The 50,679-nt window shown below is 32.5% G+C and overlaps 6 protein-coding genes and 1 pseudogene across 12 annotated transcripts; 6 read left to right on the top strand and 1 right to left on the bottom strand.

The window, feature by feature from the left end:
- LOC18602433 lies at positions 6,081-18,620 on the top strand. Of its 6 annotated transcripts, none has more exons than XR_001927576.1 (13): positions 6,081-6,314; positions 6,442-6,629; positions 6,705-6,765; positions 6,851-6,899; positions 7,989-8,043; positions 8,118-8,205; positions 8,873-8,991; positions 10,436-10,561; positions 11,285-11,378; positions 12,647-12,801; positions 14,429-14,531; positions 16,967-17,441; positions 18,059-18,620. XR_001927576.1 is itself a non-coding variant. In XM_007033810.2 (12 exons), exons 1-11 carry the CDS (start codon positions 6,161-6,163, stop codon positions 14,486-14,488), a joined length of 1,149 nt encoding a protein of 382 aa, XP_007033872.2. In that variant the 5' UTR covers positions 6,081-6,160; the 3' UTR covers positions 14,489-14,531; positions 18,059-18,620. The 6 variants fall into 6 exon arrangements, 2 of the variants coding, with proteins under 2 accessions (XP_007033872.2, XP_017975204.1); XR_001927577.1 differs by having other exon boundaries at positions 17,022-17,441; XR_001927575.1 differs by having other exon boundaries at positions 17,188-17,441.
- LOC18602435 (protein SHORT-ROOT) lies at positions 23,127-24,936 on the top strand. The gene has a single exon (XM_007033814.2). It carries the CDS (start codon positions 23,251-23,253, stop codon positions 24,622-24,624), a length of 1,374 nt encoding a protein of 457 aa, XP_007033876.1. The 5' UTR covers positions 23,127-23,250; the 3' UTR covers positions 24,625-24,936.
- On the top strand, positions 29,116-31,561 carry LOC18602436 (GDSL esterase/lipase 7). Its single transcript, XM_018119080.1, has 5 exons — positions 29,116-29,437; positions 29,941-30,071; positions 30,339-30,575; positions 30,807-31,059; positions 31,344-31,561. The coding sequence occupies exons 1-5, from the start codon at positions 29,116-29,118 to the stop codon at positions 31,559-31,561; spliced, it is 1,161 nt and encodes a 386-aa protein (XP_017974569.1).
- LOC18602437 lies at positions 31,970-34,617 on the bottom strand (annotated as a pseudogene).
- LOC18602438 (GDSL esterase/lipase 7) lies at positions 35,729-38,115 on the top strand. The gene is made up of 5 exons (XM_007033817.2): positions 35,729-36,068; positions 36,392-36,522; positions 36,787-37,023; positions 37,251-37,503; positions 37,898-38,115. Exons 1-5 carry the CDS (start codon positions 35,747-35,749, stop codon positions 38,113-38,115), a joined length of 1,161 nt encoding a protein of 386 aa, XP_007033879.2. The 5' UTR covers positions 35,729-35,746.
- LOC18602439 (60S ribosomal protein L38) lies at positions 39,006-40,762 on the top strand. The gene is made up of 3 exons (XM_007033818.2): positions 39,006-39,109; positions 40,107-40,290; positions 40,537-40,762. Exons 1-3 carry the CDS (start codon positions 39,107-39,109, stop codon positions 40,557-40,559), a joined length of 210 nt encoding a protein of 69 aa, XP_007033880.1. The 5' UTR covers positions 39,006-39,106; the 3' UTR covers positions 40,560-40,762.
- On the top strand, positions 41,721-46,493 carry LOC18602440 (protein TRIGALACTOSYLDIACYLGLYCEROL 2, chloroplastic). 2 transcript variants are annotated; one of them, XM_018120317.1, is made up of 6 exons: positions 41,722-41,842; positions 42,384-43,031; positions 43,112-43,441; positions 43,962-44,077; positions 45,802-45,892; positions 46,005-46,493. In XM_018120317.1, exons 2-6 carry the CDS (start codon positions 42,513-42,515, stop codon positions 46,095-46,097), a joined length of 1,149 nt encoding a protein of 382 aa, XP_017975806.1. In that variant the 5' UTR covers positions 41,722-41,842; positions 42,384-42,512; the 3' UTR covers positions 46,098-46,493. The 2 variants fall into 2 exon arrangements, with proteins under 2 accessions (XP_017975807.1, XP_017975806.1); XM_018120318.1 differs by lacking the exons at positions 45,802-45,892; positions 46,005-46,493 and adding an exon at positions 44,231-44,416 and having other exon boundaries at positions 41,721-41,842.

The raw sequence follows: 50,679 nt of genomic DNA on the forward strand, positions 1-50,679 counted from the left end.
AGGCAGGATTTGATCTCCATTCCTTAATACACCCACCAAAAGACTTGATCAACTGAGGCAGCTAACATGCCCTCTGTTCCATTTGTTGTAAATATTTTAGCTGGTTAGAGAGATGGAAAAATGGTGATCTTGTGTATGGTTGAATTCAAGAAACGAAACCACAGAAATATGGAACTTGGATTCTTCTATGGCTTCTCGAGAGAATTAAAATAGAATAATACAAAAATGTTGTAGGATTTTAAACTTAAATTAAAACAATGAGTTGGTGAAACCCCTTGCCCTGATCCTTGCAAAGCTGCTCTGATTCCAGAACCACTCTTCCAATGACTTGTCTTAAGGGACCGCCCAAAATGGGCTTGGCAATATGCTGTGGCAAAACCAACTCACCTTCCCCACAAGGCTTAAACAATCAATCCCATAAAGTAATTTTTAAATTAAGAATGATTAAATTCACATTGAAATTAATTAAATTATATTGTTTTTATTAAGTAGTGCAATTAAATTAACTTTTACTTAAATTTGCTAACTTTTGTTGTTCTTGGAAATTAAACTTTTGCTACTATTAAATAGTGTTATGAAATAAATCTTAAAATAACAAATAAAGAACTTGAAAGAACAATTAAAGAGAAGAAATAAAGTATTTAGGGGGGAAAAGAAATCTTATTAAAGTGTATATTTACAAATGAACTGAGGGAGCTTATTGTAGGCAAATAACTCCTTTATCTTGATAGAATTTACAAGATAAAGATAACACTTAGAGATTAGATGGATTAAATGCTAATTCAATCTAATTTACATCAAATCTAGATATAGATAGAATAAATGGATATTCACAAAAATATTTATAACACTCGCCCCTGAATATCTATTATATTAAGAATATGCCTCGTTAAAACCATACAAGAAAAAAACCTCATGGGAAAAAAATTCGAGTGAAGAAAAAAGAGTATATAATTCTTTTCAAGAATACGCTTATGAAATACCGCCTCATTAAAAATCTTATCAAGAAAAATCCAGTGGGAAAAACCTTGATGAAGGAAAAGAGTACAGTGCGTATTTTACTCTCCCTGATGACTGCATTATAGAGATCTTTAAAATAATGTATTCCAACTTTTCAAATGTTGCAGTAAGAAGGGCTTTAGTGAACAAATCTAGTAGATTGTCACTTGACTAAATTTGCTTAACATTAATTTCACCATTTTCTTGGAGATCATGAGTGAAGAAGAATTTTTGGCGAACTATGTGTTTTGTTCGATCGCCTTTAATATATCCTTCCTTTAGTTGTGCTATGCAAACAGTATTATCCTCATGTAACATTGTTGAAATTTTCTTCTTGGTTGACATGCCATGCGTTTCTCGAATATGTTAAGTTATAGATATTAACCAAACACATTCATAACTTGCTTATGAGTTGCTAACATTTCTCCATGGCTAGAAGAAGTAGCAACTATAATTTGCTTTATAAAACGCCATAAAATAGCCATACATCCATATGTGAACAAATAACCTGTCTGGGATCGATCTTTGTGTGGATCAGATGAATGTTCTGCATCTACATAACTAATTAAATTTTATTTTGATGTATTTGAATTATATAAGCCATATCCATTGTTCTTCGGAGATATCAAAGTATATATTTAATTTCATTCCAATGTCTTCGAGTTGGAAAACAATTGCTATATCAAGTCATGTATTGCTAGCCAGATACATTAATGCTCCAATTTCAATAAGATATGGTACTTCAGGATCATGAAGTTCTTTATTATCCTCACAAGGTCGAAAAATATCTTTTTTCACATCTCATAACCTTACAACCATTAGTAAACTCAATAGATATGCTTTCTCCATATAAAATCATTTTAACATTTTTGTAATATAATTTGATTGATGAACAAAAATTCTATTTGGCAAGTGTTCAATCTAAAGACCCACACAAAACTTTATTTTTTCAAGGTCTTTCATCTCAAATTTTCTCTTTAAGTAATCCACGTCTTTTGATAGCTCTTCAAGAGTTTCAATAATATTCAAGTCATCAATATAGACAGCAATTATAATAAATTCATATCTAAACCCTTTTATAACATACATGGGCATATAGGATTATTTCTATAGCCTTCTTTCAATAAATATGCACTAAGACGATTGTGCCACATGTGTCTGGATTGCTTTAATCCATATACATATTTATTTAATTGAATAAATTTATCGGGAATTCAAATTTTGTGCTTCAGGCAACTTAAATCCTTCAAGGATTTTCATATAGATATCGATATCAAATGAGCCATATAAATAGGCTATAGCTACATTCATTAGATGCATTTCAATCTTCTTATATATTGCCAGACTAGTTAAAATAGAATTGTAATTATATCCATCACAAAGAATATATCTCTTCATATTTAATACTAGATCTTTGGAGAAAACCTTTTGCGATAAGCCATGTTTTATATCTTATAATCTCATCTTTCTCATTTCGTTTTCGCACAAATACCCATTTATATCTCACTGGTTTTACATCATTTGGTATACGGACTCCAGGTCCAAAAACTTCATATTTTGCAATTGAATTCAATTTCACTTTGATTGCGTCTTTTCACATTGACCAATTATTTCTATATCTATATTCTTCAATAGATGTAAGTTCAAGATCCTCATTTTCTTTCATAATATTGAGCTCTATATTTTATACAAAATATTGTTGATATTTATTTACCGGTTCCATCTTTTCCCATCATGACATAATTGATTGAGATCTTTTTATTTTAACTGATTCTAGGTACCTGAATTTCTTCTAAAGTGTTTATCACTTATGTCAAGGGTCTCTTCTAAAGTCTTTACTTCTTCTTTCTAACCATCTTAAATATTTGTTCCTTTTCTTTTTCGAGGACTTTATCTTTGGAATCGATTGATTTCCACGCTTCTGGCGTGCTTTGTCCTACAGGGACATCAATGCTAATAGGAGCATTTACAGCTGGTATATAAGATTTAGTTATTCCCTTTAGGTCAGTAAATACGTCTGACAACTTATTTACTATATTTTGTAAAATAATTATCTTTTGAACTTCAAGTTCATATTGCTTTGTGCGATGATCAAAACTAGATAATGATAATTTACTCTAAGAAATTTCCTCTTTCAGCTACTTATTTTCTCCCTCTAATGTTGGAAAAATTGTTTCATCAAAATAACAATTGACAAACTTTGTCATGAATAAATCTCCTATCGATAATTTTAAATATTTAATTACAAATGGAGATTTGTATCCAACATATATTTCTAACCTCCTTTGAGGACCCATCTTTGTGCGTTGTGGTGGACCAATTGAAACATATACCGCATATCTAAAAAATTCTTAGATGAAAAATATTTGGTTTCTAACCATAAACCAATTGTATAGGGAGAATTTATAATAACTCATTTAGCCTGATGCATACAAATGCTGCTGCATCCAAAATGGCATGCCCCCAAGTCAACATTGGGAGTTTTGAATTTCATAAGCTTGTAATCAGTTGGAAGTGTTTAATAAATAATTCTGCTAAACCATTTGTGTATAAACATAAGCAATAGGTTGTTCAATAGTTATTCCAACTAATATGCAATATTAAAGACTTGAAATGTATATCCACCAGCATTATCAAGATAAATAATCTTGATTACATAACCAGGAAAATGTGCTTGCAAATGAATGGTTGCAAATGCTAAATTGCAAGCTATAATAAGCACACATGTGACCATCTAGTCGATGCATTGGTTAAAATTATGAAATATCTAAATGGTTCACAAGATAGATGTATGAATCCACATATAACCTTGAATATTATTAAAAACGTAGAGAATTCAGTCCCAACTTTAGTTGGTGATAGCTTTATAATTTATTTACCTTTAGAGCAAGTAGCATATAAAATTCATTAGATTAAAAAATCTTCTGGATTTTCAATGAATGATAAATTTTCAATCATTTTTGCACATTATTGATCCGAGATGGTCCAACCAATCATGCCAAATATTAAAATCATTAGTAAACTCCTAGTTCACTATGGGTTTCAATTATTCTAATATTTGTATAGTTTAATTCTGAGAACAGAGTGAGTAATTTTCTTTTCAACACACACTTTATACTTGAGATAATAGATGTAATATAGAGGTATTAAGTGTCATTTTCATTTGTTGTCTCAAAATGATATCTATTCAAACGAATATCTTCAAAACTTAATAAACTTTTTTGAGACTTAATAAAAAATAATACATCCTCTATTACTTTATTTCTCAAGGTAGTAAAATATTAGCTCTTCTGAAGCCTCCAATTAATCTTGTACTATCAGATATTGAACTAACATTGATTTTTTTGTCAAGTAGGAAAAATATTTATTGTTTTTAAATATAGTGTGTGTTGTAGCAATGTCTGCTAGACATATATTTACATTATTGATCTTAGATCCAACAAGATCAATATTTATATTTTCTTTAATAAAATAAAAAATTTACAAGTTAACATAAAAGAATATTAAATGCATAATTAAAACACATAATAATAACATATCATTTAAATATAATGAAAACATATTAAAACATCTTTATAATATAGATACTAAATATACCAATTATTATTAAGTTCATTATCAGATATTGCTATCATCAATCGAATGATCAATTCCTTTTTCAGGATAAGAAAATCAATAATAGATATTTTTATTACCAATCATGTAATCAATTCCTCTTTCAGGGTAGACAAATATCTTGATGTGCTATATAAACTTGGCAATGATTAAAATTTTCACAAGATGTTTTAATTTTCAATGATGCTTAATAAAATTTAAGACGTACAATAAGTACGTGACCAATGATTTTTCATGACACATCAATAATAGTACGTTTTTTGCATTCCTTTTATTCTTTTCATTATTTATCCACTTCTGGTGGGTTACAAGTATTCATCCACTTTTTGATGGGTTATCCACTTTTGATGGGTTAGTGGGTTAATGTATTCATCTACTTTTGGTACGTTGACAGTATTCATCTATTGTGGTAAGTTACAACTATACATCCACTTTTGGTGAGTGATCCACATATGATGGGTTATCCACTTTTAGTGGATTATTCATTTTTTTTAGTGAGTTAGAGCATCCATCTACTTTTTATGGTAAAATTATCTATCCACTTCTAGTAGTAAAATTATTCTTAAATTCAAATGATAAAATTATCCATCTACTTCTAGTGATAAAATAATAATTAAAATAGTGATAATGTATATTGTTATGGCCATTATAATTAAATGATATTGCATTCACTTCAAAGAATGGATGGATTCATGATTATGACCATAATTATTAAATGTGTCGCATTCACTTCAGAGAATGGAGAGATTTATAATTTTTTTTATTAGTATTTCGTTTGTTACATTCACTTCAAGGAATGAAGATTCATAGTTTTTCATTAATAGCTATATAATAGTAAATTCACTTTCCAATCAATAGATAAAATATAATATATAAAGCATGATAGTAAAATTCATATTAAGGTTGATTTTAAAAGAATGAAAAATACTAAAGAGATATCAAGTCACTTATTTGATTTTTTAAAATCAGAAATCAAAACCCAATTATTGAAATCCTTTTGAAGCTTGAAGATAATGAAAACATAATAATTGTAAAACTTGAGAGATCAGACCCAATTATTGAAATCCTTTTGAAGCTTGAAGATAATAAAAACATAATAATTGTAAAACTTGAGAGATCAGATATGAAATAAATCTTAAAAGAATAAATAAATATAACTTGAAAGAACAATTAAAGAGAAGAAAGAAAGTATTTATAGGGAAAATAGATCTTATTGAAGTGTATATTTATAAATGAACTAAAGGGCCTATTTATAGGTAAATAACTTCCTTATCTTGATAAAATTTATAAGATGAAGATAACATTTAGAGATTAGATAGATTAAATTATAATCTAATTTAATTTAAATCAAATCTAGATATATATAGAATAAATAGATATTTACAAAAATATTTATAACAGTTTTTGCTTTTTATCCGATTATTATTCCTTCACTGTAACGTATATATATAATGGATAGTGTTGAATTTGAAGAGAGGTGAAAGTGGTTCAACAGTGGAGCTCAGTAAACGAAAGTGGAAGAACTTACACTAACAAAGAGAGAGAAATGGAGAGATTAGGGGAATGTATAGAAGAGTTATTGAAGTTCACACTCCAATCTCACATTAACAAATCCCTCAATTTCGAACTGCGTCTCTCCCCTGAATTCTGCTCCGGCCTCCTCAATTCCGACCCCGCCGATCCCAACCCGGGCCCCCCTGGTAAGAAAATCCCCCACAAAATTTGAAGCGATAGCAAAGCAATGCATCTTGATAATCAGAAGGTTGTTAGGGTAATTTTAGTCATTTGATAGAAGCATATTTGCTTTTTCATACTGGGATGCTGCAGATATTTTGAAAGGAGTTCCCTCATACCCTTTATACAAGCATCTCGCATTAGCTTTGTACCAATCCATTGTTTCCGGCTCCATTTGCAATACACAACACAATTTGGGGCTAATGCACGACGAAATTTCTACCAAACAGAAGGAAGAGTGGAATAAGTTGGTTTCAAATAAGGGACTTGAATTGATAAATGTTAGTTAGTCATTGTTGATGCTGCTATTTTTGTTTTTCTTTTAGGTTTATGACTAATAATTTGTTTTCTTGTAGATTATGGATAATATAGAATTTGAACTTCATGTTCAGGAGCCCTTCTTTTCAATGTTAAGAGGTATTTTTGGTTATTTTATTTTTTACCATTGCCCTTGTTCCTTTTTCATTATCTAAGCAATTGAGAAACTTTACATTCTTCGCAGACGGCTTGAAGACCATTGAAGGAAGGTGTGCAGGTGGCAAATACAATAAGTAGGCCTTGGGATTCACTTCGTTTTTTTCTTCCCCCTTGTTCCTTTGCATGACTGTTATTTCTTTTTCTTTGGCACTTACTTTTTAAACTTGTTTTGTACTCATTGATTTCTGTTATGCAATCTATTTGTTTTGTTACTTGAGGACACCGTATGCATGCACTGATGGCCGAGCAAATTAAGATTTCTAATTCAACTGTAGTTAATCCAGCGTGGAATATACTCTATACAAGTAGCTAGGGAGTAAGTTGCTTTGGCAGGTTAAACTCAGCCTTAGCCGACCTTTCTGGTTGCTAAATAAAAACCATCCTGATAGCATATTTGATAGGTGAATTTTTTGTTTTTTTTTTCTTTTAAAAAGGAATAGATCCTGTTTTATTCCAGTGACAATGATAAGTATATAAACAAAAGGTAACCCCTTGTCTATCTAAGCTCTTATCTTTGGTAACAAAATTATGCGTTTGCTTGACAGCTTCAAAAACTCAATATTGCAGAACTCAGCCTGTGAGAGTATATACTTGTGTGAAATCTACATGACATATGTAATGTTCTTGGTTAGGGGCCATAAGAGGATTCTCAATATGTCCTGCTTTATATTTTGAGCAAGAAACAAAATGAACTCCTCTTTCTAATCAATGCATGCTTTTAGGGTTCATGAAACAGAAGGCCTGTGACTTTGTGGCTTACTTACTCATCATACATTTGAATTATCCTACATGCTCATCCTGTTGAGGCAGAGGTGGGAAACTTTGTTTGAGGGGGCAGCGGACGGCCTGGAGATTGAAGTGTCAATGTGACCTGAAAATCAGAGTTTATAATTGCTAAGCTGTGTGATTTAAAGTTTTGCATGTCTTCTGAACAATTTATGAGCTTTTAATGATAAGCCAATTCAGTTCTTCATTGATGGTCAGCCTTTGTTATGATATTGTTAATTTAATAATTAATTTCCAGTTGACTTTCCCCCTTTTTTCCATTATTGGTTTCAGGGTGTCTTGGTAGAAACCTGATTTATCTTTGATTCTTTTCCTTCTTTTCCTTTTGATAAGTGAGACCTTTTATTGATCCATATATTAATTATTTATTCTTTTAGTATTGAACCAGGTGCTATGATCCTCTTTAATAAATGTCTGGTGCTTGAAGTTCAGGTGAACTAATGCTGATGCCTTATACTCTATGTTCATGTTCTGAGTTGGGCTTTTCTAATTTCATCAATTCGCAGGATGTTCATCGTTATGCTACATTTTCTAAAATGTTAGAGGCTGAAAGTCTTTTGCAAGTCCTTCCGGGAGTTAAATCTACTGAAGAAGGTAATGGCAGTGGAAGTTGGCCCATGATTGGCTTAGAAATATTTCTTTCTTCAGACGGGGAGAACATGGTTTATTCTGTTGTACTATATATGGAATGAGGGAACTCATTACCGGATTTCAAATGAGGATTAATATCACTGTATAAAAATCATTTAAGACTGAGAGTAAATGATGTTGTTAAAAGATTGGATTCTAGTTCATTTGGTTCTCTGAGAGTTTATTGAATATCATAAGATCATAAAATCTGTTAACGTAGCTATTAATGAAATCTGATTTTGCTGAGAAATCTCAGAAATCGTAGCTTTTCTTTTATCAGAAACATCTTAAATGTATAGAGACTATAGAGGAATGTTAACAAAAGTTAACTAAGGATTTGACATAATAAGTATAGGAGGTTGCTAGTGTCTTGGGTCCATAACTTATAACCATGCATGTCTATGTGCTACTTAGCCTCCAACTTTCTTTTGTTTTATTAGTCATTAACAAAATGAAAATACTTGTGCTTACCTATTTTTATGTATTAGGACTTCGAAATCTAATTTTATTCTAAATGTGGCAGGTTTTTAGTTAATGCAGGAGTCATTGAAAGGAATATTGTGGGTAGTTTAATTCTTGTTTCTAAATGATTTGCTAATTCCTTTGTGGTAATTTGTTGTTGTGTTTGCAGGCTTGCAAATATATAGGAAATTTTATACAGAGGAGAAGGAAAGTTCTAATGGCGTCCTTGCAATCTGTGTTTCTAATTTGGTGGATCAGCCCTCTATCTTGTTGGCCAGCATACTCTCTGTGAGTCGTTTACAGCATTTTTTGAGTTGTAAATTTTGTTATATGTATCAAATTAATCTAATATCTTGCCAAAGGAAAATTTCTGTGTGGTTGCTTTGTGCATGCCTGGTTGGCTTATGTCATGTTGATCGAGTCTTAAAAACCTTTGAATTTCTGATACAATTCCAAATAGTTTACTGGGAACTTACTATTATATAGTAATGAGTGTCAAGAGAGAAAGAAAAAGCTAGAAGGAACAAACTAACATTGTGGTAGTCTCCTTTATTGATTCTATAAACATGAAAAAAACAATGTTATCCATTTTTTCATAATATACCCTATATAAGGAATGGTTAACAGGTAAGTGTCTAGATCTGTATGTTATCACCATCAGTCATGATTACAAAAAGGAGACATGTGAACTTATTCATGATATGGCGGTAGAAAGAAAGAAGTAAAGTGAATCTTGCGTCATGATCTGAAACTCTTGAAAATATTTAAGGGTGCATAATATATATACCTGGACTGTGACAAATTCTAATTTTGGATTCTCAGTTATCATTTACTTAGAAACGTAATTCTCAACTCAGTAGAACTGCTAATATATATACCTAGACTGTAACAAATACTAATTTTGGATTCTCAGTTATCATTTACTTAGAAACGCAATTCTCAATTCAGTAGAACTGCTGATAAAAAAGTGGTAAAATATTGATTATGATTAACTTAAATCTTCTCTTGGAACATGAGTTGAGATCCATTTTTCTGGTGAATAGTAATCTTTTTCTCAAGAATATGCTTCATCTTAGATCTAAGCAAGATCATGACATGATTGTATGAGCTGTATTTTAAAGGATTTTAGTAACTTGATTCAGCTATTTTATCATCCCAACACTATAGCAACGTTCCAGGCCATATGCATAGGAGAAAAAGGCATTTTGGACTAATAGAGATTTATTCTATTACCAATTGAAACATCTTGAACTAATGGTATATGGTTATATCTACTTTATTAGTTGGCCACATTAACAGATTATTTTACATATATTGTAGTTATATCTTTGCTGACAATGAACCAATAGGAATGCACCACGTGCTAGTGCTTTTTATAATTCTATATGTACAGCATACATCCTTTTTATGTTTGTAACTTTTGTAGGGATTTAATTGGTTTAACAGTTATTTCTGGCAGCATTTGCCTCATGGTGCCTGTTTCAAATCTTAAATCATGTTGGCAGAGTGATCAATTCATTTGCCATTCATATATGGATTTATTGACGGATTAAACATGTCATTTCACTTCTTATGAGATCAGTATTAGTGTTACTATTTTATGTCTGTTTGTGAATGCACTAGCTCTTTGAATCTCATATAACCAAAAATACAAAGTCCAAACTCATTACTTGCCCAATGTATTTTCTAAGTGCCCCAAGTGGATGTTGAAACATTTTATGTTTTAATCCAGGAACTAAGTTATGAAGGTGTTCAAAGGCTTCTGGCTCTAGCACATACTCCAGGAACAATTTCTGGTGCACTCCCCCCACCAAAATCGACACTTCTCTCGTCATTCATGTTGCCATATAATCCAGATGTAAGATAATGACTTGTGAATTGCTTTTATGCTTTCTATTTGCAAAGAAGGCTCTTTTACTTTTCTTCTTGTTTGCCCTAAGGTTTGTTTCTTGCATTGGACTTTCTTTTATTATCTCAACTGAATCACAATTAGTGTGCATGATTTTTAGTATTCAAATAAAAACGGAATGAAAAGGCTTGGTTATATTGATTGAAGAGATAGGTTTTTTTTTTTTTCCCTATAAAAAAATTTCTGTAAGTAAATGCAAAGAACTACGATAGTCTGGGTGGTGCAGGGAGAAGAGGCTATCCATATTTTTCTCACACCATGCCTGTGCAAAACTGACCTGTCGATGGGTGACTGTGAGTTTGTGTCCCACCAAACAACGGGTCCTAAGGACATTGATATTATCATTTTAACATTTCCTACTAGATAAATGTATGTTTTGGCGCTCCTTTTTGCTTTATTCATGATTTCAACTTTTGGTCTTTGAACTGGTAAAGAAAAACATTTTACTCTAGCCATGTGTCACAAGCTAGTTTGTTTTGGATATAACGTTTGGTAATCTTTAGTGTGCCTCTCTGTGTGTTTTTGTGGGGGAGGGGTATACATCTATACAGCACGATTTGATTATGGTATCTTTCTTTCTTTTCTTCCTTTTCTTTTAATAATTAATCCCAACATTGTTGCTGCTAACATATTGTATGACTTGATTATGGTTGTTCTTTTTGTGGTCTCTAGGTCAGAGGCAGTACCTTGACTCATGGAGCTAGGGCCTTGTCAAAGCACGCTGATCGAAGTAGTAGTAAGTACTGGGGAAATTTAAATGGAAGTGGTGAGTGCTTTTGTGGATTCAACTTGTCATCATGATGCTTAAAGATGTGCTTTTTGTTTGCCTTTTTTCTCTATCTTATTTGTTTTTGTTATTTGTGTGCTTGTGTGTGTGTTTATTTCATTAACATTGACTATCGAATGTGTGAATCTTTCCTGATTTCTTTGGTTGATAGAGGGGTCTGGTTTTGGTTACTCTGGTGTATGAAAAGACTAAAATCCTAGCTCTATTTTGGGCTTGCAAATTTTCCATGAGGCTTCTTGGAGATACTTGAGTGCGTAACAGAAAGCTTGATCTTACTAGGTTACATCTAAAATAAAGATAACTCCACTAGCAATAACATAAAATTAAATTCTATTGTTCCATCACTTGTACCATCTGAATTTTGGTTTCAAGAGTTCTAGTTTCTATGACTCATTCTAGGAGCATAATTTACTTTTGCTGGTTTTAAACAACCCAAATTCTCTGATTTTTAGTTTGGAAAAGTTGATCATCATAGGTTCTGTATCAAGCACACAACTGAAGTATTGTTATAATGTTTAGAAGACATGAGAGTATAAACTATACATTCATACTTAGAAATGTTAGTATATAGTTAAAAAGGGGGTTTAGTGTTTAAAGAATAATTTATGGATTTAGGTTTTGCTTTGAGTATGCAGTAACCAGATATATATTTGATAGGGTGGTAAGTGTTAATGTTGTAAGAAGATAAACCTATATCTATTGAACAATCTCCGTTTATATACCATAACTGAAAGACCAGACTAGGATCACATGATTTTTAGGTTGGAGTATGTGTAGGTGATTAGACAATGTTGCTCTCAATCTTCTAAAAAGTGCATTATGAAAAATATGACTTATGAAGGGAAAAGAGAGAGAGGCTAACCCATTTGGGTTTTATGCCTTTCCTCTAAAGCTCTTTGCTATACTTTGTGAGATACCTATATAGTAATTATTTACTTGGTGTATAGAATCTTACAATTCTGGAAGAGATCCTTGAGTTTAATCATGAAGTTTCTTGTGTTTACATTGGAAGATAGGTGCATCTTAGATGTGGGCACCAATTAGGATGGGAAAGAGGATAATCATATTAGTTAGGATATTTGCCTCTTAGTGCAAAGTTGGACCTTTCCAATATTACCAAATTAAAATTGATAGCGGGATGCCTAAATAGTCTATGTTGAGTGTTACACATGCTCACACATGGAACCTTGATTATTTCTTTAGTAAGTGACCATCTAATCGGTACTTTCCTATTTCTATTTCCCCAGATTCAAATAAAAATAATCTTGCAATGGGCGTCATTACTCATTTGATCACTAATTGTTGCTGGTTGAATGTGTATATTGTTCAATTGCATGGTGCTGTCTTTGAGATAAGAGTTGGTGAAGGCTATGGTGCACGATGGTCCAAAGATGGAACTAAGGTATACATATATTATCAAAAGCATAGTTATGGTATGCATGTATGCTAGTGATGCATTTATATCGATTGTTGTGTAGTTCGTATTTTATCATCTGATTGTTGGATGTAATAATCTATTTATACACAACATGCACATCAAAATCTAAGCTAACATGATACATTACGTTGATCAATGAAAATTTCTTAAATTATCTATATAACTATATAAATTTTATCCCTGAGGTAAAGTTTTTACTTACCTCTATTATCAATATACCATGAATTTTCAAAAAAAAAAAAAAAACTATATAAATTTTATGAAAAGTGGTTAGACATGCCCAAACCATTGGAAATTGGTAAGTGTCATCATCTATATAAATAGAATATTAAATTAAATGGTTGTTTAAAAAAAAAAAATTGCATAAAGCGCTTAGACTGGGGTAAGTTGGTTGTAACTCTATAAGCAACCTAGTGTAATAGTTATTGCCTTTTTCATATTTTCTTATATCAATTTTATTTTACCAATCCTTGGATTTGATGTCCCATTAACATTGATCATGCATGTCAAGTTTCAAGTTGATTATAATTTTCTAATTGATTCATTAATTTCAAAATTATTTCAATTGTTAGATACATATGAGTGAAACTGTAGTTTTCTTGATTTACCAGTAATTGATATTGGGTCAGCATGAATTTATGTGCATGATATTGTTGGGGGCTTGATTTAATATGATCCACCAAAGAAATTACTGATGGGTTATGGGTGAAATTATTTTAATTTTTTCAGTGGTAACTTGATCCCTACTGTCCCTAATTTAGCAATCTTTACACCTATTAGTAACTTGTTATGCAGATTATATCCTACCAATCCATTTTCAAGCCAATCCAATATATAACCATGGATCAATCAATTAGATTGTCTCAAACAGTATGTATTTAACAGTTATAATTTATGATGCAAAAGAAACAATTTGATTTATTCAGTTAAGTTGAAGATTAATATGTGTGATCTACATGGTACTTGAAAATTTTATATATTTATATAAGATAAAATATCTATTCCTGGATATGTTTGATATGTATGTGATAGTACCAACATTATTTGGATTGGGCTGATTAAATATTTAATTTTAGGTAACTGGGCTTAAAGCTTTTTTTCTCTTTGGTTGGAATTCATGCCTATACATATATATATTTGGATGGAATATATTGTGATTCCTTAGTGCCACTTGGCTTTGCGCCGTTTGCCTATATGCATGATTGTGGGACCTGGTGGATCCTTCACATCCAATATTTAATATTTTAGTATTGAGCCCATCTACCTTTTATTTACTTTTATATTTTTGTGTTATCTCTTTTAATGTCAACTTCCACTTGCAGTCCTATAAGTCCCCTAAACATGCCCATAAATGCCATAACAGAATGTATGTATATGCTACTGTCATCAATTTAAAAACAAAACAAAGATGCCTTACTTATGGCATCTGCATCTTTTCTACTACTGTATATTAATAACTGGCTATACATACTGCTAAAGCAACTTGACGCCATTCCTTTGATAGATATACATTTTATTTGCTTCAAGATATTTCACTTTAATATTTAAACTCTTAATGGATATAGTTTTTAACATTTTTCTGTTGTTTTAGTTCGTTGGATTTCTAGAACCATACATGGATGATGGTCACTTGAAGGGATGGAAGCATTGACTTGACTCTGGAGTTCTTTGCACTGGCTTCCATGATCTACAAGGTATCCCCTTCCATCTAATTGCTACCCCACTTTGTGAAGCTTTGGTCTGAGAAAAATTGAACTTTTCATTTCATGTGCAATTTTTCACCACAACACATGAACGCACATGCACTCTTGTTTCTTCCCTCTTTTTTGCAACCTTTTAATCACTTGCATAATACATGGTTTTTAACCTTCTTTTTCTTTCTGTTCATTCCATTCTCCTTTCATTTCCTAATTGTTTTCATTTCTCTTTTCTCTCTTCTTTGAGAAAAGAGTAATTTTTTTCACCTTTGAAGACCTTTTTATTAAGGTTAAGTTTGGCATCGTCACTTTGTTGTAAAATGGTGACTTGGGCCACAACACAACACCAAATAGATTGAAAACTGAGGTTTGTGGCTTTTCAGCACGGTTTTCGATGTCACAAGTTTTAAACAAACAGTTTTACAGTTCTTGATCTTGGTTTTTTTGTCTACTTTTCTTTGGCACTTTTTGTTTCTTTTCTTTTCTTTTTTGGGTCAAAGCATAGTCATTAAAGTTGAATCAGATGTCAGACTTGATGATAGCATTGGGTTGCTGGGTGATTAGTTCATAAATTGGGTTATTTTTTTGACACCATTGGATTAATTAAATATATTTATGTTATATAACATAATTTTAAAATTTAAGAATATAAAGGATATTATAGTTAAAAAATGTGGTTACAAATAAAAATTTGATGCAAAATACTCATAAAAGGAGTTATTGTTATAAACTTTCTAGTCATTAGACATATTATGATAATAATAGGAATATAAGTAAAATTATATGGAAGATTTGTCCTTTTCATTTTTTTTATCAAAATATTTAATGAAGCAATGATGGAGGTATCAGCTATCCTTTGTAAACCAAGGTTTTTTTTTTTTAAATTGGGGAAAGAGGGATTCGAACGCTGCTCTTTAAGCAGAGATCATGCACCAATCAATGAGCCAAACTTTGGAAACCAAGGTTGAGAGTCAGCAACAACATATAAGAATTTTGCCAATTAAAAATAATAAAAGCCCTGGTTGACCCTAGAAAAGGCTGTCCTGGTTTGTCTAAAACTTGCCAGGTCAACGGTTTTGACTGTGTCATATGCATGAGCATTTCAAAATTAAACCTGACCCACTTTGGTTGCGCCTTGCTGTGTTTTAGAATTATGGTTCAGAGTTGAGACTAATAATTTTCTTCCAAGGTTTTGTATCTAGCGGTTATACCATATGTGAAACTGCAAAAATACATTTGCCAATCTTTGTAGCCGCATCAGTCTGGTAGGGAAACTCACAACATGAAGCCAATATTACTAATTTATATAAGTGGGATTGAGCTCATTTTAGATTTCCTTCAAATAGATTGGATAATTAGGAGCGGGTTTTGTATGTCATGTGGTTTTGGAAAGGTTTTATTTCCCTGACCTATATCTGCAATTACCTATATAAAAAATCAAATAATTATTTTTTTTTCTTCGTTGTGAATGAGTAAGTAATTAAACTAGGGTCATGGGATACTACATGACTACCCATTCTCATATTTTCATATTGAGGGTATCCTTTTCCATATCACTGGTTAAACTATTTCTTTTGGGCTAGAGTTTTCCAATGTTAGGGTTTCGATTCTGAAGAGGGCAATTGTTATGTATAAAAATGTTCTTATCCTAGTAGATTTATGTTTGTGCGTATGGATGGCTTTGACTTGGTTTTTTGGAGCCACTTCAATATGTTGAACTGATTCATCTCATAGACACTGGTGAGTGCATCAAGAATTAATAGTGAATTTATGCTTTTGTGGTCGTAATCCTGAATAGGATAAGATATGGTATATATCTGCTATTGAGTGTGGCATGGTGGCAGAGAGTGGTAATTGACAGAAACTAGTAATTTAAATTCATAAGTAATGCATTCATGGAGTTATAATTATGTTTGGTAGACTGCCTTGATTTAGCTGGAATGTTGGTGAACACAACACTTGTAGGCTAATATTAATCTAGTTCTTACCACAATACGGCGTCTTGCTGTGAAGTTTTTGCTGGTATTGAAGGCACAAGCTGGTAATCTAAACTTGGAAGAGTCATGCTTGTAAGGTAGTAATATACTTTTTCATTGATCTACATGGAGTGAAAGGAATGATAGTTCCTTTGAAAGAATAAAGTTGCTAACATGAGATTAAGATGGAATTCTGGGCACTTTACTTTCTTTGCTTTTTTATCCCTCTTTGTTGCTGATTCTCGTTTCTTCTTGCATTTCCTATCTTGAACTTTGGCCATTGAGTTTTGTTGTTTTTCTGGTTTTTGGTTTCTGCTTCTTGTTTTCTACTTTTTGTTGTTTTTATTTGTATGCTTTACACGAACTAGGGCAGTTTTTTGTTGTTCTTTCCCTTTTTCCTCCCTTACTGTTCTTCCTATTAAAAAGATATTAATAATGTTACTTATCCTGTTCAAGGGGAGGCATAATCCAGTATCCTTTGTTTTTTTTTGATGGGATGGGAGAGAAACAGGATTGGGGGGTGTTAGCCAGTGGAGGAATGGATGATTCTTAAGCTGAGCTACAGGGAAATGGTAGCTCAGTGGTGGCAATAAGTGCAATTAAACAGTGTCTCAGATGAATATGCATTTTGAGTTTTTGATTCATCATTTTTGGTGTTGCAAAATTTGACTGAATAGTTGAAAGGGAAAGATGATTGAGAAGAGAAAGAACCGACAGACGATAAACTTTGCAGCTGATGCTGACAAATTTGGATTGGTGATGGCAATGATGATGACAGCCAAGTGTGTATATTTGTCGGCCACTTCATGATAAGAGCTTTCACATGGATTTAGTTGTGACAAGATTGCATCAAACTGCCCCTTGGGTGGAAAAGTGCTGACTATAGTAAGCAAGTTGGTTTTTTGGCCCCATACTTCAAAGCAATATCTGAGTTGAGTCATCACAATCTGTTTCTCTATCATGAACATTTAGTGTATGGAATTATCTCAAGGACAACTGATGTTAAGATTTTAGCTTTTTAAGTATGCTTGAACACATGCACGAGCTAGGATACTCTATGCTTCCTCCCAACTTTTGTAAATTATTGAACCAAAAAATTATTCGAACATCCCACCATCTGATACTGGTATTTACCTTCATTTCTATGAAGCTCTTTTACTAATTCTATTGACCTTATTGTGTCTTACCTCCAGTACACAATAAGTCTTTTTTGTTGGCTTTTTTAAAAAACACACATTAAAGCTCCTTGAATATGCTAAACACTTAGTTGGACTCAGTGTGATTATGCAGGAGATCTAGAGGGATTATTGTTTCAGGAAGTAGAAGAAGGGAGGCTTGTATGAATAGAATGGACCCCTCAATCCTAGTTTATCCGTTTGGTGATTCTTGCTTTGTGTAAATTTAATTGCAATATCGGAGGGCATCTATTGACATACTAAACTACATGTTTTGAATGTTTGTTGGTGGTTTAACTATTAACAAAAGAACATCAGTATTTGTTAAATTTATGAGTTTTGATTCTGATAAGCCCCAAATTCTTTTGTCCAGCAAATCTGAAACAGGTTTGTCTTCCGGAATCTGGAGTTATCCAATGGGTAATCAAGTTGAGCACAGCAACATGATCTGCCAGTAAAACTTTCTGATGGTATGATTTTGTGGTGGGTTTGGCTTTCTTTTCTTTTCTGCAAACGTGGCAGAAGCCAATACCCTTTGCTTGCATGCCACGTGTCCCACTTTATTCATGAATTTTCCGTAAATAACACCTGCAAGCATGGATAGCTGACACACCCACGATGAACAAAAAGCTCAGATTTCTGATCCAAAGTTGGATCCATACATTCATATGTAAACAGTAAGTTGAACCCAAGACCTTTTCAGATACGTAACTCTGCTCTTTCACTTTACTTACCAGCAGAATATTTCTGCCTTGCGCCGTGTCATTTATTCGCTACCTTTTTAATGCTTTCGGTGTACATTGTTCTTTAAAATCTTTTATGAACCCACCAAAAAAGAAAGATGAATACAGGCAATGGCCTTATTCCCTGATTGCATTTTAAAATTATGTGTTATAGTTTGTGGAGGAATGTAACATCAAGCCCTTAAAGTTGTACCTCTTTTCTACTTTTGTTGGACATGTCATGTGGCTCTTGAAATTTTCCATCCCACATCATAAAATTATTACAAATCACATTCACCTCTAAAAACTTCATCAAAGCTTTTGATTGACTCCTAACTTCATAGACCTTGATCCATTTGCTTGCGGTTGCTTTCTGTTGTTGTTTATCATGGGATGAATGTGACCGTATTCAGTCCTTATCTATGAAATTTTTGTATCCCACCTTTACATGGAAATAGTAGATGAGAACTAAAAAGTCTTTCTCTAGAGGTCCTCAATATAATTGTGATGTATCTTATTGTTTTCGAATTTTGATTCCTTTTCTCAGGAATTATCTTGAGTCCTTCAGTCCCATTCACTCCCAATAGCCCTTTGATAAATCTAAAAATTACAAAAAAAAAAAAAAAGAAAAAGGAAGAGAAATAGCAGAAGGAACACACGTGTAGTTCCCTTGACTTGCTTCTTTCTAGCCCTAAATTGTAATTGAACCAATGAAAGCATTTGCTTTATTTCATGTCTCCTGGAAATGACTCTGTTTTTTGGTTGGTAGGCGCAATTTGATCCCTCTTTATGAAAAAGGTAATGTAATTATAAAATTATGAGGGCAAACTTATCTTTGTAGGACCCCATTACATATTTTTTACATATTTTGTAACAATAAAGGGGTTTGGAATAAGTAATTGGACAGTGGGATTATTGTACAGCATCGGGAAAAGGCTTTGGAGGGGGAACCATATCATTCTAGATGGCCTTGAGCTTTTCTGCAACTTTGGTAGCCTTTTATAAGCAGATGCCTTAACCCTACCATTCACACTTTTGACCTTTGGAAAAGCTTTTGATTCGAAGCTAAAAGCATTCAATCGCACGTCCATGCATGGACACATTGCCAAAATTTTAGGCAATGCTAATGGATCCCATCACGCAACCTCACACATGACGTTGGCTCCTAAGGTTCATCAGTTTGTATTAGACAAAACTGTATTAATGCTGCAATAACAAAATTGAACCATTTTGCAAAAAAATTGACATACTTTTCTCATTTCAGTCAAAAGAAATACTTATGGAAACATTTGTATTTTATTTGAAATATATGTCCAAGGGATACCTCACCTTTAGACCTATAGTCTTTGGGAAAAAACAAAATCCATTCATCCCAAATGTAATATCTACAATTGATTTGGCCCAAAAATTAATGGAAAAAATTTATTTTTAGTTTCTGTATAGTAGTACTGAAAAAGTTTTATAATATTGGTGTTGGATTATTCTTAATGAAAAAAAAATTAAAAAAATGAAAAAAAAAAAGGAGTTTTGAAAAGGAAAAATAAAGGGAAAAAAATCATCTTTTTTTTGTGAAAAAAAAATTCACTCCATTTTTTTAGTAAAAGATATAATACATTTAGCATCAAACTAAATGTTTATATGCCAAAGGGAAAAAAAAGTGTTGAAACTACATATATATATATATATGAATACCCAATTTGAGACTGATGAAAGTATTGTTATGGGAACTAAAAACAATATAAAAAATAGTAATCATATAAATGATAATGAGGGAAACCTGATTAGGATAAGTATTTTTAGTTACTGATTGGTTTAATTACCTTACTAGCTATCCCAACCAACCAATTAAACGATTCATCAAAAGAAAAGATGATCTAGTGTGAACCCTATAATGCAGTGGAAAAATTCTCTAAAATTGTTGAACATCACTTGTTGTTTATAATGTTTACAAATCAAACAAAAAAATGATGTGTGAGAAACACAGATGCAGACAAGCAAGGCTGCAAAATATAGGACCACATGAATGGAATCGACATAAAAATCATCATCATCCAGCATATTTTTCAAAGAAAGAAAATGAAGAAAAAAGATAAAAAGTTAAGGAGGCTGAGGCAAAGACAGCTCTCCAATGATTGGATAGAAAAAACAGGAACCTCTTACCTTGTCTTCTTGTCTAATCATTAGTTTGGAATAAGCTTCATTTTGATACCATTTAAATTGGTTTATTCACCTCCCGGACCCCCTTTTCTTCTTTTTTTAATCTTTAATCTTCATATAAAACCTCGATAACTAGGTATACTAATAAATATTATTAATCCCATCATTCCTCATACTTAAAATATTACAAACTTGCACCCAACCATAACTCAAAGTAAACTTTAGCCCTATAGAACCCCGCAAAGAGAATTACTTGGTTAACTAAATAAATAGATTATTTAGTCTCTCGATTTAAAATCACAAGATATGTTATATTATTACAAAAATTATACATTTGATATTAATGTTAATAATTAGAGCTATCAATAAATCTAAAATTCAAAATCATTTGTTTCGAAATAATCGAATTTAATGATTAAATCAATTACTTATCGATTTTTTATTTTTATTTTATGCGATGTCAAGAAATCGAACTATATACAATATTGCTTCAATGAGACGCTAAGATTTCCCTTTACAAGTAAACATAGAGTATTAAACAAGTGATATATTAATGATAATTTAATCTTCCCAAACTTACTATTTTTATTCTCAAATACTAATTTTAAGTGCTTATAATGAGTTGTGACAATGAGGTGCCACTTGCAACTAGCAATCGCATGCGATTTTGGACTAAGTCAAGGATTTTAACAAATCTGAGAGGGATTGAATTGACATGAAAATATATCAAGAACTGAGAATAGAACATAACAAAAGACATGTTGACATATTTTTTGAAGATGTTCTGGAAAGGGGTAAGTGATTATTGTAATGGTTACTAAATAATTATTAACAATGCTTTACGGCATGAGTTATATCCTGAGTGCACTGCACATTCCTACTCCAAACCTTTATTAAGAATTATTATGTACATAATTTTCAATTGAAATCTATAATTGTTATTTAGTATGTAGCATGCATTGGTGGCAGAAGAATGAGAATTTCCAACCTTCTCTTGGGCAACACACCTTCATTTTTTTTTTAATTTAATTAAGTGATTAGGTTACCCCATGGAAATATCCCTCCTCCTTTTCTTAGTCTCCCTATAGAGGTATAGCTCTCATACATTATCATCACCCACATACCTAAGCATTCAAAGACAGACCGGCTCTACGCTGGTTCAAGCTAGAAGTTCTTATATATATTCATATGATTTTCAGCTGCATAATGAGGTTGTAGCCATTATTCCCACCTTATAAATCTCACTTTTCCTGTTCCAAACTTCAAACTCGATACTAAAATTCTAACCAATGAAACGTCAAAAAACCACCATACATTTTCATCGTTATATCATAAAATTAAATGATTTTTATAAATAATAATAACAAGAGTGTTGGTATTGGTAAAACAATAATTATGATGTACATTGTAAGAGAGAAGGCACAAAACTTTATCTACATGAGGGAGTCCTTGTACTAGCTAGTAGTAAAGTTGACATAGCTAGATTAGGTAAAATCTTATCAGATTAAAGTGACAATAATCTTGTCTACATCAAGTATACTATAGCATTTACCATCACCTCCTTGTTCGTATTAGCAAAAGAAAATATGTTGTTTGTTAGCTTCCTTTTAGCATCGTGCAGTTCCTATGGGGAAATAGGGATTCCGTGGACATATTATATTTCTGAGAATAAATGTTTTATTCCTTTCAAACCACCCCAAATGTTAATAACTATGATGACATCAACTTGATCGAATACATATGCAAACCCTGGATGCATTGAAATTCTATGATACCACCGGTGACAATGGCCAAAAACCATATCAATGGAGATTAATTGCCAAAGAAGTAAAACATCTCTACCTAGTTCTAGGTATAGTCAAGTTTGTAATTAGTCAGAAATCTTAATCTAATTATTTCAATTACCTTATTTAATTACTCATGTCATAGGCAATTTAGACGTCCGGGATACCTAAGTAGGACTCGTCATCCTACACATACATACATACATATATATAGATATATATAGTGTGTATATTTCTATGTTGAAGAAAACGTTACAATGCCCCGCTCTGTGAGGATTGTTTTGATACATAATGGACTAACCAGAAACAAGATTGCTTGAATTGGAGAAACTCTTGTCTCCGGAAACAAGACCCCATGGCTTATTAATTCAGCTAAATTAATGCAATTTTTTTTTTCTTTCAGAACCAATAGATACTTGTCCTTCTTAGTTTGACCCCACTGTGGGTCTTGGAACCTTGTTTTAAATGTTTTGTTCTTATAAAACAGTATAAATTAATTTTAGACATAGCTAAATAGTTGTGTGTTATGTAGAACATTATTTCTTTGCATTTCTGCCAATCATGCCATGTATAGTTTATTAAAACAATAAGAAACAAACACTAGAAGCCACAAGAATATTTGACATTATTTTATTACTAATAACTCACTCTGTTTCGTATATATATAAAGAGAGAGGAGATTAAAATTTGTAGTGGAAGTTGCATAGAAGAAGCATATACTTGCTTATAACTACAGCTTAACTCCAAAAAGATATTATATATACCTTGAAATATTAATATTTTATATGATACTCAAGCAAATACAAAGAAATAGTAATAAAATAGTAGGACAATGACCACCAAATATAATAATAAGGGCATTCTAAAACATAGCTTTTGTACATGGCCATTTGTGAACTCAAATGAAATTGAGTTCTGCAAAGGTGCCTAAGGAGTCAAAGGGGGCCTCCCCAATTGATGGACATAATTACTCTCTTCACTCAAAAAGGAGGAGCGGGCGCACAACTCTTCCCGTCCAAGCAGCAGAGCAATGGTCAGTAGCGGTAGACATGCACAACACCAACAGTATTCAGCCCCAAAATAGCCACACATCAACCAGCCGTTCATCAGACTCCGGCGAGCCTTGTGCCACGGGTAACAAATGGGCCTCAAGGCTCCTAAGGGAATGCGCTAGAGCCATCTCCGACAAGGATTCTACCAAAATCCATCACCTTCTGTGGATGTTAAACGAGCTCGCTTCCCCTTATGGAGACTGTGACCAGAAACTAGCATCTTATTTCTTGCAGGCACTCTTTTGCAAGGCCACCGAATCGGGGCAACGATGCTACAGAACCCTAACTTCGGTAGCGGAAAAGAGCCACTCCTTTGATTCAGCTAGGAAGTTAATCCTTAAGTTCCAAGAGGTAAGTCCATGGACTACTTTTGGTCATGTAGCTGCGAATGGTGCAATTTTGGAGGCCTTAGATGGGGAGGCCAAACTTCACATCATCGATATAAGCAATACCCTTTGCACTCAATGGCCTACTTTGCTAGAAGCTTTGGCCACGAGAAACGATGAGACACCACACTTAAAGCTCACTGTCGTGGTTACAGCTAATATTGTAAGGTCGGTCATGAAGGAAATACGCCAGAGAATGGAGAAGTTTGCTAGGTTAATGGGTGTGCCTTTCGAGTTTAATGTAATAAGTGGGCCGAATCACTTGGGCGAACTCACAAAGGAGGCACTCGGTGTTCTTGAGGATGAAGCCGTCGCGGTGAATTGCATCGGGGCCTTGAGAAGAGTTGCAGTGGAGGAAAGAGGAGCCGTGATCCAGATGTTCCAATCCCTTGGGCCTAAAGTCGTGACGGTTGTCGAGGAAGAAGCAGATTTTTCAAGCACCCGATATGACTTTGTCACGTGCTTCGAAGAATGCCTAAGATTTTATACATTGTACTTCGAGATGCTTGAGGAGAGCTTTGCCCCAACCAGCAATGAGAAGCTGATGCTGGAGAGGGAGTGTTCAAGGAGCATAGTTAGGGTTTTGGCTTGTGACGAAGGGGAAGATAGTACTGCAGGAGAGTGTGAGAGAAGGGAGAAAGGGAGCCAATGGTCTGACAGGCTCAAGGAGGCTTTTTCACCGGTTGGATTCAGCGACGACGTCGTCGATGATGTCAAGGCATTGCTAAAAAGGTACAGAGCCGGATGGGCGCTTGCACAACCACACCAAGATGAAACAGGACTTTACTTAACATGGAAAGATGAAGCCGTAGTATGGGCATCAGCATGGAAACCCTAGAAATTGGGCCAAATTAGCAACCATGGATTCCACATGTTCTGAAAAAGTGAAGCCTTTTGCGCTGCATTTATGCACGAGTTTGGAAGCAATGAAAACATGCAGATGGAGTTCACTTTTCTTATATATCTTCTTCTCATTCATATATGCATGCTTGTATTTTATCTTATGTCGACTTTTCTTCTTCAGCTTTATGCTTTGGAGTTTGTGATGTTTCTTTTTCTGCTTTAGATCATTATTCTTGTTTGAAGGTGTTTGCATTTGTGCCTCTGTCAACTCTATGACATATCCCCAGTACTACTTCCAATTCCAATTTGGATTGCTCCCTGTATTTCCTTCCTCTTCATCCCTTTCTTCTCAGATTTTGCAAGAAAAAAATAACTTCCATATATATCTTAATAGGTGAAATTAATATGAACCATATCTATATCATCCCAATTTCTTTCTTATATAGAGGGCTTTTATGGACTATTTCTATCATCCCCATCTCCACACCCATTGCACATATAGATTTAGCATTTGTTGCATGCCAATCTCATTCTCATCCTACTCCCTTTCTCCCTCTTTTGGGGAGAGACAGGGTGGGGGGGAAGCCCAAAGAAGAAAAATGAGAATTACTGTTTCGAGATTAAGGGTAATGTATTCTTTTACATGGTATTTAAACCTAGGAATTACTAGACCTTATATAAGGCTGAGCAATTCTTTAGCATTAACTAATCATGTAATTGAAGTTGGCTGCAAATCAAGGAAATCAAAAGAAAATTTTGAAGTTCTATTATGGAATATTGTTACATGAAAGAAATTTATCAGACTTCAGTGTACAAAATTTTTTGAAATGAGAAATATGTATATTATAATCACAATCAAATATAGCCATCATCATATCAATATCGAATTAGCACATTGAAGAGAAGAAAACCAACAATTGGTTAATCACCAAAATGAACAAAGTATAAAGTTAAAGAAAATCCACATAAAGTGAGAATTGAAAGCTGATTATTGAAAAACATATATTCTTAATGCTTTTGGCAGGAATGATTAACATCTTGTTTTTGGGCTGTTTATTAGTCAGTTTTTGCGCTTTAGAATATGCCTCTTTTGTTGGGTAATGTTACTTTGCCCTTAATATATTTTTGCCATAATTTTTTCTTATCTTATTAGATTTGACAGATTTGTTAGATAAATTTAAATGTAAAATTTATCAATTTATAAGAAAGTCAAGCAATTAGTAAATGCATATTCAAAAGCAATAAACTTTTGCCAATTACCATATCAAGTGGGATAAAAAATTGTGATAAAAGTGTTAAAAGGAATAATAAAATGTTATCACTTTGCATAAACATAATATGTTTATGTATTATAACATAATAACAATTTGAATGAATTATTGTACGGATATAGGTTTGAGTGATCATTAGCATAATATTTTTATGTATATATTTATATCTATTTTAAATAATCATAAATATAATATATCAGTTTCAGATGATCATAAGCATAATCATCATTAGAATACAAACAAAATTTATACCCTCCGAGCACAACATGAAAAATTTTATCCATTTTTTAATGACATGTTAATGAATAGATGGATTTAAAATAAATTAAAAAGTGTTGAACGAAAAAAATTAGTTTTTAAGTCAAGAATGAAAATGAAACATTATGGAATAATCATGACTTATGATGCAATTAATTAATTACTCCTAAATTTTAGGTTTTATATCATTAATTATTTCATTCAAAATAACTTACCAAATTAGGCGGGGAAAAATATTTCTAGCTTCTTATATATGTTTACATGGCTAGGGTACTCTAATAGAATGCAATCTAGCTGTAGATTTATAACAATAATATTAAAAAAAAAAAACAACCTCAAGCTCAAACTCAATGGCAATTTGAGACTTTGGTTTATATGTTATAGTTGAATTTCACTCTAAATATGCTTAAAAGACAAAAAAAAGTCGACAAAGTTTGAGCTCGAATATTAAAACACTCTCAAAGTTGAGTCATTTTACTGTTCAAATTATTGATAAGGAAAGGTCAAGTTGAGAATAAGCAAGTTGATTTTGAGTATATTCTTTTGAGTCGAATCCATTCAGCTTGTGGCGTTTCAGAAGATCAAAAAGAATCAGCTTGTGTGATTAAGCCTGCACCGCTACCCAATAATATCAACCTGCACTTAATTATCAGTTTTCAATTCAATTGATAAACAATTAATTATTCCCACCTATCCCATTTCTTAATTGGTAACGTACATGGTACACCAAGCCATTAGGCTAAGTTTTTCAACTGTACTTTCTTTCTATGGGAAGAAATTGAAACCCAACTCTTTAATATGTACACGCAATGAAGCCAAATATTCAGATATAAATTATTTCCACTTTCCTCTCTTCGTTGTATTAACAATAGGAAAAATCCTCATCCCAACATGTTTTTGCCATCGCCTGTCCCTTATGATATAGGTTGGATGGTTTTTCAAAGACAAATGGAGAGCAAACCCTCCATCTATCCATCTATATATCCTATTTCTTAAATACATATACGTTATATAAACGTGTATATATATTTATACAAATATACATATCTTAATGTGTATAAAAATATTGATTATAAAATTACATTGGTATTAAAATGTATTAATTGTTTTTTAGAAAAAAAAAACTTAACAGATGGAGAGAAAAAAACATGCGAACAATGATAATTGATGAATTGGAAAGTTTAGATAATTGATGATAATTTATTAAACTTGATGTTAATAAATTTAAACCATTGAATTATTATGAAGATTATATACCCAAAGTTTTGCAATCAACAAATTAATTCAATATTAACCTATTGGAAATTAATGTTAAACCAGAGAAGTGCTTGTATAAAGATGATGAGTATATCACATAAAGGGGAAAAAAATTGACATAAAGAAAAAGGAGGGGGCCAAGAAGAGACCTTGGTGGCAAACATAAGAATACCAACCAAATCCCATGTTTGCCTTTGTGTCTAGTGACTTGAACAGCATATTTGCCTTTAGTTACCATTCTGGTGTTCTCACTTTAGTCCAACATTAAGTAGTGGAAAACAACTTTTCTAGATTTAGATAAGACCTTCGCTGTTCATCATTTCTATGATACTTCGCTCATCATTTCGCCAATTATGGATTTCTTTTTTTTCTTTTTTTTTGCAATATTACCTTCTTCTTCACACAAAAGTTTGCAAATGATTGAAGACTTTGTGAGGGATAACAAGTCAATGCCAAGGAGATAAGTCTATTTCAAATACGCCTAAGAGGCCGACATCTATATCAAAGGAGAGAAGAGAAATTTGAACAAAAAAAAAAAAGAGAGAGAAAAGAAGAGAAAACCTTTTGATTTATCCTATCAAAAGTAGAGGAACTATATATGGTGTCTTGTCATTTTCAAATTATATCATAATATATTCAGTTTGACTTAGGTATAAGTGATTTAATATTGCATTGATTTCTTAAAAGTTTAAGTTTATTTATAACCATTAGTTTTATCCTTGTTTTTTTATATATTTGAGTATTGATGTAAAGTTGTCCATAGGTCTGGGGCCTGCCCAAGCTCACAAGCTTAGCCCAGTTTGAATTACTACTTTATCATACAAGAAATGTGTTTTACATAAGTTAACAACATATATTTTTTATGGATTTAACTCTAAAATAATTTATTGTTATATTGTAGAAACAAAAGCCAACTATTTCTACCGTCTTACCTCTTAGCATCTTATTATAGATTTCTTTAAAGTTACCCTTTGGGTAATTTTTAAAGAGTAAAAATGAAAAATATACGAAAAATCTCTTGCATTATATTTTCTATTATTTTAGAAAGTGTACATTTAATTTTGTATAATGAAGTAGAACACAGAGAATATTACCTTTTTAGTATCCTATAAAAGGGTGCTATACATCAAATTGTTTTCTATTGCTTAAACCTGATAAACTATATGATTTTTTTTTTTTTTTGGGTGGGAGTGTAAAAGTCATACAAATTCTTACTCTTTAATATGACACAAGCTCATTTTCTATGCCAAAAGACAAGACTTAACTTCAGAAATATTTTGTATAACTGTTTTGATGATTAATACTTTGATTTGCAAATTTGTTACAAGACAAAAATTGCTATATTTACCCTTTTTAACTATCTTAAAATTTAGCAGTAAAATTATTAAAAATAATAACGGGATTAGTTGATATCCAATTCATCGCAACGAAAGCTTATTAACAAATAGTAGTACTATAATTTAGTTTGTTAAAACATGTTATACTTCTTTAGTACTTCCAGATCATAACTAACCCATATTCAATCATGATCAAAATTTATACATTAATTTAGTTGGAATTTATAACAAAACACTAGAAAAACTTAATATAAATATCAACAAAGAAATCACATAATTCTACACAAAATCCAAATTAACCTATCATTCAAACATATAGTAAAGTGGGAAAGTTGTTTCTTTTCATAGTTATGAGCTATAATCATGGCTAAGCTTGGTTGCCCTATCTCTGTTTGTGTTTTCGTCTTCTTTCATTTATTGCAACTATTCTCATATGGTGTTGGAGATGTTCTTGAAGTACCAACGTTCAACATTAACCAACAGTCTCTTTTGCAATATCTGTACCTTGGGGATATCAAAATTGATTTGCCAGCTCTTTACGTATTTGGAGACTCCTACGTGGACAATGGGAACAACAATTTTTTGCCCCATTCTGCTGTAGCAAATTATCTACCATTTGGAATTGATTTTGACGGAAAACCTACTGGTCGTGCCACCAATGGTAGAACCGTAGTAGATTTCGTTGGCATGACAAAAACTTTAACACCATTTACTATTATTTCAATATATTTTAATACATAGTCATTCTATTTTCTTTTTTTAATTGGAAAAATGAGAGGATTTGAACCTTATTCTTTCTAATAAAGAGATTGAGTACCAATCACAATGAGCCATATACTCATATGTTTCATATTATTTTTATTAGATATGTACTTTCAACTTAATTACCATTTCAACAAAGATACACAAACTTAATGTAGTTAATTACTTTGATCATTTCAATATTTTGAAAACAATTTTTTAAAATTTTATTCTTTAAACATGCACCCTATCCTAGAGAATTCTTAATTCGTTCTGACTTCATATCTTGCATTTCTTTTAATCTGACCAACAGTTTATTGGGTAATAATCCATTTTCTAATAAACCTCCATTCTTTATTATATAAATATCCCATTTAACAAAAACTTTCGATGTGCAATGTAACATATATATCATAAATAACTTTTTTTCTATATTTAATAATGCAGCTACACTGGCTGGTTTTCAATACCCACCCCCAATTTTGAGTATGTCGGAGGCAGACAGAAAAACAACTCGAACTGGCTTGAACTATGCTTCTGGTTCTTCTGAGATTCTTTCGGAAAATGGACGTTTTTTGGTAAAATACGTTGAAATATTAATATTTTTTTTATAGATGATTTTATCAATCTTGTTAAAATTGCATTTAATTTTAATCTTGACAACATGATTCTATCAATTATAAAGGTTTAAGAAAATTTATGATAAAAAATACTCAAATTCAATTAAAATGTTTTTGCTAGGTGACAATTAACCATATACTTGTGGTAATTATCAAATCATCCTATATTCACTTGATGAGTTCACTAACTATATAGCATTTTGCAAATTTTCCAACTCTATGTAGAAAATGAATGTGCTCAACTTCTTCCAACAAGTAGACTTGTTTGAGAACGCAACCTTGAAGGATTTGAAGAGTTCATTTAGTAGCAAAGAAAGTTTCACTAAATACCTCTCCAAGTCTGTTTTTTTTATCCATATTGCGAGCAATGACTTAGGGCTTACCTATGAAACTGCAACGCCGAAATACTCTCCAGATAAATATGCTGAATTGCTCGTTGAAGAGCTTTCTAAGCAGCTGCAGGTAAATTTTAAAAATAATCATCAAATTCTTAAAAGAATAGTTCTCGTTTATTCAATTTTTAATTGTTAAACTACTCAAAAATAGCATGAATATAACAATTTTATGAATACTTTTTCTATGAGTATCTCTAGATAATCATATGGTCAGATACTTTACTTTTTTTTTTATTAGCCAAATTTCAATAACAATGTGAATCCACATGTAACACTTGTGAGTTTGCTTTGAATGCAGAGATTGTATAAGCTTGGTGCACGTAAATTTTTGGTGAACAACGTGTCTCCATTAGGGTGCCAACCATTTAACATAAATGCAAAAAATCACACAACATCATGTGTTGAAGAAGTGAATGAGCGTATATCTATATACAACAAACTTCTTTCCAATTCACTAACAAAGTTACAATCCACTCTTTCGGGATCTAAGTTCATTGTTGGAGATCTTTACAAGATTTTTCAAGACGTCTATGCATCGCCTGCATCATACGGTAAGTTAAAAATATTTGAAGTGACAAAAAATATAAATGAGTGAAATTACTTTTCAAAGCTATTCCATATTAATTCTTAAAAATCTTAAGCTCAATTTATTCATTATCGAACCAAGTTCAAATAATGATTTGAGTCGAGATCAAATTTTGTGATAATAATCAACTCAAGTGGCATTTTAAGGTTTATTTGAATCCTAAAACTTAGCACAAATAACAAAAACTGTCTTAGATTTTTATTTTTTTGATATAGCTTACAAACTCTATTTGTATTATTTTGTATGCAGGATTTAAAGATGTAAACACTTCTTGTTGCTTTGATAGTAACGGGACTAGGATTCAAGCTTGCGCTCCAAATGCTGCACCATGCGAAGATAGACAGGGTCGTGTATTCTTTGATCCATTCCACCCCAGTGAAAGCATGCATTTCCTATGGGCCAGGCGTCTGTTGAAGGATTCCTCTGTTTGCTCCCCCATCAATTTGATTCAGTTGATGCAAGCTTAATTATGTGAACACTTGATTACTACGCATGGCATTGGTTTCATGATATCATCCAAAACCATAAAGATGCAACCAATTATGCATGCCAACAACTATTGAAGTTGTTCTTATTACAGTTGATTTTTTGAGTCCCCATCATTTGTATAGTTCGTATTATACCTCTTTTTTCAACATGTTTCTTCTCCATATCAAAATATTTCTTGAAAGATGTATATATTTTACAGTTGATATATTACCATCTCCCCATCATATCGTATCTACTGGCAAAATGGTCGTTTGCAACAATTTAAACAATCCAATTGGAATCTATAAAAGAGACTAGAAAAACTTAGCAAAAATATCCCCTAAATTCATATAAACCATAACATATAATTCCAATATAATTTCAATATCAAATAGGGAGTCCTTTTCCTATTGTAATTTAAGCTAATCATAAATAAGTTGCTTCATATATGTTCGTGTTTCCATCTTCTTTCATTTTCGATCGTTCTCATTTGGTTATGGAGTACAAACATTAAACATTAACAAAAGTCTCTGTTGCAATACTAAAGGCCTATATTCTAAATTTGCACCTAAAGGGGGGCTTCTGAGATCTTTACACAGCAACACCGTAAGAACCAAAACCTAATTATTAGAAGTTGGACGTCAGCCAAACCAAAGTGCAAGAGTAACATATAAGCTATGCAGATTTAATTTTGGAAGAGCAATACCCGTAATTGGACAGGTTATAATGCATAAATACTTACACAGAAATTCATGATGCTTAAATTTTTTTCCCTTTAAGACCAAATGACTATAAATGAGCCATCCCTACATAGTCAATGCATGTCCACTGAATAGCTTGATGCCCTCTGAGCAAAAAAGAACATGATCTTTTTGTGACAATAGTAGATAGTTTCAAACAGCAAAAGTGAAGTAAAATCACCAGAAATCCTTGCATGAACAGGAGCCAGACTGAAAATGGTGGAAGCGTTGACCATCTCTTACAATAAGATGCCTGCCTCTAACCTTGGAGGTAAACTTCAAAAACAGTGATAATCACCACAAGTTTAAAGGTTCTTTATGATTGTTAGAGTGGTTCCCACGTCAGTGCTGATTGGTCCCCACGCTACAGCCAATCTTTCAATATGAACCTCCAGAGCCTCCTCTTTTTCTTCGTTTTCCAAGTCATGAAACACCATATCTATTTCGGCAATGCACCCAGCTTCCTTAAGTTTAATGTTAAACTCATCCAACCTTTTATAGATATCAGCAGACCAATTATGTGATCTATCTCCAGCAACAAAAACATGATCTGAACCTGGCTCCAACCAGGTTCTTTAATCAATCCTCTATTCCTCAACATGCTTCTTGTTATAGTTGCTTCCTTCCACTTACCCCCAGATGTATATAAATTAGACATCAAAACATGATTACTGGTGTTTCCAGGATTCAAATCTAACAACTTCCTGGCTATATATTCTCCAAGATCAACATTGCAATATTTCCTGCATGCACTAAGCAATCGAGCCCATACTTGAGCTTGTACCTGCACAGGAATCTCTTGGATGGTTTTCAGGGCCAAGTCAAAGTGACCAGCTCTACCAAGAAGATCGACCATGCAAGTATAATGCTCTATACTAGGTTCTATTCTGTAAACCCTTTTCATGTCTTTGAAATACTTGAATCCATCCTCCACCAACCCCGAATGACTGCAAGCCAATAATATGCTTGTGAAAACAACATGATCTAGGCTGAAAGTTTCAGTTATTTGCATCTGATGAAATAGGTTCAAAGCCTCATTTCCCAAGCCATGAATTGCATAACCATTTATCATTGAACTCCAAACACCTAAGTCCTTATGTAAAACTTCTGCAAATACTTCTTCTACCTTCTCCACAATTCCACATTTGCAGTCCATGTGAATCGATGAGGTCTGGACCTGCTGATTTGATGCAAAACCATTTGGTTTCACATAATGCTCTATCTCCTTCCCCAAACTTGGTGATCCCAAATCAGCACAGGCAGAGAGTATATAGTGGCAAAGGTTGCTTCATTTGGGTTGAGCCCGGTTCTGCATAACCTCTTGAATAAATCCAATGCTTTAGCAGGGTAACCAAACTGAGTATATGCAGCAATAATGGATGTCCACAAGCAAATACATTTCTTATCTACCATTGCAAATACTCTTCGAGCAGAGCCAATGTCACCGCATTTTGCATACATGTTAAGAACCAAGTTATCCATCATATACACATTTCAAAACAAAAGAATGAATTGATGATGCTAATGGCAAATTCCCTGCTTGTACACAACCTGCAATGATCTTAACGAACAGCACCATATCCTAACTAACACCCCCCACTTTTCTCATTCTACTAAAGAGATTGAATGCTTCCCCAACATTCCCAACATTTTCATAGCCACCAAAAATAGTAGTCCATGAAAGGATCGATCTTTCATCCATAGTATCAAAAACGGAACGAGCTCCATCGATAAAACCAAATTTAACATACACATTCATCAGCGAATTCGCTAAAGGAACCTCACATGGTAGCAATCCAAGTTTAAATACGCAACAGTGCATTAATAAGCCTAGTTAAAGATTGGCGCAAGCAGGTGGAAGCACTTAGTTCAAAACTAAGAACCCACATTACTTTCAACAACTTTATTGCTTTCGTTACACGGAAACCACGACAATAAACAGAAATCATAGAGTTCCAAGAAATAACATTTCTCGAAAGCATTTCGTCGAGCACATTGCGAGCAGAGACTAAATCAAAGCGTTTAGAGCACATGAGGAGAAGAGATGTTTGTACGAAGATGTCGTGTATGAAACCAAGTTGAAGCACCTGGGCGTGGAGCTTTGTGCCGTCACGAAGAGAAGTGAGGGCTGCGCATGCCTTGAAGAGTAATGGGAAAGTAAAGCTGTTTCCATGAACATTAGAGTTGTGTAACATTGGAGAGTAGATGTTGAGGGTGTCCGCGAAGTGACCATTGTTTGTTGAGTTTGTGATCCTTAGGTTGACGAGATAAAGTGGGCACTTCTTTGAGCTTATTGAAGTCAAAGGAAGGCGTAAAATTTATTTACAACATTAGTGCAATCTTGATGTTTAGGATAGAAGACAAAGGTCAACTAGTTGGGCTCCATAAGGAACCGGTTGGAACAATTTCTATATGCTAAGGTTTAAACCCAAGATTAGTAAATGATAAAAATAATAGAAAATGACAGTAGAATAAAGCAACGTAAGTAATATTATGTAAGACATAAATGATTACCATACGTTATACATTTTTTTAAAAAAATAATAAAAGTAAAATTTTTAACAAATAAATTTTAACTTTTTGAAAAAACGAAAAACAAAAAAAAATTAAATAAAAATTCTTTCCTTCCATAACTCCCTTCTCCTTCCTCTCCTCTCTCGACTCCCTGCACCTAATGGCCCAATCCGATCAATCACCAACCTAATCAGGCCGAACAAGATTGAAAATTTTATTTTGTATAAAGATGATGTATAAGAGAGGAAATATAACTTTGTACTCAAGCTATATCTTTGTCCTATTTATAATCCTAAGTTCAATTTTATGACATATTTCAAATACCCCTGTATTGCTCAAGTCTAACAATCTTTATGCTATAATCTTTTTTTGAATTGGAGTGTAAAAGTGACATAAATTCTCACTGTTTTAATATGACAAAAGCTCATTTTCTATATCATAACACAATATTTAACTTCAGAATATATTTAATTCCATGATTGCCCAACTATGGCAACCCATGTGTTGTGCATTAATTTTAGAGATTTTAGTTGGAAGACTAAGAAGTTAAAAAAACAATTTATTACGTTTACCATTTTTAATTATCTAAAAATTTAGAATTAAAATAGTTGAAAGAAATAACGGTATTAGTTGATATCCATTTCATCATAACAAAAAGCATATTGACAAATAGTAATACGCTAATTTAATTTGTTAAAATATTTTATACTTCTTTAACACTTCCAGCTCATAATTAACCGACATTCAAGATGCTGTCAAGTTCCAAATTTATACATTAATCTAGTTGGAATTTATAACAAAACACTAGAAAAACTTCATATAAATATCAACAAAGAAATCACATAATTCTACACAAAATTCAAATCAACCTATCATTTCAATATAGCAAAGTGGGAAAGTTGTTTCTTTACATACTTTTGAGCTATAATCATGGCTAAGCTTGGTCGCCCTATCTCTGTTTGTGTTTTCATCTTCTTTCATTTATTACAACTATTCTCGTTTGGTGTTGGAGATGTTCTTGAAGTACCACCATTCAACATTAACCAACAGTCTCTTTTGCAATATCTGTCCCTTGGGGATATCAAAATTGATTTGCCAGCTCTTTACGTATTTGGAGACTCCTACGTGGACGATGGGAACAACAATTTCTTGCCCCATTCTGCTGTAGCAAATTATCTACCATTTGGAATTGATTTTGATGGAAAACCTACTGGTCGTGCCACCAATGGTAGAATCGTAGTAGATTTCATTGGTATGACAAAAACTTTAACACCATTTACTATTATTTTCAATATATATTAGTACTTAGTTTAACATAATATCATATTATCTCATGTTTTGGGAATAAGTTTCTAAAATTTTATTCTTTAAACATGCACCCTAGCATAGAGAATTCTTCATTCCTTCTGACTTCATATCTTGCATTTTTTTTTTTAATCTGAGCAATGATTTATTGGGTGAGAATCCATTTTCTAATAAACCTCCATTATTTATTATATAAATATCCACTCTAGCAAAAACTTTGAACGTGAAATGTAATATTAACTAAATTGTTTTATATATTTAATAATGCAGCTACAGTGGGTGGTTTTCAATACCCACCACCAATTTTGGGTATGTCTGAGGCAGACAAGAAAACAACTCGGACTGGCGTGAACTATGCCTCTGGTTCCTCTGGGATTCTTTCTGAAAATGGACGCTCTATGGTAAAATACCTTGCTACATTAATATAATTTTATAGATGATTTTATTCATCTTGTTAAAATTGAATTTAATTTTAGTCTTGACAATATGATTCTATCAATTATAATAGGTTTAAGAAAATTTGAGATAAAGTACTCAAATTCAATTAAAATGTTTTTACTAGGTGAAAATTAACCATATACGTATAATAAGTATCAAATTTTCCTATATTCACTTGATAAGTTCACTAACTTATAGCATTTTGCAAATTTTCCTACACCACACAGCATATGAATGTGCTCAACTTCTTCCAACAAGTAGACTTGTTTGAGAACACAACCTTGAAGGATTTGAAGAGTTCATTTAGCAGCACAGAAAGTTTCACTGAATACCTCTCCAAGTCTGTTTTTTTCATCCATACTGCGAGCAATGACTTAGGGCTTACCTATGAAACTTCAACATCGAAAAACTCTCCAGATAAATATGCCGAAGTACTTGTTGAAGAGCTTTTTCAGCAATTGCAGGTAAATCTTTGAAGTATTCATCAAATTCTTAAAAGAGTAATGCTCTTTTTATTTATTTTTAATTATTCAACTACTCACAAATAATATGAACATAATAATTTTATGAATTTTTTTTAAGAGTATTTCCAAATGATCAAATTGTCGAATACTTTACTATTTTTTATTATTAAAATGTGAATCATAATGTTAAATCACATGTAAAACTTGTGAATTTGTTTTCAATGCAGAGATTATATAAGCTTGGTGTTCGCAAATTTTTGGTGAACAACGTGTCTCCGTTAGGGTGCCAACCATTTAATATAAATACAAAAAATCACACAACATCATGTGTTGAAGAAGTGAATGAGCGTATATCTATATACAATAAGCTCATTTCCAATTCGTTAACAAAGTGGCAATCCACTCTTTCGGGATCAAAGTTCGTTCTTGGAGACCTTTACAAAATTTTTCAAGATGTATATGTGTCGCCTGCATTATATGGTAAGTAAAAATTATTTAAAATGATTAAAAATGTAAATAAGTTAAGTTACTTTTAAGAGCTATTTTATATTGATTCTTAACAATACTTAAGCTCAATTCATTCGTTGTCAAACCAAGTTGAAATAATGATTTGAGTTGACTTTGAATTTTGTAATAATACTCGACTCAAGTGACATTTAAGTTTTACTTAAATTTTAAAATCAAATTCTTTAAGCTAATTGAATCGGGCTAAGTCCACTCGATTATTTTTTAAGCTGAATTTGAGTAAAAGAAGATAAAGCTGGATCAAACTCTCTAATCCTTGAAAACTGAGCACAAATAGCGAAAACTATGTCTTTGATTTTTATTGTTTTGATATAGCTTACAAACTCTATTTGTATAATTTTGTATGCAGGATTTAAGGATGTAAACTCTTCTTGTTGCGTTGATAGGAACGGAGCTAGGATTCTTCCTTGCGCTCAAAATGTTGCACCATGCGAAGATAGAAAGAGTCGTGTATTCTTTGATCCATTCCACCCCAGTGAAAGCATGCATTTCCTATGGGCCAGGCGTCTGTTGAAGGATTCCTCTGTTTGCTCCCCCATCAATTTGATTCAGTTGATGCAAGCTTAATTATGTGAACACTTGGTTACTTGTTTGTAACCAATTCAGTTGATGCGTGTCATTGGTTTCACGATGTCATACAAAACCACATAGAAGCATGGTTTTTACTTGTTTGTAACCAATAAAAAAAAAGGGAATTGGATTCATTTTCCTTTTCGTTAGAGCACTAACGGTACTGATTGGTAGTAGTATTATTTGTTCATAAGGATAATATCCTATTTGGTTCCTATATTTAAAAAAATATTTAATGTAATATTTGTATTAAAGAAGGTCTATGGTGATACCCGAATTTTAATTTCGTATATTAACTTAATTCAAACCATTATATCAAAAAAAATCTATTAACATATCTTTTAATTAATAAAAATGTGAAAGATGGTCAAATAAAATGTCACCACACTTGATGAGATCATCTAACTTGCACACATGAATAAGAAATAGCTACCAAGCGAATTTAAAAAAAAAATATTTATGTCAAAAATAATATATATATAGATATAGATATATTTTTTTTCTTTCATTCCTTCTCTCAGTATAATAGGAAATCAAGGATTACATCAAAACGCATTGCAAGTACTGGTCCCATATTCCCAATTATAATTGATATTGACAATTATTTTTCCAATTGAATTTAGCCCAAACCTAATTCTCAGTATCAAGGCCTTAGTTCCTAGGCCCAACTTTCCCTTGTTTGAATTGAACCCATTATCTTCTTTGCTTCTAATCATCACGACGATATGGCCCAATAGGCTTAATATTAGAACCTCTTTGATCGAAATAGTAATGAATGGATCCATTCAGATCCAGGTCCAGGGTCCAGCTCATGAATAGGACACTAACGTCATATCGGCAATTGATCGAGGATAAAACGGGCAACGTGGGGGAAATTCAGTAGGGTTTTGTTATCTGCCTCTATATAATCCAATAACCCTAGAAACCAGGGTTTGGAGCGTGCCGTTTCTGCAGAGTGAAGAAGCTCTCCAAAAAACGTCAAACAAAAATGGTAAAGGCATTTGTTTTCTTCAATGATCTCTTTAGATCTCTGAAGTTGTTTTCCTTTTCATGTTCTATGCCTCCTAGTGAGGATTATTTATGCTTTAGATCTTCGTTTATGTGTTTCTTTTACCTGGAATTGCTTTTATTATTCTGTTATTGGCTTCCTTGTAACAGTTTTTCTCATTTTGCTTTCTTAGTGAGGTTGGGTTTAAACTTTAAATGGTGATTATAAAGATAACTGTGAATGAGTTTGGATTATGTACTTTAAAAGGAGAAAAAAAAAATAAGGGTTTGGGCTTTGTCGGAAGAGTTCTAGAGATTGTGATAAGTAGTTCTTTCAGTAGATATCTGAATATTGTTCATGTAGTCTGTTTAATTCTGGTGCGTCTACAAAACATTTTAGTCACATTATAGCAAAGATGTTTAGATGGGGTGGGTTGCGGGAACTTAATATGTTAATTAAAATTTTTTTTTGTGTTAAAATTTTTCAGATTCCGAATGTGGTCTGATAGCTCAATAAATTTTAATTATCTGATAAGTTGTTTGCCTTTTATCATGACTCACTCTTTTGCTGTTGAATGCTTTCTTGTGATTTTCTCCAATTAGTTGGTGCATCTTAGGAATTTGGGATGATATATAATATAATCCATTGTCTTATGTCAATTTATGTTGAGATTTCATTGTCAACGTGTTACTTGCCAAAATAATGAGAAAAACTTTTAATAGAATAGCTGTTTGGGGTTAATGAAGTGTGTTTGTAGGCAGGAGAAGGTGAAATATTTGGATATGTTTCATTGCACCCTTGTTAAGTTATGATATGTTTTCTTTGTTATAGAATATGTGTGCAGTTTTCAGAATCTTTTAGTTGCAATATGTGTTGCCCTTACTCTTTGAGTTGTTTATTGGCTTGGCAGTGTCACCTTTTCAGCTTGTATGGTTGTGATTTCTTCGCTATTTTCTAAGTTTCTATGTTAAATGAATGTTTTTAATGTTGTGGTGCACAGCCTAAGCAAATTCATGAGATCAAGGACTTCCTTCTCACCGCCAGAAGGAAAGATGCACGCTCTGTAAAAATCAAGAAGAGCAAAGATGTTGTCAAGTTCAAGGTCCGCTGCTCCAAGTACTTGTACACACTTTGTGTCTCTGATGCTGAGAAGGCTGACAAGTTGAAGCAGTCTCTTCCTCCAGGTAAAATCATACATGATGGAGGAGCCTACTTTTATTTTTTTGATCGAACCAGCATCCTTATTTGAAATGGACAAACACAATGTATAATAATTTGATGCTAGATATGTAGCAAAAACAAACTATTCTCTCATTATTGTCACACCAGCATCATTATTATTGACCCTAGTGTTCCTCTGTCTTATCATGTTTGTAACATCCTAAGGTTCTTGGTATTGACCAAATTCCTCATTCTTTTCTTGTTTGCAGGTTTGAGCGTCCAAGACCTGTGAAAATATGACTTCTCCAAGTCTGTCACCCAATTACAACTAGGCCATGAAAGCTAGATTTTGATTTTTGGTTTATTGAATTCCATGCCATTTTGCAACAGTCAAGAGTTTCTGTAATGGATATTTATTTGGTGTTTTTATGGATGATAGGATGATATGCACTTTTTGACAGTTAATGAATGTTTTTTGTGCTTTTGTTTCTCTTATTTCCCGTTTCTATGAGAACATGAATTCTGTATTAGCTTCTCCTCCTGCCTCAAGTATTCGGAGCACATCTTAAGTCTGGAGTTGTACCTTTATCAATTCTAAATATATTTTCTTACCCTCTTTGAATTGCTTGGATGGAAGAGTAATAAACATGAACAAGTCAGATTTTTTAATTTTTTTAGTTCAAAAATTATTACAGGAGCATGAGATAATGTTATATAAATGACAATATATTATTATGAGAAAATCATTAAATTTGGTATTAAAAATGGTTGTTTGTTGATTTATCAAATTAATAGGTTTAATTGGAGGAATGGAATAATCATTCTTTTCTTATTTTTTATTGTTTTAAAATTTTGTTTAGTTAACAAAATGGTCATAACAAGAAAAGTAGGAAATCAAAGTTTCATAAAATTTTTATAGAAGTACTTGTAAAATTCAATAAGTTTCCTCCTATTTTAGGTAATTTTCTTTTCAAATCTTTCATTATTAATAAAATAAGAATATAACCGAGTACTGAAAATTGAAAAATGGCCTACTTAATATTCATACTCTAATTAAAGGTGTCGATGAGTCGAACTGCGTGGGCCTTAATCGACACTTAAAGCATTCATTTAAATTATTTTTATCATTAAAATTGTACAAATATTTTTCATATTTAACATTTTTAATAATTTAAATTTTAAATTTAAATAAAAATAAAAATTAATTTTTTATTAATTATTATAATAATATTGGGCTGGCCGGGCCTCAAATTTCCTGCTCAAACCCAACCCATGAATATGTCTAACCCAAATGTAGAACGGTCGACTAGTAGTATAGCATATCACATTTTGCATGTGCTTATTAATACTTTTTATTACGAATTTACCCCCGAAATTTCATAAAAGCCAATGAAACGAGGACTGATTAGTGACATTTCCTTTTTTTCCTTTTTTATTATTTAAAAAATAAATTAAAAACGTTGAAATTTCTCAAACTTCTTTTGTGCTTTTTCATTTCCAATAAAATGTCGGAGTTGCTGCCTCCGATTCGATCCTCCGATTCGTGAAGGGAAAAACCCTAGCCAGCTCCAGAAGGTACTCACTCATTACTCAAGAAACCTTAATCTTTTCTTAAGCTGTTTGGTTACAGAGAAAATTTTCAAGAATATGGAAAGAAATTTCAACTTTGAATGTTTAAAATTTAACTTTTCTTTTGCTTCTCTCTGTGAAATGTTAGGTTAGTATTAGTGAACTGAGTTGATATGAACTACACGTATAGTGGCTCGTAATTGTACTGTCGAAGAAAATTGATGAATTTTCTTTTCAGTACTTAGGATTTTAATATTTTCACTTTTTTGGATTTCTTTACTTGTTTTTCCCGTTAAACCACAGTGAATTGAATATAATAGAAACTTGAGTTGTTTTTTTCAACTCCAAGCTACGTTTTTCCTTCTTAATTTTTTTTTAATTGAAATGGAGTTTAATGGAACTTTTAATAGTCACTGGCCTGATTTTCCTTTTTTTTCCAGCGTAATTGATGGTATTTTAAATATTTAATGCAAGTGCATCTTTGTTTTATTCAAAGAAATGGATTTTTCTTTTATCTGATGGAATATCATTTGTGTTGTCTTTTCAGTTATATGGAAGTCTTACCCGCTGAAGATTTAGAGAGAATTGGTTTTGTTTCATTCTGAATTTAGCTAAAGTATTGATTGCATTTTGGACTGTGTAGTATTCATAGCCTTTAGCTTCAAATTTTGCAAAAATGGTCGGAAATACATTAGTCAAGATTTCAACATGCCCCTCTTTGCTATCTTCCACTTTGACCACCATCCCACATTCTTTTCTGAAAACTTTGCCATATCTGCCACCAAAACCAAGAACAAGGTTGGCAAAAGTTAGAGCTATGTCTGCCAATACTGAGAATACCCCACCAACTGCTTCTTCAGAGCAAAAGAATCCACTTGCAGTTGTTTTAGATGTTCCTCAGAATATTTGGAGGCAAACATTGCGTCCACTTAGTGATTTTGGCTTTGGTCGTAAAAGCATTTGGGAAGGTGGGGTTGGGTTGTTTCTTGTGTCAGGTACAGTGCTTCTTGCACTTAGTCTTGCTTGGTTGAGGGGGTTTCAGATACGTTCTAAATTCCGGAAGTATCTGGCGGTGTTTGAATTTGCTCAAGCATCTGGTATTTGCACTGGAACACCTGTAAGGATTAGAGGAGTGACTGTAGGCAATGTTGTTCGTGTTAATCCCTCCTTGAAAAGTATAGAAGCAGTTGTTGAGGTATATTTCAATATAATGATTTTGCTGTAATATTTTGTTTAGTTTTGTATATGCACCAACATTGCTGCCATCATTCATAGGTCGAAGATGATAAGATTTTTATACCTCGAAATTCACTGATTGAGGTGAACCAATCTGGTCTTCTGATGGAAACTTTGATTGACATCACGCCACGGGATCCAATTCCATCACCTTCAGTGGGACCTCTCAACCCAGACTGTCTTAAGGAAGGCCTAATTGTATGTGATAGGCAAAAGATAAAGGGAGAACAAGGGGTAAGTTTGGATGCATTGGTGGGGATAGTCACCCGTCTTGCTCGTCAAATGGAGGAAATTGGTATTATCAACACCTATTCACTTGCTGAACGGGTTGCTGCTGTTATTCAGGATGCAAAGCCCCTGCTCACAAAGGTGTGGCATGCCTTATTACATTTTATGTGTTATTGTTAAGATTTCTCTTTCTAATCTGTATTGCTGAACTATTAAGCCAAAAACGAAGTGAATGGTATCTGCTACATTAATAATTTTTTGGTGAGTTCTGTTGGTAGGGAAGGGATCAGAAAAAAAGGCAAAATATTAGCTTAACATTGTTATGTTAGCATTAAAACCAATTAGGGTGGAGTTAATTATAACAAAGAACTTTCTTCGTATTTGCTTTACCAGGCCACTCCCCTATAGAAAAAACTAGAAAAATGTAAAAGTTTTCAGATCATATTAGTGATTTCAAGTGGAGACCGTTGTTTGGAATTTATGATCGTGTTGTTTTGGAATTTCCTTCTTGAATTAGATCTTGGAAATTGGTCGAATCATTGTTTGATTTCCTTGTATATTTCTGTGTTTCCTTGCTCTCTAACCGACTGGAAACATTTCAAACTGAAGTTTTAATGGATTCTCATGCTCAGAATTTTGGATTGATGTAGTGATGTTTCAGATTGAAGCCATGGCCGAAGATGTTCAACCTTTGTTATCTGAGTTTCGTGATAGTGGTCTGCTTAAGGAGATTGAGAATTTGACCAGAAGTCTAACACAAGCATCTGAGGATTTGAGGTGATTTCTCTATTCTTCCTTGGTTATAATTTGTTATATGTTCTTGCCAGAAGGAGTTACTCTCACATGCTTATAATTTAGAATTGTTTAAGATAAAGGATCCCACTCAAAAGCTCATGAAATTTGTTTCATGCTTTATTTGTGCTACACCAGGCTTCAAACCTCCTTGTGAGATATAGTGTCAGCTTACCCATGTACACAAATGGAGACAGGATTTATTGTCAAGGAGGGCCAACATTCTAATGGTTAAAATAATATATGAATTATTTTAAATAATTTTCAAGTTTATTGTCAAGGGGGGCCCACATTCAGCTTGAATGCTCTCAAGCCCATTTTTCTTGTTTTCATTTTTTCAAGCCCATTTTTCCAAATTAAAGACCAAAACTATTATTTGAAGTTCTTAATTTTTCAAGTTATTATAATGATTAATGAAAGTATGTACACCCCTTTTTCATCAAATTTTTAATTTTCAAAATCTAAATTAAACAAAAGATTAACATTGTTGGAGTTTAGGGTATTCTTTGCCTTTAATTTCTTTATTACTTTTTCATTCCTCACTTATAAATAGTAGTAGTAGTAGTAGTAGTGGACAACAAAACTTCTTTTATAGCTAGAAAGTCAATTAGTTTTCTATATATCAAGGGAGTATCTATATGTCAAGGAAGGCCATTCAAGTTTCTTTCAGATGAATTACATGTATGTTATTAGAGGACCATATAATTCTTTTAAGATCAAGCTTGGTGTGGTTAATTAATATACACACTGTTATATTACAATATAATGGATAAATAATTGCAAATGTAAGCAAAGCAAGTTGTCTTAAATTTTTAACCGAATCAAATTGACTTAACCGAATTGACTCCCTTAACCAAGTTAGCCATTTTAACCGAATTAACCAACTTAAATTCGGTCAATTTTAATCGGCTTTTGCACAGCTCTACGTGCCATAAGACTGTTGCCACATGCTACCTGAAATCTGATGCCTAAGTCTCTGGCTGGATCGGTTGAGCCAAAATGCAACTTTTCCTCAGCTCTTCACTGTTGTGTGCTTTGTCCAGGCATTGGCACTTGAATCTTTGCCATTTGTACCTTATATTAAGAAAATATTATGAAACTTCAAAGTATATAATTGATGAATATTTTTGTCATCTCTATAGCATCAATTGATAAAAGTTTATTTTTTAGATAAAACTTTAACTAGTGCTTCATGCTTTTTAGTTTATGGGTAATATTTAAAAATACATCACACAATGATGTTAATTCTTATATTTACTTTGTCATTTTCCACCTCCATGTCATGGTATGGACTGTATTTATGATTGTACCTCTGCAATGAACAACTAACATTATATTACTACCACCATCAACCCTGATTCTTAATTATTTCAAGCCACCACCTTATGTTCGTCAGCCTCAGTAGTTCCATAAAACCAAAGGACTATGTGCTTGACCTCCAGCTACAAAGCTATCTACCTTTACTCCTACAGTTAACTGCAATTGTAGATATTGTGCCATGAAGTGATGCAAGACCCTGACTGCTTGTTTGCGAAACTTTGAATTTGGAGTAGCAAATAAGATGTAAGTTTCTAATTATGGTGTGATGGAAGCAAAGAGCACTTGCTTCATCTGGAAAATAAGACATGGCCCCTTGATTTTTGTCTTGGCTGCACTCTTCCTCCTCTCAAATTTATAACCATACAACTATGTATTCCTTTTCTGTGCAGAAAGGTGCACTCATCCATTATAACCCCTGAGAACACCGAATTGATTCAAAAATCAATTTATACTCTGATTTTTACTTTGAAGAATATCGAGGTAAGATTTTACTTACCAGCTACTAGCATTCCGTTTAACAGATACAATTTGATTGTTTTATTAAATCATAAATTCACACCTGTCCTGCCTCTCTCTTCATTCACCATTGCAGAATATAAGTTCTGATATACTGGGATTCACGGGTGATGAGTCTACAAGAAAGAATCTGAAATCACTTATCAAGTCTCTCAGCAGGTTGTTGTGAAGACAAATAAAAACCACATGGTAACTCATTAGACAAGTCCAAACTCAAAACTGGTTTGTCTTTTCCATTATTATAGGGGGAGAACTTCAAGTGGGGCTTCTGTTGTGTACTCTTTATGTTCCATTGCAATTTCTTGGAAAATCTTGATGCTTGAGGTATTTGTTGCATACCTTCATCTGCTGGAAATGCAAATTAAATTTTGTCAATTGTTTTTGCACTGCCTCAATTAGTAGTAGCAATGGCTTTTAGCAACAGTTGCTGATACCAAATACTGATTTTAAGTAGAAAACGTTCTTGAGGTATCCGGCTACATGAGTAAAGGAAGTGCATTTCAACATTGTAGAACCTTTGCAGAGGTGGAATCCCTCTGTTTTTCATTTGATTGAATACTTTTTAGGATAGTTGACTTGATAATTTATTTAAACACAGAATAAAACTGTTTGCAATTTATCTTGTTGTGTTCATTGAACTGCTATCCTTTTTGTTGGAAATAAAGTATAATAAGTTTACCATTTATTTGCCATGCTTTTGCTGGATCTTCACATAATCAATTAAAAAGCAAAGAATTTGGAATTATTACCCGTTTTGTGTCCCTTTTATTTTTGGTCCACGGCTTGAGTTTCCTACAAGCTTATGAAGAAGCACTGGCAAGGGAAAATTCTTGTGAGAATGTATTACAGAATCTTGCAAGTTTGTGAATATTGGTCACTTGTTCTATAAGTTATGTGCTCTACGTAAGCCATACGCCCTACACATTTGGTAAATCAGATGCTAATGTTTCAGGCAATATCTTGAGTTCTTGGTTTAAGCTTTGGTGGGTACAAAGGGATGGAAAATTTTCTTAACATGGCCGACATTTTTTTCATATATTTGCAGCCGACATTTGTATTTATTATACCCTTAAAGAGGTTAGAACACTATAGTCCTACAATATGCCATGAGACCCTACAAAATCTCCAGTAGTTGGATCACAGACTCCACATCGTAGCATTCTATGATTTTCTGGGTCCAAAACCGAATCTATTCCTCTCCCATAATCTTTGGTTAGCAATGGCTCGAGTTCAATGAACATGTACTAACAAAATTAGAATTTGAAAGGTTTGAGCAGCTAATAACACCAAGAAATTAAAATGATGAAGCATATCCTTGAACGTGGTCGAAAATCAAAATCAAATTGGTGTGTTATATACAGCTTGGATTCACATTGTAGGTACTGACCTTCTGAGAGCAAAATCTGAGCTAAAAGAGATGAACAGTGACATACTACCCTTAACAATTAATACCTCAACGTCAACTTTGGATATTTTACAAGGGAGAAATAACGTTGATGCTACATTTCACATGCTATAATTTTATAATTCTTGTAATAGAATATACTATATTTTCATTTTAAATACATAAATTATTAAAAAGAACCTTATTATATTTATTTTTTATAAAAAAAAAGGATACTTAAAAGTTTATAAAATCAAGTAAATTGGGATGGAGAGAGAGCAATTAAAACGAGTTGCCACAATATGTGTACATTTCGGCCATCGCTCAGTCAACCTCGTGCCTGCTGTGATTAATCCCTATCAGGCGAGAATGTGGAAGTAATCGGATGCTCTCTTAATTCTCTTTACACGTGACGCATCACATCATACGCCACCATGATCACAAAGCCGATTAATCAATTCTAGGTGTCCCTATCACAATGCCTTGCACACTTTCACAATTGACAATTCTAAATCCCATTCCTCTTTAAAAAAGAGTAATATTAATCGTAACAGTTAAGTGTTACGTTATCATCACTTATGATTATCGGTTTTTTATTTGTTGAAAGGTGATTAATTTTAAGCATTAACGTGTATAAGATTTTAGTCTTAAAAATAGAGAGAAGAATACATATTTTCTTAATATTTTAAAAAATTTTAAATAAATTTTTATATTTTTATTTTTTATCATAATGAAGCTTTATAATTAACGTTTGATTAATTTCATTAATCATTTTATATTCAAGTGACGCTAACGTGAAGTGTGAAAAATATCATATAATTATACATTATATCATATCAACATGTTACGTTACTGTCTAATATTATATGATAGTATCTCATAATAACATAACAATAATGATAATTATTTAATTGTCAGTTATAATAATTTATTAATTTATTTGATTTAAAATATAAATATAAAAAATTTTATTTTATTTTTTTAGTAATTTAAAAAATTTTAAATTATTATGTCATATAATATTTAAATTGAATATATTTTGATTTTATTTTTTGTTCTTGGTAACTTGGTAACAAACATTGAATCTTTTGCTTGAAGGATGCCTGCTAAATGATGATTAGTGTGGACAAGGAACCATAAATTTATTACTTTACCTTTATTAACTTTAAGACAACATATACTGATTACAACTCTTCAGTATATTCTATATATATTTTTTAATTGAAATTACTTTATTCCTTGTGTTTCTGTATTTGGTAACGTGGAGCAATTTTCCACGAGAAACATAATTAGGTAATCAGTCAGTAATCCTTGTGTCGGCCAAAGATTAAGAATGAAAAACCACTAAAGGTGATTTAGTGCCTTTGTAAGTGATAGACTCAAACACAAACCACTGTGCAGGTGAAAACCATTTACATGGAAGTAAAATCTGATTGGTGAATGGAAACAAAAAGCTCTTCCGATTCCCAATCATTCAAAACTTTTTGGAATGCCCACTAAACTCAACCCATTGAAAATCAACACAAAGCACTTGGGATTCTCCTCCTCCTCACCATATACAAATGCTTAGGTAAACAGCTTTGGTATCTAAGGGCTTTTAGTATCCAATTCCTCCTTTTGTCTACATTACATTTCCTGTTCAAAAGTAAAATCAAAAGTAGATGTTCTTCATTACTTCTACTCCACATTGATGGGTATGTTGCTTCCCCACTATTCCCAGAAATATATAGTGATAATAATAATAAATGTACTAGCTAGTTTGACTTGGGAATGTCAAAAGAGTCTTATCAGAGAGGCAGATATTGCTCATGCACGATTGTTTATAGTATCACTCTTTTCTGGTAACTTCTTTCTCTCTCCTTTATGTTTTTTTAGTTGACTTGAGGTACTTTAGGGTTCAATTATTTTCTGCTTGCTTTCCAGGAAAATGCATGTAGTGGCTGCTGCCTTTACAGTGCTTACACTTGACGCCAAAATGGGGCAACGGGGTTTGCTTGGAAGCATCTTCATTTCCACTTCTCATGTACTCTTCTGCCTGTTGTACATTAGCTTTTGACAGTCCATTCACCAAAGTGTATAATTAAGAAGGGATGATCTTTATTTTCGTACATGTATTTTTGCAGTGGAAATTAATTACTCCACAAAATCTTTGCCTTTTTCTTTTATTTTATGCATATTAAGTGGCTAAACAAGTTAAAACAATTTAAAAAGGGCATTATATAGTGAAAGAGAGATTTGGTTGACAGAGTCCTTAGTAATCCAATTTCAGCCAATTTCCAGCTGCTAAGCCATTGCAATCACATTGCCAAAGCATGAGATTCTTGGAGAAAAACTACAAAATATTTCAGGTACAATTGTCAACTAAAAGCATCAAAAGTATCCACCAGCCATACCTTTGAGTTAAGTTGGTTGAGAGTAGGCCATAGAATTATGGGTCGAAATCAACCTACCACTAACTAATCCTATTGAGAAATTAATAAAATTAACTGCTTGATTTTGTATTTTGCTAAAAGAATTACATTGGGAAAGAATGGAAAAATACAATGTTTTATGGGTTCCTTATTTTTCTTTTAATAAAGAGAGGGAAAGAACAAAATTATAGCTCCAACACAAAAATTTTACCAAAATTTTATAATATATATATATATATATATATTATAAAAATTCTAATACAAGCCAAATTTTAAAACAAATCAAACTTTGATCAAATATACTTAATTTGTATTCTTCAGATTTTGTCTTAATTGTTAGTATCTTTGTTGGGCTAAGAGCAAATACTAGAAGGGGTGATTAGCATTTTTCTTGAAGCTACAGTTTTAACTACAGAAAGAGATGAATGAAAATTAATACAAGTAATGAATAAAGAGGTGGGTCACAAAGTTAAAAAAATTAAAGAAAATGGACATTGCTATTCTTCATTTATCTCATTTTATCCTTAATTTCAAGAAAATCTCTATTCAGTCTTCTCTTATATCACAAATGAGATGAAACAGTTTTTCATACTACATTCTGTATTTGTCCAACATACATGAATCGAATCCAAAACAGTCAATACAGTACAATTGTCAACAAGATTTTAATCACAAAACTTAATTTAATTGGACAACTATTTTTCTTTTCTCCAGGGTTTGAGTTGTTCCCTAATGGGTCCAATTTTGTGCCCTCTGATCACATGTTTGATCTGCTGCTTTGATCATGATAGTGATAGGGCCTTCCCCGTTAAATAATGTGGTTAACATTAAAAAAGACAAAAACAAGATAAATACTCTTAAGTATAAAAGAAAAAATAATTATTGATTATAAAAAGCAATTATCTTGGGGATGTGACTACTTTTTCAGGTAACCAACAAGCCGTTTCCTTGTTTAT

Source organism: Theobroma cacao, chromosome 4 (genome assembly GCF_000208745.1).
Source record: "Theobroma cacao cultivar B97-61/B2 chromosome 4, Criollo_cocoa_genome_V2, whole genome shotgun sequence".
Classification (NCBI taxonomy): domain Eukaryota; kingdom Viridiplantae; phylum Streptophyta; class Magnoliopsida; order Malvales; family Malvaceae; genus Theobroma; species Theobroma cacao.

Excerpts from the sequence above, each read along its gene's own strand:
- LOC18602433 (XM_007033810.2), top strand. The coding sequence starts at position 6,161 with ATGGAGAGATTAGGGGAATGTATAGAAGAGTTATTGAAGTTCACACTC. Across the intron at positions 8,206-8,872 it reads AGTTAAATCTACTGAAGAAG|GCTTGCAAATATATAGGAAA; the intron begins GTAATGGCAGTG and ends TTGTGTTTGCAG. Across the intron at positions 8,992-10,435 it reads TGTTGGCCAGCATACTCTCT|GAACTAAGTTATGAAGGTGT; the intron begins GTGAGTCGTTTA and ends GTTTTAATCCAG.
- LOC18602435 (XM_007033814.2), top strand. The coding sequence starts at position 23,251 with ATGAAATTGAGTTCTGCAAAGGTGCCTAAGGAGTCAAAGGGGGCCTCC.
- LOC18602436 (XM_018119080.1), top strand. The coding sequence starts at position 29,116 with ATGGCTAAGCTTGGTTGCCCTATCTCTGTTTGTGTTTTCGTCTTCTTT. Across the intron at positions 30,576-30,806 it reads AGCTTTCTAAGCAGCTGCAG|AGATTGTATAAGCTTGGTGC; the intron begins GTAAATTTTAAA and ends CTTTGAATGCAG. Across the intron at positions 31,060-31,343 it reads TGCATCGCCTGCATCATACG|GATTTAAAGATGTAAACACT; the intron begins GTAAGTTAAAAA and ends TTTTGTATGCAG.
- LOC18602438 (XM_007033817.2), top strand. The coding sequence starts at position 35,747 with ATGGCTAAGCTTGGTCGCCCTATCTCTGTTTGTGTTTTCATCTTCTTT. Across the intron at positions 36,523-36,786 it reads CTGAAAATGGACGCTCTATG|CATATGAATGTGCTCAACTT; the intron begins GTAAAATACCTT and ends TACACCACACAG. Across the intron at positions 37,024-37,250 it reads AGCTTTTTCAGCAATTGCAG|AGATTATATAAGCTTGGTGT; the intron begins GTAAATCTTTGA and ends TTTTCAATGCAG.
- LOC18602439 (XM_007033818.2), top strand. Across the intron at positions 40,291-40,536 it reads GAAGCAGTCTCTTCCTCCAG|GTTTGAGCGTCCAAGACCTG; the intron begins GTAAAATCATAC and ends TCTTGTTTGCAG.
- LOC18602440 (XM_018120317.1), top strand. The coding sequence starts at position 42,513 with ATGGTCGGAAATACATTAGTCAAGATTTCAACATGCCCCTCTTTGCTA. Across the intron at positions 43,032-43,111 it reads GTATAGAAGCAGTTGTTGAG|GTCGAAGATGATAAGATTTT; the intron begins GTATATTTCAAT and ends CATCATTCATAG. Across the intron at positions 44,078-45,801 it reads CAAGCATCTGAGGATTTGAG|AAAGGTGCACTCATCCATTA; the intron begins GTGATTTCTCTA and ends TTTTCTGTGCAG.